General features: G+C 33.6%; 6 protein-coding genes across 7 annotated transcripts; 2 read left to right on the top strand and 4 right to left on the bottom strand.

The window, feature by feature from the left end:
- Nucleotides 1-8,639: 8,639 nt before the first annotated feature.
- On the top strand, nucleotides 8,640-9,089 carry LOC119666205. Its single transcript, XM_038075487.1, has one exon. It carries the CDS (start codon nucleotides 8,640-8,642, stop codon nucleotides 9,087-9,089), a length of 450 nt encoding a protein of 149 aa, XP_037931415.1.
- A 12,258-nt stretch (nucleotides 9,090-21,347) lies between these two features.
- Nucleotides 21,348-23,199, bottom strand: LOC119668810 (histidine-rich glycoprotein). Of its 2 annotated transcripts, none has more exons than XM_038078454.1 (2): nucleotides 22,599-23,199; nucleotides 21,348-21,807 (listed from the first exon to the last, which is right to left on the bottom strand). In XM_038078454.1, the coding sequence occupies exons 1-2, from the start codon at nucleotides 22,611-22,613 to the stop codon at nucleotides 21,400-21,402; spliced, it is 423 nt and encodes a 140-aa protein (XP_037934382.1). In that variant the 5' UTR covers nucleotides 22,614-23,199; the 3' UTR covers nucleotides 21,348-21,399. The 2 variants fall into 2 exon arrangements, with proteins under 2 accessions (XP_037934382.1, XP_037934384.1); XM_038078456.1 differs by having other exon boundaries at nucleotides 22,808-23,199.
- Nucleotides 23,200-38,537: 15,338 nt separating this feature from the next.
- Nucleotides 38,538-39,056, top strand: LOC119666204. The gene has a single exon (XM_038075486.1). The coding sequence runs from the start codon at nucleotides 38,538-38,540 to the stop codon at nucleotides 39,054-39,056; it is 519 nt and encodes a 172-aa protein (XP_037931414.1).
- Nucleotides 39,057-58,525: 19,469 nt separating this feature from the next.
- On the bottom strand, nucleotides 58,526-61,015 carry LOC119668809 (ESF1 homolog). The gene is made up of 2 exons (XM_038078453.1): nucleotides 60,088-61,015; nucleotides 58,526-60,032 (listed from the first exon to the last, which is right to left on the bottom strand). The coding sequence occupies exons 1-2, from the start codon at nucleotides 60,892-60,894 to the stop codon at nucleotides 58,545-58,547; spliced, it is 2,295 nt and encodes a 764-aa protein (XP_037934381.1). The 5' UTR covers nucleotides 60,895-61,015; the 3' UTR covers nucleotides 58,526-58,544.
- Nucleotides 61,016-61,984: 969 nt separating this feature from the next.
- LOC119666203 lies at nucleotides 61,985-62,596 on the bottom strand. Its single transcript, XM_038075484.1, has one exon. It carries the CDS (start codon nucleotides 62,594-62,596, stop codon nucleotides 61,985-61,987), a length of 612 nt encoding a protein of 203 aa, XP_037931412.1.
- A 2,608-nt stretch (nucleotides 62,597-65,204) lies between these two features.
- Nucleotides 65,205-65,621, bottom strand: LOC119666202. The gene has a single exon (XM_038075483.1). It carries the CDS (start codon nucleotides 65,619-65,621, stop codon nucleotides 65,205-65,207), a length of 417 nt encoding a protein of 138 aa, XP_037931411.1.
- Nucleotides 65,622-72,089: the final 6,468 nt, after the last annotated feature.

Below are 72,089 nucleotides of genomic sequence, written 5' to 3'. Positions count from 1 at the left end.
TAGAGCCTCTCTCCCAATACCGAAATAATCTAGACATATCGCTAACATCATGCAAACTGTAATTGAGTTCTTTCTGCACTCAAATTTTCATAAAAGGTGGAAAGTCCCAACAATATGGAGGCATTTGTATATAATCTGGCCACCTTCCGATAAAAGAAAATACAAAATTCTCATTGACACACCCCGTACAGATATCGGTCTTTTGGTAGGTGCTTTGTTTAAGTGGACTCTGGTAGTATAACATTATTGTAACCCACAAGAATACACAACAAGTATCTTAAATAGTATTTTAAAATTTAATCCAGTAAAATTCGTATTTGGTTTAAGAATTGTAGAAAAGGCCATACATATGGGCGCACAATGCGGTAAACGTCCCCGTTATGTAAACTGCGTTAGTAAATATGATCTGCTGATTGTTTAAAGACTGCCAATTACTGTAATGTTAAAAAACACAATAAGTCTCCTATAGCACGTTCATAAACCTTAATTTAGGTAATTGTGTTCATTAAGGCCGTTAATGAAAACATATGTTTATTTCGAACTTTATTTAATGTTATTTAATGACCGTATTAACCAATATCCATCACTTCCTCCGGTTTCTCATAATTATTAAAGAAAGTAATTGTTTATGCTTATACTTATTTAGTATACCTATAGTATATATTTACATTAGATATAGTTTTATATTTTATATACACATAGTAGAAAAAGTCTACGGATATTCACAAATTTTTTCTTAAATTACGCATAACTTTTTTAATTTTTACTCAAATTCATTTTTATTTCCTGATTTGTTTTAACCAAAGAAACAACAATAAAGTTCCAATATAAAAACTAAACAGTTATTCTTTAAAAAAAAATTAAACATAATTATATGCAAAAGTAGCAATTTTTGAAGCAGAAAAAGTCTACGGATATTTTTTAATATTTACATTTACCGTTAATTTAAATTCGCTTGCACGCATAAAAGTGTCATTAAATGATATTTAATTATTAGTTGACTTCCCAAAGAGTCTAAAAATTAATCATTTAATAATATTTTTTTATATAAGCAATAAATTTTTACAATATAAAATAAAAGACGTGAAATTAGTTTTAGTGAGCGACAAATAACTGTTAAATTTTAGAAAGATGACGTAAGCCAAAGAAAAATTGCGGAAGATATTGGTCGTCAATATTCATCTGTGCAGAGAACTACAAATAACTTCAAAGAGACCAGTACTTACGTTTCTAAACCTCGCACTCGCCACCCCTCAATTCTGTCAAATAGAGAAAGACGTAGCATAATCAACCAGTTGAAAGTAAATGCAAGAGTAACAGCCTTTAAACTAGCTGAACATATTGCCGAAATACTTGAAAACAAAATATGTCCTAAAACTGTGCGGAAAATTTTGAAAAAATGCATTTATTATACCCTGATTGCAGGAAAGAAGCCATACATATCCAGATAATATAGAATAAACTGATTAAGCTTTGCAAGAAAGCATATAAATAAACCCATAACGTTCTAAAAATGAGTTATTTTTTCCGATGAGAGTTAATTTTACATATTTTGAATCAAAGTTAAAAAACTTGTAAGGAGAAAATTATGCGCAGCCTATGATAAACAAAACTCTATTTCAACAGTAAAACGTGGTGGTGAAGGCGTAATGATTTAGGGGTATATAGCAAGTAATGGTGCTATCAGACTTAAATTTGTACAAGATACAATGAAGATATATGCGTATCTAAATATTCTGAAAACAAATTTAAAAGAAAATGTCAGAATGTTAGGACTTGAGGCAACCTTTTTTTTTCAGCGGAGCAATGACTCTAAACATACAACAGTCATCGTACGGATTTGGATGCTGTACTATGCTCTTAGGCAACTTCAAACACGACCAGAATCACCAGACCTTATACAGATTAACAATCTAGGTTAGTATCAAGTAGCGTACAGTAGTGTTATTTGTTTTTTTTTTTATTTTAAATTGTAGTGTTAGGCAATAGACAATAACTCGAATTTTAGGATTTTTTTAGCATAATATTTATTTAATATAGCTGATGTTGTGTTCATGTGGTGGGTTTATGTGTGGTGTTATGATGTTCGTGTGCGTTAAAAAGTTGATGTTGCTACGACGGCACGATGTAGACGACTGACTGACTTGACATTTGTTACTTTACATTTGTTACTTGACATTTGTTGAGCTGTCATCACAAATTTGCTCTGCACGCAGCGTTGATTTATTAATGCCTTTCATGCCTTATTAACATTTTACCACCCGGTGAATCCTGCGGAGCGGCTAGCTTAGCGGCTGGACGCCGTATAATACCATGGCTTGTTCGTACATTAGCGATCCATGCTTGTCCAGCTTTGGCGGTGGTGACATCAAGGATACGGCCCATTTTCCATTGACTTCTTGGCAAATTGGAGTCACATATTATCACCAACTGAACGGACTGTAACGGCTTTACTTACTAGTGCCATTTTGGATGCATCAATAATTGCGAAAAATATTTATTTATTTAAAATCGATTTTTAAGGTTTTGCGCAATTCGCCATTGTTTGCATAAGCAGATCTTCTTTTCGTCTTCACATGGCGTTTAAGTGGAATTTAAACATCCCAATAGAAAATGATTGGGAGTAAGCGATTCCGGACTGTCTGCTGTGTAACGACATAAATTTTTACAATAAATTTTTGTGCTACATATTAGCTAGAAGAAGAAAAAAATACAGTCTGTATGTTAAATAACTACCACCGCTACACATAATATATATACTAACTCACGTGAAGATAACTGAAGTAGACTTAGCTGGAAAAAACATAAAATTGAATTAAAATGTTATTTAACATATCATGGACATTACCTGCGATCCTCGAAGCCAATGTACCGCGGGCATCGCTACATGCAATGTGCAGATGCTAAAATAATACGGAAATAATTTAATTTTGTTTTTAAATTTTTTTTTAATGAATGAATGAATGAAAAAACTTGTAAACACAACAACAATGAACCATTATTATAGAAAACACGTTTAATTTTTAAACAAATATCTATTTTAAACAAATATCTATTTTAAACAAATTTATAAATAAAAAGGAAAAAAAAAAACAACAAACACAAAATAATTTAACATTCTTGGTTGTACAAATTTTATTTTTATACACATAAACAAAACAAAAAAACTCCGGCACCAACTAAGCACACCAACACTAGTTTTTTTTATAGTTTCTAATTTGTTTAATTATATCTTCACATTTAGGGTTGAATATTATTGAATCCACAATATATATATTTTATACCTTGGTTTAAGTTATTAATATACTTTATTTTCACTAATCAAATATAATTTTAAGAAAATACACACGAAATAAACAAGGCGCGTAGTAAAAGTACTAAAAATCACGGCGAAGTAGAAGAAAAGGAAAACAGTAGAACACAAAGTTCAACTTCACGCCGAAGTCAATTACAGCAATGAATACCGGTACGCTACACCAAAAAGCTCCGGTATGCTCGATATAAAAGGAGGAACATTTCACATAATAAGGGACTTGGTTTTCGACAAGTAAAAGAACAAGTACTCTGGCTCATTGGGCCTTCTGGTAAATTTTACCAAAGACTTGCAATTTTATTTTTCCAAAACAAGTACACTTGCCTATTGGTCATCTGGCACATTGTGCCAAAAACCTGGCTCCTGGAGTCAAACGTAGTTTAAAATTTTCTTTCTCGTCTTATGTGTATTATATTTTTTTAACCTGGCTCATTCGGCCAAATAGTTTTTTTTTCACAGCACGGAGTAAACGTTTTTTCTTTTTTTTTATTATTTTACAACAGAGGAGGGGCTCAGGAAGTCACACTGGGGTTGCCAAAATCTTTTTACAAGTAATATATTGAGAAGTAAAAATTCTGGCGTCAACATATTTTTTTTTATTATTGAAAAGCAAAAGGAATGCTTTCAATGAATGATCACTTATTATATGCTAAATAATTTATTTAGAATTTGTTTAATTAAACTTTGTTAATCATAAGTTTTTTTTTATGGAATAAATAAAGATATATATAATTTATATATATAAACAACGTTCTTTTCTTCTAAAACAACGTCTCAGCGAAACTATAAATAAATTGTCTCGACTCTGGACGACGGCTGACGATACCCCAGCAAAAACTAAAAATTTTTGAACGTCACCCAAAGTGTCGTTACAGCTGTAAGAGGTATGTCCGCTAACGGGCAACTATTGATTATATTTTCTGCTTCTATTAGTACGCTACAAAAGTTATCAATACGAGGTGCTTCTTCTTTTAATACTCGATGTAGTATTCGTTTTGTACACTGGACAAGACGTTCCCAACATCCACCGGTTGATGAATTAGCAGGACTGTTAAAGATCCATTCCGCACCGGTTTTAGCACTTTCTTGTTGTATAGCGTCAAAATCTAACAACCTCTCCTGTTTCTTAAGTTTTGACTTCTGATGCGAACAGGCACTCCACGACTGTTTACAAAATTCTTCAGGCAAAATAGAAAAGCATCTGTTGATTAATCAGTAGAAATTTCGAGATGTATAGACGTGTCTTCTCACTGCGTCGTCCAATTGTTACAAAAAATGGACCACAATAATCTGTACCAGTATATGTAAATGGTTGGACATATGACGTAAGTCGATCAGGGGGTAATTGACCCATTAATGGCACTGCTGGCTTAGATTTATTACGTATGCATACCGGGCAATTTCTTTTAATTATATTTAGCAAGGAATGACAGTTTGATATCCTAAACTGTTGACGAATTTCGTTTGTTGTTAACTTACTGTTTTGATGATGATTCTTTCTATGATAGTGGTCCATGCTAGTAAGGCGACATTGTGATTGTGTGGTAAGATTATTGGATGACGTGCGGAATCGGGCAAGCAACAGGCGGCATAAATTCTTCCATTAATACGAAATACTCCTTGCTCATCTAATTTTGGTGTTATTTGAAGCAATTGACTGGACTTCAGCAATTCTTTCTTGTTCTGTAGAGCATTCATGTTTATCTTATAAAGTTTATATTGAACTTGACGGCATATATAATTTTCAGCGGCTGTAAACATTTTTGGTATTAATTCTCCCTTACATCGCTGTTTCAGTTTTAAATTGTTGACGAATCGTAGAATCCAAGCCGTAATCGGTTATGTACATACCGAAAATATTTTATTGGCAAATAATTTTATTATATTCGTTACAATCACTTCGTTATTCATTTATTTTATATTATTTTACGCGCAACGTGAGGGTTTCACATTTGTGTGTCATTTCCGTTCTTTTTGTCTCCTCTTCTTCGTATCAACTGTCATTCACCTTTCATGCTGCCTCGCAGGGCTGCATTCAGCTCAATATTACTAGGAGTTGCTTTTTTACTGTTACATTCCACCCTCCCGTGAATCTTCGCAAGATTCACTAATCTGACATGCGGCTAGCTTGGTGGCTGGACGAGTTAGGATACCATTCTTGGTCTGTACGCAAGCTGATCTAACCTGACTGGTCTTGGAAGGAAACACTTCAACAATTCGACCGTTGAGCCATTGACCTCTTGATAGCAGATTGTCACAAACGATCACACAATCCCCAACTCTAAGCGGCACCACCTCCTTACACCATTTAGGGCGTCGAAAAAGTTGAGGCAAGAACTCTGTAGTCCACTATTTCCAAAAACGGCTGTTTATATCTTGGACGATATGCCACTGTTTACCGAGGCTGATAGGTATAGCATCGTTATAGCGTGTCTGTGTACTATTGGCACAGCCTAACAAGAAATGATTTGGTGTGAGTGGCTTCTGCTCGCTGTGCGTCAAAGGAATGTCTGTAAGCGGTTGGCTGTTAATGATGTTTTCAGCTTCAATTAGTGCGGCCATTAACGTTTCCACCTTCGGTGCTTCTTCTCTGATTGACTCGAATAATAAACGCTTGATCATTCTTATAAGGCGCTCCCAGCAACCACCTGCAATGGGATTCTGCGGACAATTGAATATCCATTCAATTCCAAATGTAATGGCTTCCTCACGTATATCATTAACATCAAGAAACTTCTTATCAGCACATAATTCCCTTTGTGACCCAATAAAATTGGTGCCATTGTCACTACGCATTCTGACTGGTGTACCACGACGGTTAATAAAACTGCGGAAACAGACTAGAAACGCATCTGTTGATAAGCTATCGACGATGTCTATATGCACAGCACTTACTGGTAAGCATGTGAATATGACAGCCCAGCGTTTCTTACGGCGACGACCAATAGTAACATGTAATGGTCCAAACAGGTCAACACCTGTTCATGAGAATGGTCGTACATACGGTGTTATACGGTCGACTGGGAGCTGTCCCATTAACGATGGCTCTGGCTTCGCGGCTTCGAGGCGGCATTCCATACAATTGCGTTGGACTGATTTCAAAAGTGGCTTGGCACCAATTATCCAGAATTTTTGGCGTACGGCGTTGATAATTGTAGCTTGATTTGGATGTTTGTAGGCAACATGATAGTGTTTCATTATTAGTTCGGAGACGACACGGCGTTTCGGCAATATAATAGAGCGTCTAGCTTCAAGAGGCAGATATATGGCTTCGTCAGAACGTACGGTAACAGAACGTTTAAGTCTAAAAAAGGAACTGAAACGGTTAAATTTTATCAATGTTTCACTGGCCTGATATTGTAGTAATATCGGTGTCGTAATCTCTTCTTCTAGCGTGACAGTATAAAACGAAAATGTAGCAATTGGCCAGCTATTTTGTTCTTGACATAAAAATGTTGCCATTGTTTATTTTAGGCACCTCTTTGGCTCTTTTTGCAGCGTCAGAAGGGTTCATCTTAGTTGGCACCCATCTCTATTGGTCTTCTTTCGTTGAGGTCAATATTTCAGCTATACGATGCCCAAAAAATGGTTTGAATCTGCGATTTCTCGAATTTATCCAACAAAGAACGGTTTCGGAATCAGTCCAAAATACTATACGGCTTATGTTTATGTCATGTATGTCTACCACCAGCTTTGATAATCGAGTAGCCAAGACTGCAGCCTGCAGTTCCAACCTTGGCATGGATAGGAGTTTCTTAGGCGCTGTGCGAGTCTTACCACAGACGAAAACTACATCGACTGCATATTGATGTTTAATTCGCAGATACACTGCTGCAGCAAATGCAACTTGACTAGCATCCATAAATATATGGATTTGGACCTCTTTGGCAATGTTGAGATGCGGCGAGTAGCATCTTGGTACAAAGAAATTGCCCATTCTGTCGAATTCGTCCCGCCACCAAACCATTTTTGAGATAACGTAGATGGTAACAAGTCGTCCCAATTTAATTTGGTTTTCCAGGTTTCTTGCAATAATACTTTGGCAACAAGTAAAAAATTCGCTAAGATGCCGTATGAATCAAATATAGCCATCACAATTCCTAAAAGTTCTCGCTTTGTTGGAACCCTTTTACCCTCGATAACTTCTTTAGCTATGCGATGAAATTTTGTTAAGAATAGAAACGAATCATTTGTTACGTTCCAATACATTCCCAAGATTTTCTCAGTTTGGCTCTGCCGATTCAAACAGATGGCCTCTGCACTTTCACTCTAAATTTTACAAATTTGATGAAAAATTACGAAGTTCAAAGCCGGCGTTTGCATTAATTTGTATCACTTGTTGACAAATTAGTAGAGCGTGCTCTTCTGTATCGAAACTGGCAACGTAATCGTTTACGTAAAAGTTCTTATTGATGGCAGATACAGCTTCCGGATATTGGCTTCGATAACTTTCGGCATTATGGTTCTTAAGAAATTCAGCGCAACAGGGCGAACATACTGCTCCGAAGATCATAGACATCATGACATATTGTTCGATCGGTGACACTTCGCAATCGCGTGTTGGCAGTCTTAGATTGGAAAAAACGTAAACGTTTTTAATCTCATATTGTTCGCCAGCTTCACCCTTTATGTTGACATTTACCACTGTTGAGTTTTGAGTCACCTTCTCTTCATCATACCACTGCATCGTTAAGTGTTGTTTCTTGCCTTTAAGGTCTAACTGACTTGCAGTTTTAGCATCTAATATAGTGATTGACGACCCTTCATCCACAAGTACGAAAATCCTCAGTTGTCCCTTTGGACCCATAATTTTTATCGGAACCAATTTAAAGAGAAAACCGGAACATGGCTTGGCACAACTCAAAACCTGTTAAACTGATCCAGACGTAGGCGGTACTTGTTGGGACTCATGTAGCAATCTATTATGATTTTTACGGCAGGATCTTTTCATTCGGCACTGTATGACATTGTGTCCATTCCGCAAACATGAAAAACACAAACGAAGCTGCTTCACCTTCACCCAACGCTGCTGATCATTTTTACTCAAAAACGCTTCACATGTAACTGTGGCTGTTGTCAATATTTAATCATAGCAAGCTCAGTTACAATTTGAATGATATAGACAGCATCAAATTTGTAAAAATACATAGAAAAATATTTTCTAGGGAGAAGTTTCAACTTTCTGTCTGAACAAAAATTAACGGAACATAATAAAATATTTTTCAAATTTAAATATGGTTTATGAATTTTCATTTTGATTAAAAAATACAAAATCATCGCTATATATTGGTGACCCCGACGTGATTTGAAAACGCAACACACGAGCATGCCGGTGACACATTCAGATGATAAATCTGGATTCAGACCATTTCAATTAAACAACTCAACGGGTCACATTTCACAACAGGAACTATTACATCCGACTGAACGACACCATTCAATTAGAGAAGAAGTGTCCCGAATTGCAGTTAAAATACCTCCTTTCTGGCACGCTAGGCCTGAGTTGTGGTTTGCGCAGATAGAGTCGCAGTTTGTTAGTTCAGGTGTTACCACAGAGCAGACCAAATTTCATACAGTAGTCGCGTCAATTGATGGAGTTATCCTCCCGCAAGTCACGCCTACTGAAAATCCGTACTCCACTCTGAAGAAGCGTTTGCTTAAAGAATTTTCAATTTCCGAGCAAAAAATATTGAGAAAACTGCTTCAAGACATGGATTTGGGCGATTTGCGTCCTTCTCAACTCTTGCGTGAGATGAAAAACTTTGCCGGAACATAAATGGATGATGCTTTATTTAGGTCAATGTGGATGACGCACTTGCCAGCGAATATGCGTGCTATCATTTCAGTAAGCAGCGAACCTCTGAATAAAATCGCTATCATGGCAGATAAGATCGCCGAAGCGAATGACGCTTGTTCTATTCAAGAAGTTCGTTTGCCGACAACCTCCACGGTAAGTGATGTTTCTTTTTTTTGTTTTTTTTGTTTATTGTTATATTATATACAATCTGTAAAAGAACCTTCAGTATTACTTATGAATATAAAAATAGAAAAAGTGATTTGTAGACATGTGCGGGACACTCAGTAGTAAACACCGCTAAAGATTAAATTACAACTAATAATAATGATGACTACTACTCACTATTATGAGTAAATAGTTGGCTATAAATATTTAATTTCAGTGAGTTTACAATTACGATTCACGTGTTTAGGGTTCTACTTGGCAAGTCCGACGTAGAAACTCTTCTTAGTGGACGTGAATGATTGATATCTGATAGTAGCTCGTGTGCCAGTGGGTTCGGGTGATTTGATAGTCTTATACGATAGTTTTTGCTGATTGTTTGCATTGCTTCAAACACTGATGGGACGTGGATATCGCGCTGTAAAGTACTATTTGGGATATACCATGGAGCAGCCGCACATAAACGAAGTATTTTTGATTCAAATCTTTACAATATCGCTATATTAGATTTTGCAGCTGTTCCCCAGATCGAGACACCGTAGGTCCATATTGGTTTCAAAATAACTTTATATAAAAGTACTTTATTGTTCAGTGATAGTTTTGAATTTTGGCAAAGAAACCAGTGCATGGAGCGCATTTTTAGACCCAGTTGCTTGCGTTTCGTAAATATATGATGTTTCCAGGTGAGACGCCGATCAAGATGAACACCTAGATACTTCACGTGATCGGATTGTGGTAGTACGTTATTATTTAGTGTGACTGGTGGACAGTAACCATCGCGAAGAGTGAATGTGGTTTATGCAGATTTGGATTTATTAGCTTTAATGCGCCATTTGTTTAGCCACACTTGGATGCTATCTAGGTTTGTTTGCAACTGACTAGTAGCGACTGTTGGGTTTTTGCTTTTAGCCATGATCACTGTGTCATCGGCAAAAATTGCGGTATATGTTGATGTGTCAAGTCGTAAGTCAGCTGTGAATAGTGTGTAGAGGGTTGGACCTAGTACACTCCCTTGTGTAAGAGTAATAAAATTAAAACAATAGATCACTCTTATGAGTTTAAGTTCGTTTTATTGTTTATCGAAAGATAATCACACACGAAAATTATAATGTTTAATATTTAAAACGCTAGCACGCGGTGATCGACCAAAAACCATTCACTGACTAACTGTTTCGTTTTTTGCTTTTTGTTTCTTCTTCCTTCCAGTCAGGGCTGCCATCCTCTTACAGCTCGGCCTTTCCTGCTGCTTCGGATCGTCCTCGATCCGTGATTGTCGAGTTGTTTCCTTCGTCTTCGTCAGCACCTTCGTCTTGACCGTCGCAGAACTGAGGTAAAGCACACCATGATTTCATTTTGTCGCTGGAGTAAACCGACGAATAATGGTGCTGAGTACGTTGGGAACCAAGTATGTCTTGCACGACATAGCGATCGTTACCTAGTACGCGTGTAATTTGAAATGGGCCTTAATATCTGGGTTCAAGTTTACGTGAGGTGCCGGTGCATGGTGCCTCGTATTCAACCACAACCAAGTCGTCAACGTTGCACTTAGTCGGTGTTGAGTGCTTTTTGTCATAACGTTATTTAGCCTTTAGTCGTTCTGTATTCAGCCGCTTTACTGCTTCATTAAGATTGTTCGTTAGATTGTCGTTCAATATATCATCTCGCTGTAGAACAAGCACTATCTTATTCTGTAGTATATCTCGTGGTTTAAAATTGAACAACAGTTCTTGTGGCATTCGAGGAGTCGTTTTATTGCGCATACTGTTTATCGACCATTGAATCGTACGAAGGGACTCGTCGCAGCGCTTGTTGTTATTTATCGTAGGTAATATCATAGAGAGTATAGTTCTATTGCATCGCTCGACTAAGCCATTTGCTCGTTGTGTTCGTACAGAATTAGATATATGTTGAATGTCGTTCTCGTTGCAAAACCGTTTGAATTCTTTCGATGTGAATGCCGCACCGCGATCCGATATAATTCTCTGTGGCATTCCCACATAACTACTTATTTCACTGAGAACGTCGATTACATGTCGTGTCGCTGTACTTTTCACTGCTCGAATAATTGTAAAACGTGTGAACGCGTCGATAACAACCAACATGTGCTCTTTTTGTTTTGAGCTTTTCGGAAAGGGACCTAAGTGATTGACGTGTACGGTTCGGAACGGTATTGGTTCAATTTCGCTAATTAACTCAGTTTTAACAAACTGCTTATGTTCGTTTTTCTTAACAATTTCACCGCATACGTTTTCAAAAGTTGTTTCCCCATTTACCACCGTCATTCACATACTTTTTAACATATCTTGCCCTAGTAAGAGATCCACCTGCAACAGTTCGTTGTCTACTACGTACAGACATACAACTCGCTCAAGGCTGTCTATTTTCATGTTAACGTGTATTTTTGTATGTGCGTAAACAACACCACCGCAAAATCCATTTATCTTAAGGGTACATTCTTCTTTAACGCATTTGAGACAATTCGCTGACATCTGTCTAATCATACAACATTCACTGCCAGTATCGATCAGTGCCGTGAATGTATGATCGTTAATCGAAACAACTTTCTCCAACTGATTGCCTTGAATAACTGTCTTATTCACAGATTTCGTCGTACGTGTTCCTACGCTTTTCTTGCCGCAGTTTTCAGGCTCGTTTCTAGAATGTACTTTTTGGCAGTCAACGCACCTACGTCTACGTTGTGGTTGGCGGCATTTCGAAGGAATGTGTCCCTTTTTTTGGCAATTAAAACACACCAACCGCTTATCGTTGTCGCTTTTCCATCTGCTTTCATTTCAAAATTTGTTCTTTCGGGTTTAAACGTACGCACCGGCAAATTTTCCGAGTAATCAACTACTATTTGGCGAAACTCACGCATCGAACTAAAACGATTTGCTGCAATAGCAACTTGCAGTTCACGCTGTTTAAGGCCATTTCTCGCATATTTGATAATAGCTGATTCACTCAGTCCGAATTTTTTCCCAAGCGCGCCTATGCGAAAACAGTAGTCGAGGAGACTTTCCTTAGGTTTTTGCATCGTTTGTGACATTTTAAAGTGTGTAACAGCCTCATCTGGCACACTACTAAACTCGTCGAACAAGCCTTTAGATAATTCAACCCAACTCGTATATAAATCTACCGAGGAGTCCAACCAGAGTTTTGCCGCGCCTTTTAACTGGCTATACACCGCTAATAGCAAACATTTCTCGTCCCACTGGTATGCTGCGTAGGCCTTATTTACCCGTTCTATAAATTGCTCGACCGAAATCGAGGCTTCCTCTGTCGGGTCAAATTGAGGAATCGTTGCCGAAATCTCTTTCACCGAAAATGGACTACGCGCCATGCATGTGACCGCGCTACTAGTTGGAGAATTCGATCGTTCTTGATTAATGCGCGTATTTGTTGCACCAACGTTAAGACTTGTTTGCAACATATGCATCATTGAGCTGAACATATCTCGTAGTTCAGTAATTTGCTCCTGTACGTTTGCACTGGCCACTTCGATACTATCTGATCCGACGGCTTCACTTAGACGCAGAATTAATTCATTTTTAAGGCCTTCCGTCGATAGTCCTTCTTCGTGCAGTCGTTCTTTTAATTCCGTTAACTTTAAACTGTTTATTTTTACGCGCGACATTATGTTTGTTTCAACCGCTTTTGAATTTCACAACGAAATGAAATTATTTCTCTACTGTCTATGTAACCCGTACAACACACGTTCCTTTTTTTTTTACTAATGTCAATTCACTTATATTCTTTTTCTTAGTTCGTTTCGCTTTCACTATTGCAACGTTTCGTATCGTTTCGCTAACGCTAATGTTCACAGTACACACACGCTTGCACACACGTTTAGGAATTTTATACGTTCATTCCTTTCGTTTATTTTTACGTGTCGTTGCCGATCGTTCGCGGAATTTTTCGTTATGTCAGCGGAGCACACACATTTGCCCAGCGGAGTCTCACTCACGTTTTTGCGTGTACGATCCCACTTCTGATTTGTAAGAGTAATAAAATTAAAACAATAGATCACTCTTATGAGTTTAAGTTCATTTTATTGTTTATCGAAAGATAATCACACACGAAAATTATAATGTTTAATATTTAAAACGCTAGTTTTTGGTGATCGACCAAAAACCATTCACTGACTAACTGTTTCGTTTTTTGCTTTTTGTTTCTTTTTCCTTCCAGTCAGGGCTGCCATCCTCTTACACTTGTGGCACTCCAGCTTTTATCGGGAAGATTTTCCTTATTATAGTCTTCTATTTTAACCATGAAATATCGGTTATTGATATAAGACTTAAGTAACAAATAGAAGCTGTGTGGTAGATGTAATTTCAATTTGTAGAGCAGTCCGGTGTGCCATACCTTGTCAAATACTTGCGTTATATCGATAAATGCTGCAGTGCAGTATTCTTTTCTTTCCAGTCCATCTCTTGCATATTGATAAACACGATTTACCTGTTCAATGGTTGAGTGGCAGTTTCGAAAGCCGAATTGGTGAGCAGGAAATAGTAAGCGACTTTGGGTAATCTGGTTAAGACGCTTTAAGAGTATTTTTTCGAAGACATTGGAGAGCACCGGAAGTAAGCTTATAGGTTGGTAAGATATAACTAACTCTAAAGGTTTACCTGGTTTTGGTATCAGGATAATTTGAGCTACTTTCCATTGACTTGGATAGTATTCTTAACATATAATAGCATTAAAAAGTTGGTTGATGAAAACAAGACCAAGGAAGGAAGCTCCACGGTAAGTGATGTTTCTCTTCCCCAACAGATATCACAGTTATCGAAAGAAGCGGCCGAGTTAAGGGCTGAACTCAGACTCAACTTCAAGACACCGTAGTCGAAGAAACAGTGTTAACCGTGATGACGAAGGTCTCTGCTGGTATCATCGCAAGTTTGGTAGTAGCGCCAAAAAATGGAAAGAACCATGCAGCAAAAATTTAAACTAGATCGTCTGTCTTTAACGGCGATACCAGACAGACAATCCCAAGCATGTCGTCGACTTACTGTATTTGACAAAAGCTCAGGTCTGAAGTTCTTAGTGGACACGGGAGCCGAAGTTAGTGTTATTCCACCAAATGCTCAACAAGAACGCTGTCCAGACCAGCATATACATTTATTCGCAGCCAACAAGTCGCCAATCAAAACGTTCGGTAGAAATAGGCTTGCATTGAATTTAAGCTTACGTCGCGCTTTCTCCTGGAACTTTACCATTGCTAAGGTTTCACAACCTATCTTGGGGGCAGACTTTCTAGGATATCATAATCTTGTCGTCGACTTACGAAATCGCAAACTACTCGATGGCATTACCAACCTGACTGTCAGCTGTGTTCTTACTGCAGTCAATCACCCAATATCTGGTCTATCAGCAATAAATGATGATGATGAATTTCATACTTTATTAAAGGAATTTCCAGTAATCATTAATGATTCGCCGGTTTCCTTAGCTTCAACTCGTGACGTATTTCATCGAATCGTTACTAATGGACCAATGGTTTTTTCAAAATTTCGTCGCCTTTCTCCTGACATGAGAAAGCTGCTAAAGCAGAGATTCAATCACTCCTTGACGCTAGAATTTGTAGACCATCTACTAGCCCTTGGGCTAGTCCTTTGACCTTGCGGACCTTTGCGGTGACTACAGAAGACTTAATTCTATTACCGAGCCAGACCGTTATCCCATTCCGCATATACATGATTTCACACATTGGCTAGAAGATTGCAATGTTTTCTCGACTATTGATCTTCGGAAAGCTTATCATCAGATTCCTGTTCATCCTGCAGATGTTTCCAAAACAGCTATCACCACACCATTCGGAATGTTTGAATTCGTTCAAATGACGTTTGGTTTACGCAATGCTGGTCAAACTTTTTAACGTTTTATGGACCACAATATACGTGATTTTAGTTTTGCTTTTGCGTATCTTGACGATATTCTAATAGCATCAAAGAACATTGAGGAACACAAGCAACACATGAAACTTGTTTTTGGCAGGCTGCAGCAATTTGTGATGAAGATAAATCCTTCCAAATGTAATTTCGGTAAGGACGAAGTTATTTTTCTCGGATTTGTATTTAACAAGAATGGTGTTAAACCAACACCAGATAAAGTCGAAGCTATAATGCAATTTAAATTACCGCAGCGCGTTTGCGATCTGAAAGAAAGATTGTGCTATTTGGGCCAAATCCTGCATTGCTTGTCAAAAAAGCAAAATTCACCGCCACAACAAGATACATATTCAGCAGTATCTAGCTGCTTCGTCTCGTTTCGACCACGTCAACATGGACATTGTCGGACCACTGCCATGCTGTAGAGGTTTTCGTTACTGTTTGACAATGATCGATCGTTTCTCACGCTGGTCTGAGGTTTGTCCATTGCAGGATATTTCTGCTGAATGTGGCCTTCGAATTCTATTCCACCTGGATTGCTAGATTTGGCGTGCCATTACGTGTAACCACAGATCAGGGACAACAATTTGAATGCTATTTGTTCAAAGAACTGTCTAAGCTCCTTGGTATTCAACACTTACGTACCACAGCTTATCACCCTGCTTCTAATGGCATTATTGAAAGGTTTCACAGATCTTTGAAAGCAACCATTAAGTGTTATCAGAATGGCAACTGGGTTGAAATCTTACCTCTTATCCTTCTAGGATTTAGAGTTGTAGTGAAGGAAGATATTAACGCATGTCCTTCACAACTGGTTTATGGCGTTGGCTTACGTTTACCTGGAGAATTCATTTCAGAAGTTAATCGCGACGCCTCAACCCCTCAAGCAGAATTTGTAGCTAAACTGAAAAGATTTATGAACAACTTAAAACCGACTCAAACTGTTCATCATTCTAGTGGAAAGGTTTTCATTGAAAAAGATCTTTATTCCTCGGATCAGGTTTTCGTCAGAAATTCCATGATTTGTAAACCACTACAAGCTCCATACGAAGGTCCGTTCACTGTACTTAAGCGTTTTGATAAGTATTTTGTCGTAGATATTAAAGGAATAAAAGAGAACATCTCGGTGGACCGCCTTAAAGCAGCCTTCAGTGAACAATATGTAAAGGAACAGGAGATAAAGCCTTCACTTACTGACAAGCATGATCGTAAGATATACACTTCTCGTTCCGGTCGCAAGGTTGTGTTTCGAAAGGGGAAATAATGTGGCGGTTGTCGATATTTAATCATTGTAAGCTCAGTTACAATTTGAATGATATTGTCAACATCAAATTTGTAAAAATAGATACATTTCGCCATCAGCTATTTCAAAAATTATGCATTTCTTATGGATTTTATCAAATGTGGTACATTAGGGGGCCATTAATTTTGGAAAGTGGGAAAATTGCCCGCGGCACCCCCAGATCGGTTCATTTTACTACAAAAATAATCTGTGTAAAATTTTAGTTCAATTGGATAAGTGGAAATGGTGCCCCAAGAGCTCCAAAGATTGGAAAATAACAATTTTTTCCATAAAATTCATCTTTGGTTGCTTATATCTCCGATATATTTAATTTTACATAAGAACTGTCTTGCTAAAAGTTATAGAACTATTAAAAATAAACAATTCACTCATACAAAGATTTTCTGTATTTCTAATAGTTATTGAATAAATGAAATAATTAGCAGAAATTACCCGATTGAATTCAGTAAGTTCTATGAATGCATTTGCCCGCATGACTGTATGTTGTTTACTAAATTTGGTACAAAATAAGTCCAACGTTTGGATAGTTACATACATAAATGAGTTTCTGTGTTATTGATTGGAATACGAAGTGAATTTGCGTAAAAATATATACATTGTTGATTATCATTCTAGTAGGTTGACTGGAAGTAAATTACCATCAAATAGGGAAATATTAAAAGTCCTTTTTTACCATGCTTATGGTTAAGTTATGGTTAAGCGAAAGTGCTATATTAACTATAAAAGAAGTTATCATATTTTGGCAATAAGCACGAATACCAATAAATGAACAAAAACATTGCATTACAAAGAGTAGAAGACTTAAAAAAACAATTCAAAGTTTGTGAGCTATGCAGTTTTTGTGCATTGGGATGAAAAATTGCTGCCAGCTTTAGAAGGAAAACAAAATGTGGACCATTGACCTATTATTTGAAAAATTGTACAGGAAGAGCACAGGCATCTGCTATTTGAATGGGGTTTGCAGGATTACGTGCAAGCTTTAGTTTCTGATATGGCAGCTGTAAACACTGGTTCTATTAACGAAACTTGCTCAATTATTGAAAAACATTTAGAAAGAGATCTTTTATATTTAGCTTGCAGACATCATATTTAGGAAATTATTCTCAAAAGTATCCTTCAGATAATGAAGAAGTGAGAAAATCATTGAACATAGATGATGTGTTACAAATTACAAGTTTTCTTAATAAGATTCGTAAGGATAACCAACCAAGAGATGATTATAAGTAACTTATGGAACTTGTATTAATATTTTTAGGAGAAAAGTTAAACTGCAGCATAAAGTTTCGATCTCCTGGGATTATTCATCACGCAAGATGGATGGCGAAAGCCTTGCATGCAATAAAAATATTTTTATTTAGGAAAGAGTTCAACTTATATACAGACGAAGAAAATGCTCGTTGCGATATATGTATATTTATTACTAGAGTGTAAGTTGAAGTATGGTTTAATGCTTTGTCATCAGTCAAAGTTAATTTCCTAGATTTTAATCTTCTTTTACTCTCAGTCAATATGAAAAAATTGATGAAGATATATCTAGAGCTACTTTGGAGAAATTATGTAATTATCTTTGGTGTTTAAGCTCCGAGCTTGTTGGCTTGGCATTTTTCGATTCAAATATATCGCCGGCAAAGCGAGGAGTGAAACTAATGCTGGACTTTAAATCAATTAAATCAAAAAAGTTAACGATTACCGCCGTCGTTTTCCAAATTGTAATAAGGATATTTTGCTCCAGCAACTTTAACTAAAATAATAAAAATTATGTCGGAGAAACCTAGAATTAATACTTTTTTATTATTAGAAATATTAAATTTTAGAAATATTGAATTTATTTTAATTTTTTTAGAAATATTAAATTTTTTGTAAAGCTGAAATAATAACTAAAATAATAAAAATTATGTCGGAAAAACCTAGAATTAGTACTTTTTTATTATTAGAAATATTAAATTTTGGATATATTGAATTTATTTTAATTTTTTAAGAAATATTAAATTTGTTGTAAAGCTGAAGCGGGCAATTACATTCATAGTACTTGCAAAGCTTGCAATCGGGTAATTTCAGCTAATTATTTATTTTATTCAATAACTTTGATTGAATTATTCATTACAACATAATTCAGAACAAATTTCCAATTTTTTATGAGCCCCCTCAACATAAAAACTCAAATATGTGTACCTATCTCATCTGTCCGTTTATTTCCTAAATCAACCAGCCCACAATTTACATCTGCAGAGCCATTGTAAGTTAAATTTTTTTTTATAGCAATTTCATCAAATATTAAAATGCATTCCTTTTCTATTGACTCCATTTTGAGATTTTTTTTTTCAGGCGCTGTATAAATACAAATATTATGTCCAGGCAAAATGTAACTTTAACGTGTTTCTCAGAAATAAATACATAGCATTGAACTTATAATAAATAATTTGAGCAATATGCCGTTCATTCAAATTCCAGACAGCTGTAGCTCCTCGATTATGTTTAATCAGCATTTTAGAGAGCACTTTTTCATTATCAGTAATATCCATTTTATCAATCAATTCATTTACTGACAATTTTGATTTTAATTGCCTTTTGAACTTAATTACTAAGTTCTTCAAATTCTTATTTTCTCCTTTTAAACGACGATTTAATTCAGATTTTTTTATTATTTTTTTCCGTAATAAAAGATTCTTGTTTTGATAAAATTCAACGTTTTAAATATTTTGAAAACAACTGCCGTTCATCCGTTTTCGAATTCGGGATACTAAAATTGATATGTCGATATCATCTTCAGTTTTCCGTTCATTATCGGTTTTACCGTAATTCTGTAGACATAACGACGGAACAGCTCTTGCTTAAGATTCTTTTTTCCAATAACTTCAGTAGAAAAATGATTACTACATAAATACAATGAGGTGTTGTTTTCAACAAATTTTTCACTTAATTTACTTTTGTCTGCCCACTCCTTAAAAACAGGCGAATCATAGTTTGGAAATTTAAATAGCTTTAAATCGGGAAAATTTCTTTTGGATCTCTTACAATGAGATAAACAACACTTATTACCCGCAATTGTTTTACGATTCATTTTACCATAGAGACTTTCAACTTTTTGAACAAATCAAAGTAAGTATGAATAAATTTTAAATGTCTAAATAAATGTATTTTATATGGATGCCAAAAAACTGTATAATAAACTTTCAATATTTTTTTGGTTTTAAGAATTGTAATAGAGTTCACAAAACATCTCTTATTTAAAATAATATTTTTTAAAATAATTACAAAAAGTCACCAAAAATTCAAACTATTAAGAAGTAGTTCCTTTTGATGCAAAATATATGCACAAATGTGCAATAAAAACATACATATTTATATGCTGCAGACGTAATGTCTCCAATATCACATTTGTACATACATAATTGTTTTTGTAGTGCATCATTTTTTGGAATAAAAATAATATATGTTCTATTACTCTTTACTCCTATGATAGGGGCCATTCCAGTACAAGAAGATAAAGCAACAAAGTAAATGGAAAAATTGTTTCAGGGATTTCTTTACCATTCTCTTCGTTACTAATCAATGTATATCAGTGATGCGGATGCGGATGCGGATCTATGGTGCGGAGGTTTGCGGTGAACACCCTAATATAATTTGCAAAATGTCAAATAACATAGGTATATAAATTTATTTAGTATCTTCACATCAAGAATTATTATTATTAATTACATTTCCTTATATATATTTTTAAAGTTTTAGCAAAAACAATTAAATATAATTGTCTATGAAAACTCAATCAATTTGGTTCTGTTAGCTACTATATATATACAGCTCAAATCACAGAACATTTCTATTATATTTCGTCTCTCGTTGCATATGAACAGAATAATGTGCGTATGCTCCCGTTCGTAATATCAGAAATAGAGATTTATGTAGTGAGAATTGTATGAGAGTAATTTTCTGTTCTATTCGAATATCAACTGCATGTATACGAATCCAACATGATAATTTGCCAAAACGGTTGCATGAGCGGCTAAAGTTTGCAGCTCATATCACCATACATTTCTATCACATTTCGTCTCTCCCCTTTTAACAGTAGCACCCACAAATTTCCGTCGCTTACTGTGCAGGGTACTTGTCCGCACATTTAGACGTTGCGAGAGGGTTCGATTTTGTTTGATCACTGCATAAACATGTATGGTTCTGAGTAAAAACTCTTTTGTTTGAAAAAAGTTGTTTTGATGTTACGAGAATTATGTGAAAAGTTTTGTTTCTTCCATATTGATATAATATTAAACTTATATATAAATTATTAATTTAATTGGTTTAATATGTTATTTTGTTAATGAATTGTTAATATAATATTGCGAATATATTGTTGCCTAATATAATATAGTTATTATTAATAAAACATCTCATATATTTTAATTTAGGTGGTACATCTAAAAACAACATTATAGAAGGGCCTCACACCCTTCCAGATAGGGCACGCGTTGCCACTGATGTATATTAATAAAATAGACAAATAAAAACAAGAAAGGCAAAACAAACAGGCGTATAAAAACAATTGTGGGTTGCAATGAGTTTGAACTGAACATCATACCAGTTGTGACTCGATCGAACATTGTTGCTTGAGGTTGGGTGGATTTATTATAAATCCACCAGCAAAATATAGTGGGTATTTCGTTTGTATGAGCGTGGCGCTTCTTTGTACTTTAGATTCTTTGGTATAGTGTTAAATATATAAAAATGTATAATGAAATAACAATATTTCATACTTCTTATTTAACTTGAGATTTCTTCAATTTTTAATAGAAAAAATAAATCGCACACATCTTTTAAACAATATTTATTTATCTTAAATGTAATTTTCTATTAAAAATGTAATAACATATTCCAAAGAATATTCATTGGATGTACAGTCAAAATTTAGTATTCTTAAAGCATAATTAAGGTAACCAAATTTTATTTACTCATGATGTTGATAATGTTCATAGTGGTCATCATTTTGTAGTTGCTCATAGTGACCATGATCATGTACATGCGATTCACTGTGTTCCTCTAACACTAAGCCATAATTGTGATTATGTTCGGTTTTGGGATGTAAGATCTTTAATTTTTGTTTAGTGCCCCCAATTTCAATAGGTTTCTTAAGTAAATGTTGATCTTCTTTTTTAACATAAACCGGCACTGGGTGAAAATGGTGAAACTTTACGCTTTGATGGGAAATTGCATGTTTATGCTCCACTTCATGATGATGCTCCGTTTCTTCAGGCTCAGCATCATTTTTTAAATGTTCCAATTGTTTATAATCATGATGATCAAATTCATGAACTTTTACCGCACTTATAGCCATAACAAAACACGTAGAAACGAGCTGAAATTAGATCAAAACATTAGTTTTTATAAATATTATGGGCAATATTTCTTTTATTTGTAAAATAAATCTATTACTTATTTTTTATAAATTTGTGGCTATTCAGACATTAAATTTTCTCTTCATAAAATTAATTAATACAAACTTCTGACTAGAAATCGCACGAAAGTATATAAAAAAAAGTCCAAAATAACAAGACTTATTCTACCAGGATTCTGTTTCAAAAAATACTGCTGTTAAAATCATCAGTATTAGGGTACTGTGTTGAAAATCACAATATAAAAGCTGAAATCGATATTAGCAGATAAAAAGAACCCGAAAATATTATTTATAACTTTTAAAGGGTTGCTCATTTTTTACAGTCTCCATAGCTCTTCTTTCATTTTACTTTAGCTCGCGTTAGTTGTATCTACTTAATAAAAGTTTGCTTGAATTGCAAAGAACAAACAAAATTAATATAATTCTCATTACAGAAAATGTTAAATGTGCAAATTCCAACGCATGAAAAGGGAGCAAAACGTTTTTATTACGTATTGCATTTAAAAAAAAACATTTTACACCAAATGGCTCAAATGAAACATTTCGTTATTTTAAATCGCTTTTAAAGCCGAATATTCTGTATACGAAAAAGCCTAAATCAGCACAAATTTACCAATTACATAAGTTTTACTTATGTAGACAAATGTTATAAATATTTAAAACAAACGATTTAAACCTAACGGTTTTGAAATAACTATTTGAATATTTTTTTGAAATCACGCACACACAATTTTAATAACTTTACTGCTTACAATAGATTTAAGCATTTTACAAGACGCGTCCTTTTTATGATATAACAGTATACTAAAACTTTTAATTTTGTTCACTAAGTATGTTGCGCCAAGACGTTATTGAACTGAATGTGGTCTAACAATAGATTCCATATTTGATTTATACTCCATCTGAGGATGAATGTTTTCATATATAACGGTAAAAAGTGCAAGTGAGCCATTAAACATACAATCACTTATGTGTTCGAACGGTATTACAGCATAACAAATTCACGTTCAGTTCGGCTTCGTACCAATCTTTGAAACAGGCAAACGAACTTTTCAAATAATTAACTTTATTGTTATTGTTGCATTTATGCATGTTAATTTGTTAATTATTCGTTATATCGCCACAAATTACTTCGTAAGTTACAAAGTTAGCTTCATTTTTCATATGTATTGGTGGAGTCGTTTTAATAGAAAGATATGTTATATATATATGTATGTATGTGCAGTGTGCCCTCCACTTTGCTTAGCATCCAGTATAATAAACTGAAAACCGGTGTAACCACATACACTGTAAAGCTAGGAAATTTTGTTACATCAATGAATTGGTGTAGTAAAATAATGCAAGTACAAGGTAAGTGAACGTTAAATAAATAAAATTTAGTTGAGTAAAATTTTTGACTTTTCAAATAATTTTACTACATCTGTATATAGTATGTTACTCATACTAAATAAAATTTATACTTAGAAAAACAAAACATATGAATACATTACTGTCGCAAACGTTGAATAAAGTATCCCAACAGGAAATGGATCGATCCTTCATCGAAGACGTCTTGAAGACATGGATACATACATGCCTGCAGACTGATCGATCGAATGTATGACGGTCTTCGAAGACATTTTGGAACAAATTAGTCAAATCTCTTCAAAGACATTTTGTGTACATTTCTCGAAGTCTGTATGCATCTATATTTTGCAAAGCGAACGCATTCGATTAAAAGTTGTTTCTCTTTTTTTTGTGCTCTTTAAATTGTAAATTTTGTTTCTCTTTAAACAACTAGAAAGAAATTTGTACGTAATTAGTTTTTGTTATATATTTTATATACATATTTGATACTTATACTTTTATAAAAACAAATTATGGTAGAATTAAATTAAATTAAACAATATGAATGGATAAGAAAATTTTACCTCACAAAATACTAATTTTCCTCACTCTAAATACGCACTGATAATAAGAAAGGCATAGAGACATAGGTTGCTATGAATACTACAAATGAGAGAGTAAGCAAAAGAGAGACTTTTTACATTCATTTTAAGAGCAATTGTTTTGTTTTTTAGACGCGGACGCAGTATCAAAGACCGTCTCGAATACATTATCTTTGAAGACCACCTTTTCAACTGGGATGTCAGTACAGATATATACCACAAAAAATGTACAAAATATTATTGAATGTATACCAGAAATAGTTTTATAAAAACTTAAAATTTGTTACTGCATTTTAAAAACTACTTTTTGTGCAATTTGCGTTTAACGACTTTCACAAATTACATGAACAATTAAAAGTCTATATGCTTTTTTTGTTACTCTCCGGCGAAGTAGGTTACAAGACAATATCACATGTAAGCTTTCAATGTACACATTTTTTAAGTTATCTTATAAAGTATAAAACTAAATGATACATTCAAAAAATGTGCAAATAAATAAAAAATAACAAAAAAATAAATTCTGTGCAATTATTGACTTAGTATTCCTGTATTGGGCATATTTTGCATATAAACCGACAGACATAACTAAATCTATTTATCATTACTTACCATACCCGTAATTTTTTCGTTCAGAATAGCAAAAAAATACTGGCTCATTTTGGCGAAAAATCAAACGTAAGAAAAAAATGACTCATTTTGCATACAAAATTCAAGCGCAAATGAGATCCATTGAATCTCATAAAATAAATATAAATTAGTTCCAACGAGGTTAGAATGAGTTAAAAATATGTTCCCAAAACAAATGAATACATTGAACATACCCTAAATAAAAGCTTTTCATGGCATTTTCACAGTTTGAGAAAGCTGTTTTTGACATATTTACAAAAAACGTAAACAAATGTTTGGTGGTTGCACTTCCTTGAAAATGATGCACCTCTTTTTGGAACTTCTACTTTCTAAAAAATAAATAAATCGAAGCTAAAAATAAGTTTCCAGTTTATATTGTAAGGTTTAAAGGTATATATAACCTTCATCCAATATTTTTTTGGCACAGGTTAAAAATCAAATCAACAGGCAAATTGAAAAATCAGCTGTTTAAAATGAGAACAAATTATTTACAACGAATGTAAACACTTTTAAAAGACTCAATTGAAATGATTCATTTTCATTTTGAACTAAATTCATATAGCAGTTTGCTTTACAAACATTATTTAATAATTATAATACGCGACAAGCGAATTTTCATTCCCCATACCGTTATGTGGTAACAACATTGCACATGTCAAATGCATAGCTTATCTCCAGTTTTACATGACGAGCAATATGTGCTAGTGTGATATATATACAGTGACGAACAAAATTATTCTCACAGCAAGCAAATTGAACTTTAGCACTATGTTTATCCTATTAATGATGCGATTTTTAATCAACAAAAAAATATTTAAGATAAAATGCTTAATTTGCCTTTAAATTCATTTTATTTCATTTTGTTTTCTCTTATATATAATATTTTTTTTAAATTAACAAAAAAAAAAAATTAAATCTGGTTGAACTAAATTATTGGCACAGCTAATACAAAAATTAAAAAAACAAATTAAAAAAAATATTTTCGATAACAATTAATACCATATTTAGTAGCCAAGTTCTTTTATTTATTAACAGCTACTATTTGCTTTGGAATCGAAGAAATCAATTTTTGTGTGGTTTTTGGCCAAATATTTTCCGCTATTCAGCAGTGCCAGTTCAGTTCCGCCTTTGTTGTTATAATGGGCTTCTTTGGACGTCTATCCAATTCTATATTTGCACAACCAAGGCAAATCTTATATGGAGATTGGAAAAATGATGGATAGATGCCGCTTTACCATTCGGAGCATTGTGCAACGTTTCAAGGGGGCGATATAGTTGCAAAGTGCAAAGCACACAGCCCCACCTAAAGCCATTAATGACCGTGAACGCAACATAATAATAAGAAAGGTGAAGGTCATTCCAAAAAATCTTCAACTCAAATTGCAGCTGAGGTTAAGCGAGAGTTTGGCAATTAAACCCGTAACTGAAATAGGCTAGTTACAACTGTCGTGTCGCTAGACGAAAACCGTTAATTTCGAAAGCCAACCAAGAGAAGCGTCTAGCCTATACAAAGGCGTACTTTGCAAGTTAATCGACTTTTGGAACAATGTACTCTTGTCGGATGAAAGAAAATATGAAATCTTTTGATCTAATGACCGCCAAACGGTTTAGAGAAAACTAAACATCGAACTGCAAATAGAAAATTTTGCTATGTCTGTGAATTATGGTGGTAAAGGAGTGTTTACATGGGGCTACATGTCCGCTGCAGGGGTCGGTGAATCGGTATTCATTGACGGCATTATGGACAAAAATTATTATTTAGACATCCTCAAGAGAAACGTCAAAAAAGTGCAAAAAAATTGCGTTTACCTGCCATATTTAGCTTCCAACATGATAATGAACGAAAACATATGGCTAATGATGTGCTCGCACATCATCATGTAAAATACACATTGCCGCATCCAGATTAATCTCCAGATCTCTACCTTATTGAACATTGTGGGAAGAATTGGATAGACGTCCAAATAAGCCCATTATAACAACAAAGTCAGAACTGAAGGTGGCACTGCTAAAGAGTGGCAAAATATTTGGCCAAAAACCACACAAGAATTGATTTCTTCGATTCCAAAGCAAATAGTAGCTGTTATTAAATAAAAGAGTTTGGCCACTAAATACTAATTGCTATTGAAAATACTTTTTTTATCATAAAAAATTTTTTGTTGATTAAAAATCACATCATTAACAGGATAAAAATAGTGCTAAAGTTTAATTTGCTTGCTATGCCAATAATTTTGTTCGTCACTGTATGTTGTTTTTGATAAATGTTGATATCCTATCCCACTGTTAAAACTTTTAACTTAAAAGCTGACATGAAGTCATTGACACTATGAGTATGAAAATTCGCCTTGACAACAGAAAATGGAAATAAAATTGAAAAGTTTTATTTTGAAATAAATGATTCATCCTGAGAACACTCATCCATTTCGACGATAAATTTGACAATATTTATACTCTATGTTTCATTTTGTACGCTGTAAACCATAGTAGTTGTATTTTTTATATACACGTGTGCATTCAACAACAGAGAAATCAGGAAGAGCAACATCTGAGAATACAACCAGCACGCTCAAAGTCCCAAAAACTAGATTGATCACTATTTCAAACAAAACTAATTTCACAAAAATCGAGTAGATCGTTTTTTAATTATATATATTTAAAAAACTGATTTTTTTACGAAAAAAATGTATGTTAACTAACACCATTCTAATAACATAATAAGGTGAAAAGCTGTACAATGCTAAAAACTCACCACCACTGTAAAGTTTAAGAAAGAACTCTGCTAAAGGTATTTATAGGAGGTTATAGTCTGTGTCAAGTGAATAATAATAATATTTAAAAAATTATAAATTTTACGAAAGGGTACAATGTTGCACGGTATTTTTTTGAAAAATATACATATTCTAGAACATTTTGGTATATAAATCATTAAAAATGAGTAGACCGATTTTGTAAAATTATCAAAAATATTGTAGTGGACCTACCTCTAAGCCACTTACCAGCACTCATAAATAACAATAAGCAAATTTATGAATTAGTCACATTTCATGCATACCACACAAAAAGCTACAGCAAAGCAACATACACAAAAGAGTTTCGCATCACCAACGAAACTATTGCCACACACTGTTTCAATATTTGATGATTGCTGAACACATGTGGCAATACATTCAATAATAATATTTCCTATGTTGCAATCAACATGTGCAAACAACATTGTCAATGCACTCTAATAATAACTTTGACGTTTGACCTAAATGAGTAAACAGTGTAGTCGCATTGCAATGCATTCTGCAAGCTCAGCAATCACTTTGATTGGCTGCCTTTATACTTTTCCAGGTTTTGTCTGGAATGAAGAGGCGGAGTCATGGGAGCGCTACGAACAAGAAAATTGTATAAATACCCAAATAATTGTTCAATAAAAGAGAGTATACTTATGACTGCAAACCTATGCGTTGTTGACTTATTCTCGCACCCTTCTGGCCACGTAACACTGGCTTAGGTACCAGCGGTAACAAGCCGCTTCATAACTTGTTCTTGACTGCATCATTAGGAAAACTATTTTCATCAGACAAAAACATACATTACGTTTTACATTACATGGCGATCCTGCAGGCTTCAATGCCAAGCGGACCAAATCTTTTGATTATACTTTAAAATCAACACAAACCTAGACGACACCATAGATGAAGCGACCTTCTACGCAATTTTTCATAAATACGAGCAAATGCTTCAAGCAACGCAAACAACACCAGAAGAGTACGTACCAGAACAAGCGGCGCAACGCGAAGAAGTATATCCAACATACGTACCAACACTACGATCAGCTGGCACAAAACCAATCACCATAGAAGAATACAAAAGACGGCAAGAGGCAAGAAAACGACCTAACACTCCACCACCACAAAAGAAGCCAAACAGACGAAGAGGGAAAGCCTTCCGCCAACGCAAGCAAATTGCCCAACTGTACGAGATGTACAACCTGGCGACAACCATTGCAGAAAAGAAGGAGTTCATGCTGGAAATAAAGAACCTGAGCAGAAATAAACAGAAATTATATTATTTTATATTTCTGATATTATATTTTGTATTTCTCATATTGTATTAGATTTTTCCCCATAATCATTCAATTAAATAATGCACTGTTACTGACTCGATTGTACAAGATATAAAAACACCACAGAGAAACACATAATAAATAGAAACTTGATAATTTTGTTAGATCAGAAAAACTTTATGTTAAGAAATACCAGGTGTACCGGTATGAAGTGAGCGTAAAGATACAAATGTTCCGACAATTTCTGACCATTTAAAAGCTATTAACAATAATTATTACTGCCCAACAAAAAAAAAATTATATGAAAAACAAAAACTAAAAAAAAAAATTTTTCAATAACATTTATATCCCTTATTCCTAAAAATAGGATTTTGGAACAAAATTTTCGCTTCAATTACATTCATATTCACAGGATATAAAATAGATAAAATATAATAAAAACATGTCTGTTTGGTTTCATGTACAATTCTTTATTGAAATTATTCTTTTACTTTAACTTAAAACTAGCGACTACATAATTGTGTTAGTACGCCGGCAAGCATTAACACAGCAGAGGAGCATGTATACATTTTGTTATCTTACATAAGTAATACATAAGTGATTATCATATTGCAGCAGTCTGGCTGCTTGCCTATGGCTAAAGTCAATGATGGGAATGTGCTGCATAGGCACATTCACAACACTGTACGTTAACCATTTAATGATATTTTATATGCACCTTAATATGTATTTATATAATTGTATATATATACAAAGTGTATACATGCTATAAAAACAATTGAAGACAATAATAACAATATTGTAAACAATAATGTGAGAAACACAAGCTATTTAGAAATAATATTATCCATAACTGTCACAATCATAATAATCTCATTTATCATTAAACAAATTTACAAAAAATTAAAACGTGGCCTTGTTAGACAACAGGCACAAATATGAATAAAAATATATAATGGCCACATTGCAAAAAATTTACCAAAATATTTTAATTGAAATTTTAATAAAGCAGATAAACGCTTGAATAAAACAATAAAACTCAAGGAAGATACAGTGCACAAGCACTTACAAACACTTTTCTCCACACTTGAATCAATACGAAGTATACTAAACGTATACAACGAAAAATTTTCAAAAGAACATAAAGAAACTGGCTTAGAAATTTTCTGGCATTTAAGAGACAAATTGATAAAAATACTATCACAATACAAAATTGATATGTTAATACCACACTCAACTATCAACACCAATCACTTCAGCAGGACAAATAGCAATAATTTTAGAGACAACAGCTACCCTAGAAATAATAACAGTAATAACAATTTATATAATAATAATAATGTGCAAAAACGAAACAACTACCACAAGAACGACCGCAACAATTTTAGACCAACCAATAATAATAACTACAACAACAGGTCCAATAATTACAGACAAGGACCACAATATAACAGAAACTGTCGCAAAATAAACTTTCTGCAATTTCAAACGTAGGCAACCCGGGGGACAACAATTAACTTCCTTCGGGTATTTGCAAAATTCAAATATAAACAAAATATATGTCATTACACAGAATTTAACGAACTTTATCACAATTTATAATATACAATTCAACAAACCCATGACATTTCTAATAGACACAAGAGCCGACATATCCATATATAAAAACCCATTCAATAATGAACTACAATAGTAATAACAAAAGCAAATTAACAGGTATCTCAAAAGACGAAATCACTTCAGTAGGCACAACTGAGCTAACTTTACAAATAGGTAAAGATAGTACTAGCATTAATTTTCATTTAGTCACAGATGACTTCCCCACTTCAACTGATGGCATTTTAGGCAGAGACTTCCTCATCAAACATTTATGCAAAATTGACTACGAAACGTTCACATTAACTGCAACAATTAACAACAATGAAAACACATTAATGATAGACACACAGTTATACAATCAAATAGAATTTTAGAAATACCGCCCAGAAAAGAAGTCACAGTGCCGATAAGTTTAAAAATAAACAAGGATAGCATAATTTTAAATCAAGAGTAGAGCAAGGAGTATTCTTAGCTAATTCAATAGCACCTGCAAAAGGAAATTGCCACATAAAGATTATAAACGTAAACAATCATACAGCGCAAATAAAACAAATAAAATACATAACAGAGAATTCATCAGATCACAATATTATGACAGCATATCAAAAACTAAATATTTATAATAACAACCGTTTCAATAAATTGATAAAAGAATTAAAACTAGGAAATGTAGACAAACAAACAGAAAATGAACTACACGAAATATTCAAAAAATATTAATCAGTATTCCACCTTGAAGGCGAAAGATTGTCCACAAATTTTTTTATACACAAAAACTAAGCCTTACAGATAGTTCACCGGTTTACATAAAAAATTATAGACTACCGCACTCACAACAGGACGCTATCCAAAAACAAATAAATAACTTAATTGAAGACAATATCATCGAACCATCAGTTAGTCCCTATAATTCACCACTACTCCTAGTACAAAAAAAGAATGATGAAAAAGGTAATCAAAAATGGCGACTAGTAGTAGACTATAGAAAGTTAAACGACAAAATCGTTAACGACAAATTTCCACTAACAAGACTGGAAGACATATTAGATACGCTTGGAAGAGCAAAATATTTTACAACTTTAGATATGACCAGTTCCTTTCACCAAATTCCATTAGAAAACGACTCTAGACCCTTGACAGCATTCTCCACATAAGACGGTCACTATCAATTCAAACGACTACCCTTTGGATTAAAAATTTCATCAAATAGGTTTCAACGCATACTAACAATAGCGCTATCTGGACTAAAATCAGAAGCTTTCCTTTATGTAGATGACATTATCGTATTTGGATGTTCAATCAAACACCACAACAAAAATTTAATAGAAGTTTTCGAGAGACTAAAAAAATATAATCTAAAATTAAACGCCAGTAAATGTCAATTTCTAAAACTAGAAGTCCTTTACCTCGGTCATTTAATCACAAATAAAGGTGTCAAAACTGACCCAGCCAAATGCGATACTGTACGCAATTACCCCACACCGACGAATGCAGACGAAACACAAAGATTTATTGCATTTTGCAATTATTACAGACGATTCATACCGGACTTTGCACTAACAGCGAAATGCTTGAACACATTATTAAAAAAAGGGATAACCCTTCATTCGGTCGGAAGAATGCGAAAAAGCATTTAACACATTAATAGATAAATTGATAAACCCGCCAATCTTACAATACCCAAATTTCGACAAACCATTTATACTAACAACTGACGCATCTGACTTTGCCCTAGGAGCAATATTATCACAAGGCGAAATAGGTCATGACTTGCCAATTGCTTATGCAAGTAAAGCCCTGCAGAAACATGATATCAATAAGCCCATAATCGAAAAAGAATTATAAGCCATTCATTGAGGCATCAACCAGTTTAGAACATATCTCTATGGCAGAAAATTCATTGTGGTAACAAACCACAGACCACTAGTCTCATTATTTACACATAAAAATCCGTCATCAAAAATGACAAGAATCAGGGTAGATTTATTTGATTATGACTTTGAAATTATTTACAAACAAGGTAAAATAAATACAAGCGCAGATGCAATGTCACGCATCAAAATAGATAGCAACACACTGAAAGCAATGATACCTACTACAGAAAATGACGTAGGAAATATAAAAATCGACAGCTTAACAAGGAGCAAGGCCGCAAAACTTAGTAAGAATGAAGAAATTAAGCATGCATGTAAAAATAATGGAAATAAAGAAGCGCAAATATATAAGAAAAATGAATACAATGAATTATCCGCGGAACGCATTAGAGACATATCTCCAAAGAAGTCTGATCAACTTCACATATGGAAATGCATATCCTTTAATTTGAAGAAATTAAAATTTAAAATTGATAAAGAAAGTAGTACTACAATTGAAATGATTAATAATGAAGTGCAAGTAACATAGCGATGACCCTTTAAAACTAGATTCAATGTTGGAGAATCTACATAATCTACATTGGACTACATAGTGCTATGCACAGTTCACATATAAAGGAGCTAGCCCTTTGTGAACAAGAATATATATTTGAAAATATTAATATGAATGCATTCAAAAATAAATATAATGAGCTCAAAGAAAATGAAAGCGCGCCAATAAGAATACTAATATATAAAGTTCCAAAAGAAATAAATAGTGCGATACTTAAATACAAATTCATAGACGAATTCCATACTTAAAACATATCAGGTCATTTAGGCGTTAGGAAGACAATTTTAAAATTAAAACAAAGATATAGTATATGGAAAAGCATACAACACAACACCACACACAGACACTGGTTATTCACCTTATGAGCTAGTATATGGAAAATTACCATCGCTGCCAAGCGACAATATTGTAACGACACTTTTGGGTGACGTTCAAAAACATTTAGTTTTTGCTGGGGTAACCTTAGCCGTTGTCCAGAGTCGTGACAATAAATTTATATTTTCGCTGAGACGCAGTTTCAGAAGAAAAGAACGTTGATTTAATATATTAATTATATATTTTATTTACTTCATACATGAAAATATTCAAACAAAGTTTAATCAAATAATTGCTGAATAAGCTATTCAAACATATGATAAATTATAATTCCAATAAAATATGGTTTTTATTTAATAATTAAAAATGTGCATCATCGTTGACGACGGTCACACAGAAATTATTACTGCTGTGGGTGACTATGACCTTAATGTAGATTCATGTTTTCTGTTCACTGTAGTACTCGTTGACGAGGTTTCTACTTTTAGCTTCGGTTCGTTTCCTAAGAAGACTCCTCGCAGGAAGCGTGACGTCCTGGGTTTCCCTCCTCTGTTGTAAAAAAAAAACGGTTACTCTGTGCTGTGGAAGATAATCATTATGCCGAATGAGCCAGGTTAAAAAAATAAAAATAAAACATATGACAAAGATATTAATTTCTAACTACTTTGGCTGAATGAGCCAGGTTTTGGCAGAATATGCCAGAAGACCGAATAGGCTAGTGTACTTGTCTCTTTATGAGTGAAAATTTAAGTCTTTGGTAAAATTTACCAGGAGGCCGAATGAGCCAGAGTACTTGCTTCTTTACTAGTCAAAACACAAGTTCCCTATCATATCGAATGTTCCTTCTTTTATACCGAACATACCGGAGCTTTTTGGTGTAGCGCACCGGTATTATTTGCTGTTAACTTCGCCGTAAAAGTTGAACTATTCGTGTTATATTTTGTACTTCTTGTGTATTTTCATGTTTGCATGCTTTTTCTTTTTGAAATATTGAAATATATATTTAATATTATCTAAATAAATAATATCAAAAAAACAAATGTGAAGAAAATATTCGTGATAAACAAGTAATTTCACAAAATAAAAAAAACTGGTGCCGGCGTGTTTTGTTAATTTGTTTTTGGCGGTGGCTAAACTTTCTGTTTGATTTGGTTTTATGTGTATAAAAGAATAAAAACTGTGCAAAGTGAGTGTTAAATTGTTTTGTATTTATTTATTTCTTAAATATATATTTTAAATAAATAAATGTGTTTTCTGTTGTAATTGTTTATTTTTTGTTGTGTTTAGAATTCAAATACAAGTTTTTTTCATTCATAAATTGTAACAAACAAGAAATTATTTTTTTTCCTTTATCGCGTATTTAAGATTTTGTATATTGCATGCATCGGTGCCCGCGGCACGCTGGAACCGAGGATCGCAGGTAATGTCCATGTGATTTATGATAAAATATATTTATTCAATTTCATATTTTTCAGATAAATCCATTGCAGTTATCTTCACGTGAATGTTCTTACTTTTACTATGTGTAGAGGTAATGGTTAGGTGACATTCAGACTTTCTTTTTCTCTTGTTCTTGATATATGTGACATAGAAATTTACTGTGCAAATTTGTATCGTCACAACATAAACAAAGTAAACAAATGCTATGACATTAAAAATTATGCAAACGAATTGCACATTCGGTTAAAAAATACAATTACAAATGCCAGAAAATTGATAAATGCAGTGAAAATAACAAGAAAACAAGAATACGACAAAAATGTAAACAAATCTAATTTTAAAATTGGAGATATGCTGTATGTAAAAAACCAAAATAAACAAAAACACCAGAGTCCGTATCATGGGACATACAAAATTATAAAAACAAATGGAACAAATTCCATTATCGAAATAAAAAACAAATGTAAAGAATTTCATAATAACCAACTAAAAAAAAATACTTAGGAACATATGTATAACAGAAACAAAAATGTATCATAAATTAGTCGTATGTAATCATTATTATTTTAGATATTAAACAACATTTCAATACAACATACATAAATTATTAATAAGTACAAATATTTTACACACATAATCATATGTTACGAATAAGATACATTAGATACAACAAAATATAGAAATATTAAAATATATATATAAAATACAAATATAAGTATAGAAAATATGTAAAGCGATTCCACGACTTCACAAAACAAAAAAAAAATTATTCCGTTCATTTTTCACGTAATAAGTTTTTCTCAAGGGCAAGGGTGTAGTGGACCTACTTCTAAGCCACTTACCAGCACTCATAAATAACAATAAGCAAATTTATGAATTAATCACATTTCATGCATACCACACAAGAAGCATAAGCAAAGCGACATACACAAAAGAGTTTCGCATTTCCAACGAAACTATTGCCACACACTGTTCCAATATTTGATGATGTGGAAATACATTCAATAATAATATTTCCTATATGTCAATGCACTCTAATAATAACTTTGACGTTTGACCTATATGGGTAAACAGTGTAGTCGCATTGCAATGCATTCTGCAAGCTCAGCAATCACTTTGATTGGCTGCCTTTATACTTTTCCAGGTTTTGTCTGGAATGAAGAGGCGGAGTCATGGGAGCGCTACGAACAAGAAAATTGTATAAATACCCAAATAATTGTTCAATAAAAGAGAGTATACTTATGACTGCAAACCTATGCGTTGTTGACTTATTCTCGCACCCTTCTGGCCACGTAACACTGGCCTAGGTACCAGCGGTAACAAGCCGCTTCTTAACTTGTTCTTGACTGCATCATTAGGACTTGAATGTATGCTCGACTAGGCAGGGAAAGAATGTAGAAACATAATCGACGAGGTAAATCAGTAAGTTGAAATCACCCTTGTTTGAGTTCCCAGACATAAGAAAATCCAATGGAACGAAAACGCCGACAGTTTAGCCCGCTTTGGTGTTTCCCTGGGTGTGTCCCTGGCGGTACCGGTGTATTTTACCCTAGAGGTCATTAAGAGAAGTACTTATCTCTACTTTTTTCAACTTCCCAATAGCAGATGGAAAACACGTAAGTCATATGCAACTTTCAGATAACCATGGCCCACCTATAATAAAATTAGATCATCGGAACTCATCAAAAGAGACCACGTGAACACTGCAAGGCTTACTGCAGTTATCTCTGCTCATTGGTGTGTAAGAATCCACGCAGAGAAATTGTGTGTTTTTTATAATCCTCACTACAGAAGTTGTGGAAACTTGCAGGAAAAAGAAACCATAATACATTTTCTCTGTGAATACCCGAGAGACTTACTGAAATATATAAATTCGACGGGATAGATTTAGTCTGGACTCTTTTGTACTAGAGGTTCATGCGAGGAATGTGGTGACAAAACGGAGAAAAATCGCTAATTGAGGTACATGGAAGTTATCCAATGGCCTGTCTCTGCAACCAACCAAAAAATCAAAAGCGAAAGAATTCAGAAAGAAGCTGAACAATTTAAACAAAATTAGTTTTCAACGTATCTTTTGATTACATTTTTTGGAATATTTCTTGTTCTACAATTTGCTTTTATAAAGACTTTAGCTTCGGTAACTTATACAATGTTATATAGATCAGCAAAAGTGGTTTCTAGCATTTTTTTTTGTGAGACTTTTTACAAGTATCTTTTGACCTACTTCATAATTTGGTGTATCTGTTATCTTTTTATTATACACTAATTTTAACTTTTCTTTAAAAACCGTTGTATTTTCCTTTACTTGTTTTTTGTTGTTCTCTATGACATCTTTTATACTATTTACATACTCTCCAATTGTTAATAAATTTAAAGCATTAATTCCACTTGGTCTATTCCTTTTCCTTCCAAAAACAACGTCATGTAGTATATAATACGTAGAGGAATGCGTAGTTGAATTATAACTGTTCGTGAACCAAATGCACAGTACATTGGGATTGCACCTTTTTGAACATTTGTTCAAAAAAAGCGAAATGCATTGAACCACCACACTTTTGTAGGCACACTTTTTGCTTGGCTGTTATTCATAGTACACGTGGGTTCTTTTATTTGTTACAATTGTAAACTTGAAAATTAAATAAAATGTGTTAATCACTTAATATTAAATTGAAAATTAAATAAAGTGTATTCTTAATCAATAATTGGTCCTTCGAGCCATATTATAATTGAAAATTAAATAAAGTGTATTCTTAATCAATAATTGGTCCTTCGAGCCATATCATATTTGAATCATATTTAAACCCCATTTCGTTATGGCAAGGGAAATGAAGAGGTTAGTGCACGTGCGTGGATGCCTTAAGTGGTCAATTACTCGAGCACTTGCTTACGCAACCAGTTCTCCAGAAAAGGTGTCCTGCGATGAAATCGTAACTAGGACTGACAAACTAGAAGATATTTGGCAGCAATTTGTTAGGTCAACGGATGAGATGTACGCGTTTCGAAATGTTCCCGACTACGTCGACCCTGATTCCGATTTCGCTACATATTGGGAGAAGTACTTGTCTAGTCAGGGTTGCATACTTGCTTTGAAACGTAGCCTTGCACCAAATGTGCGACCTAAAGATGATGATGATATCATGAATAAGCTAGTGGAACAGTAAGCATCATTTTTAAAACAATTTTCATCCACTTCTAATGTTTCATCATTTCAGGGAAATGAGTTGACCAAAATTAACATTCCGCACTTCTCAGGAAAATATACAGATTGGTCATCATTTAGAAATTTATTCACTCAAAGTAGAATCTTTCTTTTACTAAAAAATTTCACTACTTGAAATCTCTATTGAAGGATGAAGCTGCTGCTCTTATCAAACATATTCCAGTTACGGAAGTTGCTTACAGTACAGCGTGAACACGTCTACTGGAGCGTTTTGATCGCCCTAAGCACATCGTCACGGCATTTATTGAAAACTTTATGGCGTTTCCATCAACATCGCAGGAAATTGTGCAATTTGGAGGAGAATTTTTGATGGGGCAAAAGAAACAATAAGGGGCCTCAACGCAGTAGGCCAAACCAATCGTGATTGTTGGCTTATTCATTCATTATTATCGAAGGTTGACCCTGAATCTCGTCGGAAATGGATACATGAAAGTCGAGGGGATGCTTCGCCGTCAATCTCTAAACTTTTTGAGTTTTTAGATTCTCGCTGTGATGAATTAGAGTTCACCCAGTATAAATCTAATTTAAATTTAAAACCACAGGACAAATCAAAATCATCTTTCGTTTCTGTCGACAAAGGGTTATAAAAATGTGTCAAATATATTTCAACTGATTCAACTGAAAAGTCACAAAATCGCGACAAAAAAAAAGTCACAAATTCTCTGCATCAAATTCCGATGTAGAGAATGCCAAATGCACCACCACACTCTTGTACACAAGTTGCAGATTAATTCGCCAACAACAATTGCTTCTTTATTATCGCTGCGATATCCTCTGGCAGGCCATAGTCAACTGTTGCTAATATTTCTCGTCCAGATATTTTGAATCCCACTACTTGTCTGGAATGTTCGCTAACAGTAACCACTCTAACTTGTTATCAAGGCAGTAGATACCTGTTACCAACAGCATTTATTGACGTTCGCAACACTCAAAATAGATATATTACATGCCGTGTCCTTCTTGAGAGTGCATCGGAACTAAATTGTATCTCGGAGTGATACTTCGTTCATCTTCCCGTATTGATGTGTCTAGAATTTCTTCTGTTAAGGCCGAGACTACACGTGGCTGTTGTACACTCTATATGAAATCAAAGATTTCCCAGAACACACTAGATGTAAGTGTTCATGTCTTGAGCAAGACTACATCAGCAATTCCTACGTCACAAATCAATACTCCTACTATGGAGCAATTCAAGGACTTGAATCTTGCAGATCCATCCTTTAATTCTTCATCACCCATTGATATTTTACTTGGTGTTGACCAAGTTTGGAAAATATTTACTTTTAACAAAATTTTCGACTCTTTTAATAATCCTATTGCTGTATCAACAATATTCGGATGGGTAGTGACATCAGTTCAGGCATCCATGGATAATATAGTATCGTCTCTTGTAACTACGATTGATATAGATCGCTCGCATCGAAAGTATTGGGAAATCGAAGAAGCCTTGCATTCGTTGCCATTAGACGCAGAAAACGTTCACATAGAAACTCATTTTTTAGAAACGCACGCACGACAATCTGACGGTCAATATATTGTGGAGCTTCCATTCAAGGAAAAGGGTATCAAATTCGGAAACACGCTTCAAGGGGCTACATAAAGGTTTAATACTGTTGAACGTGGCCTACTGAGGGACAGTCACCTTCATAAGCAATATACTGAGTTCATGCGTGAATATACTCGCCTGGGACACATGCGGGAACTTAAGCCTGATGAGGTTGTTGCCAGTGATGGCCACAGTTTTTATATGCCGCATCATCCAGTAATTGAACCAAAACTTCGCATTGTTTTTGATGGCTCATTTCAAGCTACTACCGGAGTTTCGCTTAACAGTATGTTGCATACAGGTCCAAGTATACAACGAAAATTACTTAATGATCGCCTTCGCTTTCGTATACATAAATATATATTCTCTGCTGATATAGTAAAAATGTTCCGTCAGATTTGGGTATCAGAAAATAATAGAAATTATCAACGCATTGTTTGGAGAGAAGATCCATCAGAAAAACTAATACATTTTCAATTATGTACGGCTACGTATGGTACATCATGCGCACCATTTCTCTCTGCGAGGGACCTCGAACAGCTTGCAAAGGATCACCAAAGAAGGTACCCTCTCGTTGCGAAAATCATTCTTGAAGATTTTTACGTTGACGATGTCATTACTGGTTCGCAGTCCGCGAGTGAACTAGAAGGAAAACGTGATGAGCTAATTCAACTTTATGCGGAAGCAGGATTCGAACTTCGAAAATGGGTCTCTAATTGTAGTTCCATGACCTCTAATTTTTATGATCAGTCTGATCAATGTTTTTTGAAGGATGAGCTAGATGATATGACGAAGGTTTTGGGTATCTATTGGAAGCCATGCGAGGACGTAGTAAGTGACAAGTGTTATCAGACGTATCACGGATCTTTGATCCATTGGGCTTTCTTGCTCCTGTTATTGTTCAATTCAAGATCTTTTTCCAAGAATTATTGGGCTAAAACGTCGTGAAGACTTAAATAATGTTGCAAAATTGTCATTGCCAAGATGGGTGTGTAACTCTCTTAATTGAATTGAGTTACATGGATTTTGGGATGCTTCAACAAAAGCATATTCTGCAGTCGTTTATTGTCGATTCCAGAATAAAGATGGGGATATAAGGACATCTCTTGTTGCTACAAAAACATGTGTGGCGCCGTTGAAACAAATTTCTTTGCCGCGTCTAGAGTTATGTGGCGCTCTTTTATTAACGAAACTGTTAAATTCAATAACAAAGGCTTTGCCAAGGAAATCAACGTAAAGGCTTGCTGTGACTCTACTGTGGTTTTAGCGTGGTTATCGAAACCACCAATCAAATTAAAAACGTTTGTCGCGAATTGCACAGCAGAGATATTAGAGACTCATCCCCGAAGTAGCTGGGGACATGTTAAATCTAAAGAAAATCCAGCTAATTGCACTTCTAGGGGCATGATGGCTCACGAATTATTAGACTTTGAACTATGGTGGAAGGGGCCTCCCTGGCTAGCGACCGTAACTACTGGTAAGTCTTTATATAATAACGATGATAATTTCCTCGCATATTCAGAAGAAGATGTAACCGATGAAATGAAGTGTACCAAGGCAAACCTAGTCTCTATGGAAGTAGCGAGGGATAATAGTTTAGAAGAGCTGGTAGGGTCTCAAACACGCAGCCCCGATATGTTCAGCAAGGCCGTGAGCAATCTACCTTTTATGAATTAAGTGAAGCTCGAATAATTTGCTCAAGACTTGCACAAACTTGCTACAACGATGATTTGCTGTCATTAAGAAATAACAGGGAGCTTAGCAAAGGATCTACCTCACTCAAACTTACCCCATTCATTGATGATACCGGACTTTCACGTGTCGGCGGAAGAACTTTAGACAAGAACACCCATCATCCTATTATACTCCCGAAGGAACATAGAATTGTATATTTGCTTATTTGTTTACCTTGTTACATCTGCCATACACCTCGAACTCGCTACTGACCTCCGTACTAATTGTTTCCTAGCAGTACTTCGCCGTTTTATGTCCCGCCGTGGAAAGTGTTCTTCAATCTTTAGCGATAATGGAAAGAATTTTCTTGGTGCTTCTCGTGTGTTAAACGAGATGCATGCAGCAATTATGTCGCAGGCTTTCTAGTAGAATGCCTATCTATTTTACCTAATTGGCACTCTTTACAGGGTCTAACATGGTCTGTAACCATGTTGTTTAAATTCTTTCATTATATCTTTCTCTAACTTTTTCAATTGTTGCTTTTTGCCCAATGTGACCACCTATAATACTGACGTGATATTGCTTTATTATTTCTTTTTGTTTCTCAAGATCGGTTATTTCAATTGTTTTGCTTTTATTCTGAACATTTTCCTTCACAACGTTTTAAGCCTTTACGTTATCTGATCATTCCTTATTTTCATTTCCTATTTTGTTTGCATCATTTACATTTTTTTTGTCTCTTTTGCTCCGTCTTTTTCATCGCTCAATTCATTACAGCAGCTGTAACGTATCTTTTTCTTCTCCTTCCTAGTCACAACTAAAACATTTCTACTTAAATAACACTTGTTTACAGCCAAAAATTTCCAAAGACAAGACTTATATTTCCTATAGGGAAATTTTCCGTAGAACTCGAAAATCACAACGATTTTTTTTTCCTGTGTATTTGCAAAAAACCGTTATTTTGACTTTTCTCAAAATATTACCCTATATATGGCCCCGTAACTTTATTTTTGAAGTTACTATAGTAGTTCGTGGGATATCAAATTAAAGGTGAAAATGTTGTACGAACATTTTAAGCTACATAATATTAATGTATCTTATTTGGTTTCGCTGCTATAGCTGAAAATGTACAGATGAAAAATGTTTTTTTTTTCAACTTTTTCGATTTTCAATGTGATGGGACTCCCACAAAAATATTTAAAAAAATTCTTTTTTTGATTGATGTTAAAGACTGTTTTAGTACAAACATTTCGAGTGGCTTAACATAAAAATCGAATAAAAATTTCAGAAGTTATTCGCCATTTTCCAAATTTGCCGAAAATAGTGGTTTTTATTAACAAATCAGAAGAATCAATTTTTCGAATTTATTTTTTTAAATTTTAAGTACAAATCAAAACAGTATTATATAAAATTGTACAAATTTTATTTAAAAATTAATATTATTAAATATTAATATATTGCATTTCATATAAAAGTTTAACGTCGAACGTTAGTTTATTAAACTGCTAATTTAACATATGGTATCGTATGATACCATACAATTCTTCTTGGGATTTGCTATGGCTAAGCAGGATAAACCGTGAAGTTCTAATGCAGTGTGTCTGCAGGATTACACTTAAAAGATGGTATGTGAACCATTCTCAGTGTTATTTCTGCATTATAAATCTTAAATGTATGATGTCACCAAAGAAAATAAGATTTCTGAAGTATCCAGAAATAATATCAGCAATTAAGCCAGTTTTACGAAGCAATGCGACTCCTCAACCAACTCCACCGAATATGCAGGATATCAGTAGTGAATATGAAAATAAAGTTTCATTTGAGAGTTCTACGAGTAAAACCGCAAATCATTTATATCACAAATTGAATTATACGATTTAACTAGAGACTTACATTTATCAAAAGCTCATAGTGAGCCTCACGTTACGTCTTCAACAGTGGAACTGCTTAAGTGAATCCACAAGAGTAAATGAATATCGCAACAGAAGCAATGCATATTCATGTTTTCTCCAAAAATTCCATCAAACTGTTTATTGCAGTGATATTAAAGGTCTTTTCAAGAAATTGCAAATAATAAGATGTAATCCTAGCGAATGGCGTCTTTTACAGATAGTTCAAAATTTAGTTTAAAAGCTGCTGTTGTTCACAACGGCAATGAACTTCTCACTATACCATTAGCGCATGCCGTTGGGGTAAAGGAAACCTATAATGAAGTCGCGAAAGTTTTAAAGTTAATTCAATATAACGAATTCAATTGGAAGCTATGAGATGATTTAAAGATTGATTTTTTGACTATATGTACTCTTTCTGTATTTTTGTTTTTGAAGATTATTGCATTAATCATTGGGCTGCAACGTGGTTTTACGAAATATTGTGGGTTTCTGTGTGCATGGGTCAGCAGAGCAACAAAGGATCATGTTATACTTTCATCTTGGCCAAAAAGAGAAGATCTCACAATAGGAATTCAAAATATCGCGAATAAAGCTCTTATTGAACCGTGTCAGAAAGTTTTGCCACCTTTGCATATAAAACTTGGCCTAATGAAAAATTTTGTTAAGGCTCTGTAAAAAAACAAAATTTCTGCTTCCGAATATTCTGCTTCCAGCATTTCTTTTGCCAAAATTAAAGAAGGAATCTTTGGTGGACCACAAATCAGAAAACTGATGAAGGATGAAAAATTTAATAATGTGTTAAATAATGAAGAGTTGAAAGCATGGACTTCGCTTAAGCAAATGGTTATCGGCTTCTTGGGTAACGAAAGAGATTCACTTTACAGAGAAAGTTTTTCATCATTAATTACAAAGTTCTTGGGGCAAATATGTCTCTAAAAATGCATTTCTTGCAGTCTTATGTGGACTTTTTCCTTCAAATTTTAGTGCGGAAGGTGATGAACAAGGTAAAACGTTTCATCAGGATATCTCTGCAATGGAAAAAGATATCAAGGATATTGCGACGCAAGCATGTTGGGAGATTATTGTTGGACAATTATAAGAGAAACAAATCCACTATAAGAAGCTTACTCAAAGTATACATATACCTCAGTATAATATATAAATTCACTTTTTATACTGCAGTTTCACGTTCGACGTCAAACTTTTATATAAAATGCAATATATAAAATTTATACAATTTAATATAATACTGTTTAGATTTGCACTTTAAATTTTAAAAAATAAATTCAAAAAAATGATTTTTCTGATTTGTTAATAAAAACCACTATTTTCGGCAAATTTGGAAAATGGCGAATAACTTCTGAAATTTTTATTCGATTTTTATGTTAAGCCACTCGAAATGTTTGTACTAAAACAGTCTTTAACATCAATCAAAAAAAAAGAATTTTTTTAAATATTTTTGTGGGAGTCCCATCACATTGAAAATCGAAAAAGTTGAAAAAAAAAACATTTTTCATCTGTACATTTTCAGCTATAGCAGCGAAACCAAATAAGTCACATTAATGTTATGTAGCTTAAAATGTTCAAACAAGTTTCACCTTTAATTTGATATATCACGCACTGCTATGGTAACTTCAAAAATAAAGTAGGGTAGGGTGTAGGGTGATGTTTTGAGAAAAGTCAAAATAACGGTTTTTTGCAAATAACTCGAAAACGGTACACAGGAAAAAAAATCGTTGTGATTTTTGCGTTCTACGAAAAATTTCCCTATAGGAAATGTAAGTCTCGTCTTTGAAAAGCAAAACTTTTAATTATTTGTAAACTAGTGTAATCAGCTATTATGTCTTCAACTCATTTTTTATATTCTATGTCGTGCATGTATTCCTCCAATTTTAGTCTTCATCGTACTAATCTCGAACCAGGGTCCTTTACGTTAAAGAACGATTTCAATAGATTATGATCTCTTATGATCAAAAATTTTTTACCATACAAATATGATCTAAATACTTTTACGGCCCAAACAATGGCCAAACATTTCTTTTTCGTAGTGCTATAATTTCGCTCAGCACTATTTAAATTTCTGCTAATAAACTGAATTGGCCACTCTCTTGTGATAGCACTGCCCCAGATATTCATTCGAAGTATCTGTTGTAACAATAAATTTCTTTGCAAAATCTGTAAATTGCAAAATTAACATACTGACTAGGCTATCTTTCAGTTTATCAAATGAATTATCCTAAACCTAAAAACTTTAGAAAATCTTCTATATTAGTTGATCTCTCCCATGAACGACTGTATTTTCTAAACACTCTTCGGAAGAGACAATTTTTCTATCGCCGAAACTTTATTTGTTCCTTCTCCTCAGAATTCATATGATCTACACTCAACATACTTTCTATCTGTACCTCGTTCTCCAATAAGTTAACACGTAATCAGCCACACTTCTATGTTTAAATAAAAATATCCGATGAATTATGTTTAAAAGCTCTCAGGTGAGAGTGTTGTAAAAAGCTCCCTCACATATGAAAGAGTTCAGTTCAATTTTGGCTCTGTAGTGTAAAACATATATTTAATAAAGAAATAAATAATTGATAATTGGTAATAAAATAATTGGCGCCCAACGTATGGCTCGAATAAAAAAAGTTTAAGGGCAATAAATGTTAAATGTGGAAGTAATGCTGAACCAAAATTCAGCTCCAAACACACCAAAGTGAAAAAACACGTTTTGAGCAAATACTGCGTGCGGAAAAGCGTGTCTCAGCACGTTTTTTGTATTTTGTTAAACGCGATATTTAAATTATTAATAATTATAAAAGAAAACAACTAAGTCAATTTAAATTGAAAATGACTATAAATTAGTGGATTGATTTATTTTATAAAAATCCGAACAGAAATAAAAATTGTTGTACAGTGGGAACTGTCCACGAAGAAAGAAACATTTGCATTAACTTTACCTCTTTTTGCATTTTAAAACAACAAACAATTTTTTTATTACAAACAAAAAAACATTGCAAACGTGCAGCTGAGAGGTGATTTAAAATAAAGACAAAAAATATTTAAAGTAATCAACATATAAACAATTTAAAAGAAAATAATTGAAGTGTGCTGGTGGTTTCAAAAGGTACACAGTTGTAATACGAACAAAACATAATATAACATTTGGAGGAACTCAGGGCGCGACTAGTCACTTTCGCGACAACAGGAGAATTTTTTTTATATTATTCTTAGATATTTAAGATATTTAAATTTACAATTGTATTGCTAGAATTAAATAAATTTTTTGAAATAATATTATTTTTGTATTATTATTGTTGCGATAGCCCTCCCTTGCAAACTCTTTATTAGAAACCTATTACCAATAGCGGCTCTGCAATAGAAACTTAAACATATACAGGAACGCCATAGAGTTGTTCATAGTGAAAAAATGAATGAAGACCAGCTGAAAGCCGTAATTGAGGCTGCCGTTAGTGGTGCTCTTGCCTCACAGAGGCAAATCTTTGAAAAACAATTAGATGAGTTAAGTAAACGTCTAAATAAAGTTACAGTAAATACCCCGGATGTAGAAATCTATGAGGAAACAAGAATAATCAGTGGAATAAAATGTGAAGAATCACTTGACATTGTCAAATCTCTGCCTGACTTTGAGGGCAGGCAAGAAACTTACGTGTCATGGCGACAAGCGGCTCACGTTGCTTATAAATTATTTCAAAACCATAATGGGAGCTCTAAACATTACCAGGCAGTTGCCATTATACGAAATAAAATAAAAGGATCAGCAGACATGGTTTTAGCATCCTTTAACACTGTTCTCAATTTTAAAGCTATAATAGCACGTCTCGACTTCACATACGCTGATAAGCGGCCTATTTACCTCATCGAACAGGAGATGTCTACCCTACGTCAGGGTAACCTGACTCTTTTACAATTCTATGAACAAGTGGAACAAAAATTGACTTTGCTTACCAACAAAGTAATTATGACTTATGATGGAACCTTGGCAGCATCCTTAAATGAAAAATATAGAATGGACGCGTTGCGCATATTTATTTCAGGTACAAAAAGGGCCTTAAGCAACATTCTTTTCTCGGCACAGCCAACCAATTTACCCGCAGCATTAGCTCTGGCACAAGAAGTTGAGGCAAACCATGAGCGTTATAAATTCGCAACCAACTTCGCGAGGAGTCTGGAAGATGAAGCTCACAGAACTGAACAAAGGCTTCAAAATAATGAAAGAAGTGTGGGCAGATATAGTCAGGTAAGCAATTACGTTAAAAGTAATCAAGTTGATAATCAAAACAAAAATCCATATTTTATAAGACAAAATACTGAAAAAAGACAAGTTGAAAAAATGGACGTAGATCCAACCTCATCTAGGACGAGACACTGGAACAATACCAAAACTCAAAGGAGTAATTATAATACGTCAGAGAAATACAACAACACTATTTTCGGGGTTCAATATAAGGACCAAAATATGAAAAGAAAAAATGACTCTGAAAGATTAACAGGGCAAAAAATGCAGAGAGTGAATTTTATGCCACACGAAAGCATTTCTCAAACACAAGAAATGAGGAAATACGAGGAACTAGCCGAAGAATCACTAGTAGAAATTGATGACGATGCTGATAGTTTTGACCATGTTAATTTTTTAGTGGAAACTCCCTGCTACCATTCATAGAGCGGAATATTGCAGGGAAAGTTATAAAACTGCTGATTGACACCGGTGCGTCAAAGAATTACATTAAACCTCTTAAAGAGTTAAGATATACAAAACCAGTAAGCAACACTTTTATAGTAAAATCAATACATGGTTTTAATGAAATCAAAGATAAATGCTTCGTGAACCTGTTTAATATTAATAGCACCTTTTTTATATTACCCGATCTTACAAAATTTGATGGAATCATCGGCCTCGATTTGTTAACACAAATCGATGCAAAAATAGATTTTAAAAATAAAAATTTGAAGTATAATACGGGATCAGAACCGATCCAGTTTTTAAAATGTGCGAATGTAAATTTCACTCGAATTGAGGATATTAAAATTCCAGAAAAAGTTAACGAAAAATTTCAAAAATTATTAAAAAGTGAACAAACGGTATTTGCTGATCCTGACGAATTACTTCCGTTCAACACAAATATTGTAGCTACCATTCGAACTGAGTGTGACGACCCCATTTATTCGAAACTATATCCTTATCCTATGGGCGTAGCAGATTTTGTGAATAAAGAAGTGCGTGACTTGCTAAGAAATGGTATAATTAGACCATCTAGATCGCCATACAATAATCCAATATGGGTTGTTGACAAAAAGGGAGTTGATGAACATGGCAACACAAAAAAACGTCTTGTAATTGATTTCAGAAAATTAAATCAAAAAACGATAGACGATAAATATCCCATCCCTAACGTGATGGTGATACTCGCCAACTTAGGAAAAGGAAAATATTTTACAACTCTCGATTTAAAATCTGGCTTTCACCAAATAGTTTTGGCAGAAAGAGATCGCGAGAAAACTGCTTTTTCGGTCAACAGCGGAAAATACGAATTTTGTAGGCTACCATTTGGCTTGAAGAACGCACCCAGCGTATTTCAAAGGGCTATTGATGACGTGCTTCGAGACCAAATTGGAAAGACATGTCACGTTTACGTCGACGACGTTATCATATTCTCAAAAACAGAAGAAGATCACATTAAACACATAGCGTGGGTCTTGAGGAAGTTGAACGAAGCCAATATGAGGATTTCACGGGAGAAGTCCCATTTCTTTAAGGAAAGCGTTGAGTACTTAGGTTTCACGGTAACTGGAGAGGGTATTCGAACAAGCCCAAGTAAAATAGAGGCAATTCGAAACTATACTGAGCCAACGACATTATTTAATGTCAGGTCATTTATGGGCTTAGCGAGCTATTACAGATGCTTTATAAGAAACTTCGCCTCAATAGCCAGGCCACTTACAGATATCTTTAAGGGCGAAAATGGTAGAGTTAGCACTCACCAATCGAAGAAAAAACAAATAGAGCTAAACAACAGTCAGCGTCAAGCTTTCAACAAGCTCAAGAAAATCTTGATGTCGGAAGACGTTTTGCTCCAGCATCCAGATTATGGAAAACCATTCGACCTAACAACGGATGCGTCATCTTTAGGATTAGGCGCTGTACTATCACAAAGCGGGAAGCCGATAACTATGATATCGAGGACCTTGAAAGACAACGAAATGAATTTCGCTACCAATGAAAGGGAATTACTCGCAATTGTTTGGGCTCTAAAGAATCTCAGAAATTATCTATATGGTGTTAAAAATTTAAATATTTTTACTGATCATCAACCTCTGTCGTTTGCGGTTTCAGACCGAAACCCCAACGCGAAAATTAAGCGGTGGAAAGCGTTCATAGATGAACATAATGCCCAAATTCTTTATAAGCCAGGAAAAGAAAACTACGTAGCCGATGCGCTATCACGGCAGAACATTCATGCGCTTGAAAATATGCCTAGCTCTGACGCAGCCACCATCCACAGCGAATTATCAATGTCTTATGCAATTGAAGCGACTGATAAGCCAGTGAATTGTTTCAGAAACCAAATCGTCATTGAACGAACAAATGTGACATCGACTCGTACTTTTATAATCTTCCGCGAAAAAACTAGACACTTGATAAATTTTTTCAATGAAGAAGAACTATTGGAGAGTGTTAGAGAAGCAACAAAACCTGACGTAGTAAATGCAATTTACTGTGAGCTACCAATTATTGCTTGTATCCAGAATGAGCTCGTCAAGGCGTTTCCGTCTACAAAATTTTGGTACTCCAAGCATTTCGTCATGGACATATACGATAAAAACGATCAACGGGACATAGTAACAATAGAACACAATAGGGCGCACAAGTCCGCACAGGAAAATGTTAAGCAGATCTTGCGCGAATATTTTTTCCCAAAAATGACAAAATTGGCCAACGAAATCGTTGCAAATTGCAAAACCTGCTCAAAGGGTAAATACAACAGACATCAAAAAAAACAACTAATCGGCGAAACCCCGATTCCATCATATGTTGGTCAAATTCTTCATGTAGATATATTTTCCACAGATGGAAAATATTTTCTCACATGTATAGATAAGTTTTCGAAGTTTGCTATAGTGCAACCCATTGCTTCACGAACAATTGTGGATGTGAAAATTCCAATTTTACAATTGATGAATATCTTTCCAAAAACAAAAACAATTTTTTGTGACAATGAAAAGTCACTAAATTCGGAAACCATCAGGTCTACATTGACAAATACCTTTAATGTGACGTTAGCTAACGCTCCTCCCTTACACAGTACGTCTAACGGCCAGGTAGAAAGGCTACACGGCACATTAATAGAAATTGCTAGGTGTCTGAAAATAGATAGGAAAATTGACGACACAGTCGAACTTATTATACAGGCAACCATAGCATACAATGGGTCAATTCACACCACAACCAAAAAGAAACCCATAGATATTCTTCATTCAGCTACACCTGAACTACAACAGGAAATAGAGAGCAAAATTAGAGAAGCCCAAGAAAACCAGCTAAAACAGCATAATAAAGCGAGGCAGAATAGAACCTTTCAAGTGGGCGAAACAGTTTTCGTCAAAACAAATAGAAGACTGGGAAACAAAATAACTCCATTGTGCGTCGAAGTAAAGGTGGAAGCAGACCTAGGATCATCTGTCCTCATAAAGGGAAGGGTGGTCCATAAGGACAACCTTAGGTAATATTCTGTAGTGGTTTGCAAGGGCGAAGCGAGCTGGTGCATTCACAATACTAATGTTCTAAGAGTGTTCTCTATTACACAATTGTATGATTTTAACTATTGTTAAACTATTGTTTATATTTAACTATTGTTATATTTAATATATTGTTATCTAACTATTGTTATATTTTTTAATAATAACATATTTTTGTTTTATATATTTTGTTAAATATTCCAATAATTGCTAACTTATTGTATTCAACGCAAAAAGAGACCGAGGACGACTCTTACTTAGCGAGGGAGGAGTTAACACGTAATCAGCCACACTTCTATGTTTAAATAAAAATATCCGATGAATTATGTTTAAAAGCTCTCAGGTGAGAGTGTTGTAAAAAGCTCCCTCACATATGAAAGAGTTCAGTTCAATTTTGGCTCTGTAGTGTTAAACATATATTTAATAAAGAAATAAATAATTGATAATTGGTAATAAAATAATTAATACAATGACCGAAATCTGCGACTTCTTTCCTTGGAAATTCGCATTTATCTGCTTATAGCTTTAGATTGGCTTTCCTTTAATCTGATAAAATTTGTTAGATCGAGTGTTGTAAAATATTTAGACATTCTTAATTCCTATCTGCTACCGTCAGTTCGTTCAATTTCCTAAAGTCTTCCCACAGGAAAGTTCCAAGATGACTTAGAACTTTGTATAATATCATTCTCTAACAATTTCTTCACCTGACTTTTTACTTCTTCTTTATGTACCTTTGCATATCTATACATTTTTGAATAGACCGGTTTTACTCCTTATTGTGTTCTTATATCACAAGTTAAGCTGTTTGTGAAACTCAGTTTATCTCGTTCTAAAATAAACAAATTATTATCAATTTGCTAATTGATTCCTTCTTTTCAGGATTCATATGATCTACCCTTAACATGCTTTCTATATGCTCACTTCTGTTCTTTATTGGAAAAACTCTCTATTTCACTTTTTTTCCATTCTCGAAATTCTTTTTAGCAATATATACAATCTGATACCTCCTAAGGTCTTCTATCTTTAACGAAAATCCAATAAAAGTCTTCTTTTCATTTTTATTTATAATGCTCACTAAGCATTTTCCATTTCTCGTCGTACTAATACAATGAGGAATAACAATCCTTTCATCTTCGAAACGTGGTACATAAACCATTTTTCATATTTTTTAAATTATAATCAAACGAAACACTTCATTTCTCGGCGGAATAAACTCTTCAACATTCCTACATTAAAAACTATGTACATTCTTACTAACATTCAACAGATCTTCCTCGTAATCAATCTTACACTTAAAATTACCTAAGAAATCGGCCCCGATTATATACGAAAATAAAATCATAAAATACCACGTGAAACTTCCATCTGTATGTGTGGACATTACCCTTCATACTCTTAATTCTTATTCGAATGGATGCACTTCCCATTATTCTCTCATATTTTTTTGTTGCACCAACTAATTCTACTTTATTTGTATTTTGTATCTCTTCTATAAATATACGTTGAGATTTAATTAAACTTATACTAGTTCCAGTATCTATAAGGAGTTTGTAATATTTATTCTTATGTTCTGCTTTTATATAAGGACTTTCTTTATTTACATTTATGGAAAACATTGCCTTAATTACATTTTCTATTTTCGAAAATTTTTGTTTCCTTCCTCATTTTTGATATTACATTTTGTAGCGATATGTCCCAGTTTTCCGCATTTGTACCATTTCAGGTGAGCTCCACCAATCTTTCTAACATAAAAGACATTTTCAATCGGGAAAAATTCCAAACAAAACGATTTGGCAATTTCGCTGCCCTTTTATTTGAAATTCCTTTCATAGTTGGTTACCTATCAATAATATCGTGTAGTATTTTCTGTCAAATAAGTACTTTCTAAAATGACAACTAACCAAAATAGGACAAATTTAGGAAGTACAGATGATACTGGTAACACAGGTAGATTAGAAGAGATAGTAGACTTAAATATTCTTATTAAACTGATACCCGAATTTAAGAGTGATAAGACAGAACTCTATACCTTTGTCTCTGCTTGTGATGATGCTATGGATGTAGCAAACCTAAATCAAAAAGTATATCAACTCCCAAATTTCTGGAAACGCCAACTAAAACAGAATTATAAGGACAGTGACAGCATACAGCCTTGATATGAAACTGATAAATCCGCACAAAATATCGATCAAGAAATTAAAAAAAAAACAGAACAAGTGCCTCAACACCCTGCGTTGGCTCTCAGTGGATACGTCGGAACAAGGAAATAAAGTAAACAAATATCATAGAAGCCAACCACATCTGAATGTATATCTGAGGTACAAATTTTATTAAGAAACGCGAAAAAATCTGCTTAAAGACGTTATTCAAAACATACATTAGCCAAAAAAATTGATAACATTAGAATATCTGCCAAAGTCAAGACAGTATACCCAACTTTTAAGTTTATAACACAAACTTCGTTAGCAGACACATTTTTCGATAAGCATAATCTGACTAAACAATATCTATTAGGTATGTCTACTAATGAAGATATAGTAAGCCAGGAAAATAAGCATAATAATACAAGTACCATGGAAAAACTAAATTACGAGACTGTAACGTTACTAAATGCAACGTTACTAAATAATTACTTTAGAAAGCCATCTCCAGAAGGAAGTCTGTACTTCTAGTAAATAAAATTATTAGTAAATTATTAGCATTTAAAAAGGGATTAAATGTCCTTTATTCACAAACTGTTCACACAGCGCAACCAAAGATCTTTGCAAAAGCTAGATTATTTGCTGAAAATATGCACATACCAATGCAACAATAAGTGTTTTTCACTCAACAACGTTTTCCAAATCAAAGAAGATACAACAACCATAGAATAAATGAAAATAGATTCCAACATAACCAGAGAATTAGCAACAATTCTCAAAATAGAAACAATAATGTGAGAAACTCCATAACATATGAACACAATCTTAAATTAAATCCTGACAAGGGTAACTTTCTAAAACACGAAGCTACTTACTTAGGACTTTTGATAACAGAGCACGGAATAAAAACTGATCCAGCCAAACATAAAGTCATAATGAACTATCCAAAACCCACAACCACTGATGAAGTAAGAAGATACGTAACTTTCTATAATTACTACTGAAAATTAATAAGCAATTTTGCAGACATTGCAAAACCGTTAAATCGTTTATTAAAGAAAAACCAGAAGTTTAAATGGAATTCGAATTGTGATAAAGCGTTTGTGAAGTTAAAATCGAAACTAATAAACCCACCAGTACTGAAATACCCCGTTTTCAATAAACCATTTTTAATCACCACTGATGCATCTCACTATGCATTAGGTGCAGTACTCTCACAAGGCGAGATTGGATCTGATCTTCAAATTTGTTATGGAAGTAAAGCCTTTTAAAAACACGACTTAAATAAGCCAATCATAGAGAAGGATTTGTTAGTAATACATTGAGCAATCAATTACTTTCGTCCATATGTTTATGGCAAACGTTTTTTTGTTATAACAGACTATAGACCCTTAATTTCCCTATTTGTTCATAAGAACTCCTCATTCAAAATGACAAGGATTAGAATAGACTTGCCAGATTATGATTTTGAAATTATGTATAGAAAGGGAAGATAAACACAAATGCAGATCCACTATCTAGAATCAAGAAAATGTAACGAAAATGTAACAAAGAAATTTAGTACTGCTAATGAAAAAGAATTAATGATACAATTAGAAACAAGAGACATTACTCGAGTATATGTTACAATGCGCCATGAAAAAAAATGATAAACCTATAGGAAACACACGTTTCAATGAGCCTAATAAATTCTATTGTTGGAACTGTATATCCATTAGTGATATCAGACATACAATGAAACTGCAGTTTAATATAAATAAAAATAATAAAGAAAAATTATACATTGTGAAAAATGTAGTGAAAGTGGAAATGAAAAAGGTACCTACGAAGCCGATTTCGATCATGGAAAAACTCATATCCAAAATAGAAAATTTTAAAATCTATGAATTAGCGCTAGCACAAGAAGATACAATATTTGATGTCATGGCAAAAGAAGAATTTAAAAATATTATAAATATGTTGCAACGAAGAAAATAGAAAAAAAAATCTCAAAATATTAATTTATAAAACCCCGGAAGAAATCTCTGATAGAATAAAAAGATACAGACTCATAGAAGAATATCATAATACTCCTTACAGTGGGTACTTATGTGTAAGGAAAACATTCACAAAATTAAAACAACGGTATACGTGGAGCAAAATGAAACAAATGGTTCATAAATGTATCAGCACATGTCATAAATGCCAAATCAACAGACAAAGCATACAAAAGAACAATTAGAAATTACAACAATACCTTCAAACGTTATGAAAACAATAGAAATCGATACTGTAGGCCCTTTTCGACCCCTTCGATTTAGATATATTCTCACAATGCAATGTGAATTAAATAGATTTATCATTGCATATCCAATAGTAAATAAAGAAGCATATACAGTAGCTAAAACATTAGTAGAACAACTAATATTAAAATTCGGTTTATTCATAATACTGAAATCAAACAGAGGAAATGAATTTGTAAGGAATTTGTAAAAGAATTATTCACAAAAATCACAGACTTACTAGACATAAAACAAATATTCTCAACTCCTTACCACCATGAAACAATTGGCACCATAGAGAGGAATCATAGAGTCCTCAATGAATATCTTTTAAATTTTACTGAAGAAGAAGAATAAAACAAATGGGTACCATGTTATGCTTTTGCATAAAAGTTCTCATTCTACATAGGCACTGGCTATACGCCATATGAACTTGTTTTTGGCAAACTACCTTCACTTCCGGATGAAAGACTCAAGGATGATAAATTCAATTTAGAAAATTACGCGAACGAACTGAAAGTATCGATTGAAAAAGCTAGAAAGTTCACACATGATGCCAAGGTTAAAAGGCAAGAACAAACTAGATATAATAATAACCCAGTTAAGTTAGAAATAGGAAGTAAGGTATTAATAATATCTTAAAATAAAAGAAAAAGCACTAGTCTATGCATAGGCCCCTTCAAAGTAATAGATATTAATGACGCTAATATAACGACAAACGACGGTAAAGAAAATGAAGTAATACTTAAAAATAATACAAAACTATTTAAAACATAATTGTTAGCAAATGTTATCAATTACAATTATTATTACCTGTACAAATATTATTACAATTTTTTCAATTATTATTAATAGCTTTATATATTATATAAGCATAAGTTTAATCATTAGTAAACAAAAACAAAAGTGCAAGAAAACTTTATTTAATAAGAAGTATAATAAATATAATATAATATACAATTTTAATTATTATTAGCTGTACAAATAATGTTGCAATTATTTTAATTATCTTTAATAACTTTTTACTATTAATATAAACTTATGTAATATGTTTTTCAATAAGTTTTACAAGCTCAAGTTTAATCATAAGCAAACAAAATAAAAGTTAAGAAATTTCATTTAAAAAGATTTATAATAAATATACAGTCAAACTTCCATAACTCGAACTTCTATAACTCGAATTTTCTATAACTCGAACCAAAAACAGTGCGCCAAGGTTTTAGAGAGCAAATTACATACAATTCTGCTTCCATAACTCGAACTTCTATAACTTGAATTTCTCTATAACTAGAACAAAAATTTTGTTCTGTGCCAATAGGAATATGGGAAAGTTCATTCTATAAGTCGAATTTTTATTTTAAGTATAAATCCATTTTGCTGTTAATGGAAGTCCCTTTTTCCAAACCTAATGTTTAATTTTTTTTTCTCATTTTGCTTCTTTGTTCCAAAGCCCAGTCGCTGTCAGCGTGGTTTAAAGTAAATAAAATAAATTCCAATGCTACTCTAACCGATTATATTGAGCTTGACAATAAAATTTGTATATCAAGTTTTCCTACAGATGAGATATTATTGAACACTATACCTCTAAATTACTGGATTCAATTCTAAGCGCAACGGAAAGTGATGATGATCCGGTTCGGTGGATGTAATTGTTCATCAACGTTCCAAGAATGAAGTAGAAGACTCATTCAAAGTTCTGAATTTATATTAGCTAACGAATGATAATCAGCTAACAACTGATGATCACTATAAAAGTATGAATAAAGTGGAATCTCTTTTTACTGAAAATAAGAAAAAAAATTAAATACCAATCCCTAATTTCTGAATGTTTCACTTCACCGTAACTTCTGTACTTTATTTGATTGCAAATAAATAAATACATATTTTAAAATGTAATTCTAGTTTCTTTCAAAAATCGAAGTCTCCATAAGTTGAACCTTTTCTTTGCAAAATTGGACTTCGAGTTATGGAAGTTTGTATTTACAAAAAAAAAAAAATTTTTTTTCCAAAAGTTTTTTTTTATTTTAAAGAATAAGGGCGTTATGTGATATTGGTATGAGACCACACATATCACACAATATATGTGTTATAATTAATTTTAACATAAATATTGACACAGTTCTATTTTAAATAAAAATAACAATAAATTGTCTCAAGTAATATGAGCCTTTATTTTGTCATTGCTTTGATGACAAATAACTGAGCCACACATTGCACCATATGTGAAATACGCATACGTCAAGACTGTGTAAATAGAAAAAACGGTTTCAAGTGAAACCATATGTAGAACACTTGCGTTCTAAGCTACTACATCATTTATTGATAAGCTATTTTTTTAAGATATTATGTTACGTTAAGCCTTTTCCGAGTTAGTGCATCTGGGCACTTTTGCTCTATGATGGCTGGGGGGATTTTGCAGAGTCGCGCCCATCTCACTGACTAATTTGAGTATTCCTGGTAATCTTCGTGATTATTCTAAAATCTTTAGCAAAATCCTTATTCCAATCAAAGCTGGTTTGGGAATGCTTTCAACTTCTCAACACCCTAGCATCGAGGAACTATGTTACTCTTATGTGGTTACCGGGACACGAGGGGCATGAGGGCAATGAAATAGCAGACATATTAGCAAAGAAGGGTGCATGTACTTCTTTCATTGGGCCAGAGCCCTTCTGCGGAGTAACAAATAGCTTCACAAATAACTTATTATGTGAACGGGAGAAACAGCATCTACTTGAACACTGGAGAGCCCAAACAGGCATGCGACAGTCAAAAAGATTCATTGATCCTGAACACATCAAAGTTAATGCTATCATCAACCTTAGCAGAAATGATATCAAAATCTACACTGAACTTCTTACAGGACACTGTAGACTAAATTACCACATGAAGATTATAGGTGCGGTAGAAAGTGATTCCTGTCGACTCTGTCATGAGGAGAAGGAAACATCAGAACATGTTCTATGCAACTGCCCAGCGGTGGCAAGACGTAGACTCGATTAGTAGCGGGATCCTGGTCCCAAATCAAATAGGTAAAATTAAGCCCACTGCAATTATAAGATTTATAAATAGTCTAAAATTGTCCTAGTTGGGCCTATAGGCGCACAATAGATCTTTTAGGTCGGGGCGCACAAATAGCCTATTTTAAATAATAATAATAATAAGATCTGCGTACCGGCTCGTGCGGTTAGTGATTACTCTGAGATTAGATAGTGCTAAGTAAATATTAAATACGTCTAATATTAAAATGTTAGACTTAAGGAATTAAAATAAATAAAAATAAGTCTGGTTTAGACATCAAAACTGCACGCGTCTTTCTATTGAACATTCATACATTTAAACATTCTTTTCTTAAATAAATAAAAATAAGTCTGGTTTAGACATCAAAACTGCACGCCTCTTTCTATTGAATATTCATACATTTAAACATTCTTTTCTTTTTGAACATTACTCTACAGTACAAAACTTCATGTAAAATATAATAATGAAAGCATATTTGCACAAAAAGGATCTTCTCAATTAATGCTATTTTATCTCATTCAATTAAAAATTATATAGATAGCAGGGCTTACTGGAATTATTAGAAAATTTGCTGATTTGCTTCCAATCTCAATGATATTGCCCTGTATACGCAAATTTGGAATACTTAACTGGAGTTTTCTATGAGAGGCTAGTTATCATCATTCATCATTACTAAACAAGAACGCTACGTATCTAACAAGAACTTCTTAAGACTTGCAATAAAAACCCGAAACCGGAAATTTATTTTATAAAATTACTATTTACATATGTAATGTAATTTAAATTCAATACAAATGTTTACATTTAAACAGTTTCCCTCTTTTGTATTTTAAATTTTAAATTTTTAACCAAAATATTATTTTCTAATTGTTTCTCCTGCGGTTTTGATTCTATCTTTGTTCTTACCGACATTTCAAATTTGTTTAAATTTTTATTACAATATCGCCGTTTTAGTTTCTCATCCATAATTCGTTCCATACCCTTTGTCTTTCTAAAATGTGAATCTGTTGGATCAATATTATATAAATGCTCCGAATACATTGCTTTAAAACGTTCATCATTAACATTTATTTGGAAGGTGTCCTCCAATTTCTTATTTTCTGTGATAACTGATTTGGATTTTTTTAAAAACTTTCTTCGTTTTCTTTTGGAGTTTACGCCTTGATCAAATTTAAAAATTTTTTCATAGTTGAAATGTTGGCTATGCCTTTCGTTTTCATCTTCGTCAATTAATAACTCTAACTCTTTTGCTTTTTGCTTTTGATGAAATTGATGATCTTCTTTTGATTGTATTTCAATTTTAAGTTTTTCAAGTTTTTTTTCGGATACTGTGTCAATAAAATCTCCATTTGCAAATTCTTCTGCAAAGTAACTATCGTTCATATCAATGCCATCTGGTATTGAATCAGAATCCTCATTTGAATTTTTGTTTTCAATGTCATTACCATGCGCTTGCAATTTCCTTTTTTTTCGTTCTTCTTTACGCTTTTTATTTTTTTCTGATCGCTTTTGTAAAACCTTTTCAATAGTTGTTTTGTCACTAACGTTATCTCCACTATTTTCTTCATTGATATCGTTGCCATTTTTTGAATCTTCAACAACCCAACTAAATTCCATATCAAATTTTTTGGTTTTTTGTTTTTTTTCGCTTTCATCAATTTCTGCGAGCAAAGTACGATATTTATTTATTATATCCTTCTTAGTCTCATTGGTTTTATGTCGAATTGGATTGGATTGAATAAATTCATTCCTACTCGTATTGTTTGAATTTATTTTTATATTTGATTCAATAATACTATCGTCATCATCATTTTCACTACTACTGATAGCAACAATTTTTTTTATATCCTTATCCTGTATATCTTCTAAATTACTGCTTGCTAGCTTTTCACTTATTTCACGACGTTCAACTGCTGTTTCATCCCATGTAAGGTTAACTTTTGCTTCGTGCAATGCACTAGTTGTAAAATTTCGTGGTATATAAGTATTATCAGGTAAAGAGGTGCATACATCAGAAGGTTCGTTATCGTCAAATGATATATTATCAGGAATAAACCTTAAATCTATACGTGTTGCAGAACTTTCATATTCCAAACCATCACATTCTTTGTAAACTTTGTCCGCAGTTTGTATACTATCAAATTCAGCCACTGCATAGTAGTAACGTAGGCGATTTAGCTGGTACTGACGTAGTTTCTCCATATGATACGCGTCATCATACGCTTCATAATCACTATCATGCGACTGTAATGATTCTTGCTCGGACTTAATGGATTCAGATTTGTAAGCATTCTAAAAATAAACCGGTCGATTAATTTAGGTAAAATGTGTTAAGTAATAAATGAACCTTTCGATATTGTTTTTTTTCCCTATAATTAACTAACTCTGTTGGACCAAACACTTCTTCTTCAGTCATACGTGTTTTACCATATTCAGATGGGTATATTTTAATGCTCAATACAGTGCCTCCTGTGGGAAGAAACGAACTAACGACTGCCATCAGATCGACGGCTCTTATTCGATCCCAGTCCATATGACATATAGCAAGTCTGCTGGTAGATTTATCAGTTAATTCTGCTTCCGCATCAAGTTCCCCCCAAACATGGTCCATATTTAACACAGGATCTGATTCATCGTCAGTTGACTCGCCAGATGATGAATCAGTCTCCAAATATCCCTCCCCACGAGCATAATCGATATTTGGATTTAGCAATCGTTCTTTTAGCGTTCCTGCCACTGTCTTTTCTAGGATTTCCACTTGTTTATAGATGTCTTCTCGACCAAACGACTTATTGCTTTTTTCTTCTGGTATTCCCGTATAACTACTTATTGTTTGTTCTTCTTTTTGTTTTTCGTTTTCTTCGCATTCAGAATCTGACGAACTTATCTCATAAAACTTTCGTAAGTTTTCGGAAGAACTCTTATTTAATTTTCTTCCATGTTTGTCAACTGTATATTGAATTTTAAAAACATCATCCGTAAACATTCTCTGAAACCGATTATCAATTTTCACTTTACGTTGCGATTTTGGAAAACTTTTGAATCTTGGATCTGCAACCAAATGATGAAAACGTTCATCCTGCCAAATTCTAGGCAGGTCTTTATTTTTGACATAATTGTTGTCTTTCGGTTTATCAAGTTTGTTTTTAGACATTTTATTTGCTTGAACATATATTTTCGAATTTACAAATTAGATCACACGCAATACAAACGTGCGCTCAAAAATATAATTAACGTCACTCACACGTGGTAAAACTTAGCTTACACTTTCAAACAATCATTCAAACTATATTAGTTAAACCACACACTCATCAAAGAATATCTTAAGCAGAGAATATCTTTTATAGAATGGGAACTCCACCAACCTCGACCAAAACTAATTGATATTGCTTAAGAAAACTCATTTTTTATAATATTTTTGTCACACGATTGAAATAAGTATAATTACACCACATTTATGCCACTTTTACGTTCGTTCAGGGCTGCTTTATCACTTTTTTTTCAATTACTTACTGCACAAGATTTTATTTAGATATATAAATACTCGAAAGTGTACATTACATGTAATTTTGATTGCAATTGTGTGTTACGCAATTATTTATGCACTTTTTTTAGCTATTAATACAGTTTTCATGTGCGAAAAATAGTTTAGTAGGGTTTCATACAACATGTTGGAAGCAATAAAAATTTATTTTAGCTTGAAATTGGAAAAAAAAATGTTTTGGAATTAAATTCTACTTAATCTTATGTTGAAAATGTTTTCCATCTAAATATGTAATTGTCGTTATTTTATAACGAAATTTAAACTTATATGACATTAACAAATATAACTTATACACTATTTCATGTATCATACATTCACATATCTATACAAAAAATTTTTGTACTTAAAAATAAAAACCAATAATTTAGGGCTATTGTGCTATAAGTTTATACAAAATAATAAAACATAATTGTTACCGACTTTCTGCCGTTCACGTGGAACTATATTTTTATTACTATTGTTAGCGTCTACTTGAAGTTGGTTGCTTATTCACATACAAAAAAGATCATTTTTGGTTTTACATTGCCGGTAGATGGCAAAGTGAGCGTCACAGATGTGTTCGCCACAGCACTCCCCCCTCGATGAATAATAGAAACTGCTGTTATTTGTAGGTCATCTTGGTTTGCGTGACTTGTTACTGTTGTAGTGGAGCCTGATAAGGTTTCACTGCCCAACGTTGACAGTTGTGAATTTGAATTGTTTACCTCAAAGGATCTTGTTCAGCAAAGATTACTTTGCGTACGTTGTTGCTGGTTCTGTCCTTCTGATTGTTTTGGGCCGGATTGACTAATATTTCCAAAAACGATGGTTCTGACGACTGCTCATTGCTTTCTGCTATGAACGCTGGTTTTAACCTTTCTATTGAGACATTTAACTGTTTGATGCCAACTTGAATCTTGAAAATTCGTTCACTTATTCTTTTGATGAATTTGTGCGAGCCTGTGTATGGCGGTTTCAGTGGTTTTCTTATATGATCAGAACGTAGGAAAACATGGGTGCAGTCTCGTAAACCTTTGTGAATGAAAATTGGTGATTTTAAATGATGCGATGCTGAAGTAGGCATTAATTGCTGTAACCCTTTTCGAATTTGATCTAGAAACTTTCCCTGGCTGCATGTTGGAACGTTGTCAATCAAAAATTCACCAGGTAACCGCAAAACTGTGCCATACACTAGTTCTGCTTCTGACGCATCTATGTCTTCTTTTAATGCTGACCTCAAACCCAGTAGAACTGATGGAAGTAACTGTAACCAAGTTTGTTCAGGTCTGGCCATGCGAGCTGTTTTCAAAGTACGATGGAATCGTTCTATCATGCCGTTAGCTGCCGGATGGTAAGGAGTCGTACGAATGCGTTCGGTTCCCAGTAAATTGGGTAGAGCTCGAAAGGCTGTCAATGTTGACAGCCTTGACATTGACGAACCCATGACTTTAAATCTTTACGGATTGATGGTCGTACATACTTTGTTGTTAATTGATGGAATGTCTCTTTGGCACCGGGATGTGATAGCGAGTGCACTAGGTTGAATACGTCTCTTCTCAATGACTTTGAAATGAATGGTCGTATGCGATCAGTTGTGATGTCGCAATATGTATCCAGATCCGCTTGTAGTCTTAATTTCTTTAGCTGCAATGATGAGTTTGATTTGAGTGCTTCTTGTAACTCTACGTCATTAACTTGAGCTTCCCTGATGGGTTCTAAATTACATGACTGTGGCATTGATATTGCGCCTACCCGTGATAGAGCTACCATGTTGTTAGGACCTGATACATATGTTATGTCAGTTGAAAATTCAGCAATGTAGCTTAAGTGTCGCGCTTAACGGGGCGATAATTTTTCCAACTTCTGTTTGAAGATAAAAATGAGTGGCTTGTGATCGGTTCGGATCATAAAATGTCGTGCTTCTAACATGTGTCGCAAGTGTTTGATCGAAAGCTATAATAGATTGCTAAGAGCTCTCTATCATAAGCACTGTAATTTATTTGTACTGCTCTTAATTTTGCCGAGTAAAATGCTACTGGCTTCCACTGATCACCCATTTGTTGTTCGAGAACGGAACCGATTGCTGAACTAGATGCGTCAGTTGATAATCGTAACGGATATGTTGGTGATAAGTGTACTAATTTGGAGGCTGATGAGATACTCGTTTTGCATTTATCGAATGCTGTGTTGAGCTCTGTTGACCACAATGCTTCGGTTTGTCATTTTTCTTGGAATCATTAAGAAGGTTGTTCAATGGTTCGTGTATTCTGCAGCTTGTGGAATACACTTACTATAATAATTCATTACTCCTAGAAATTGACGAACTTGATGAACTGTTTTCGGTTTTTCATACTCACGTATTGCTGTTATTCGATCTTTTGGGGGCTCTGTCCCGTCAGAAATGATGTGATAACCAAGGAATTGTAACGATGGAACACCAAACTCGCATTTCAACATGTTAATGCTTAAATGCGCTTGCTGAAGTTTGTACAATACTATGTCTCGGTGTTTTTCATGTTCGGTTGCATCTTTGGAAAAAACCAAAATGTCATCTAGATAGCAAAAAACGAATGGTACAGATCGGAATATGGAGTCCATATGGCGCTGGAACATATGAGTGGCGTTTTTTAGCCCAAATGGCATTACGACGAATTCAAACATTCCCACTGGAGTGCTAACTGCAGTTTTGCAAATATCTTCCGGGTCCATTGGTATGTTATAATAGGCTCTATTGATATCGATTTTAGAGAAGATCACACTCCCGTGAAGTTGTTCTGATACCTGATCAATGTATGGTATTGGGTAGCGGTCTAATTTTGTGCTGGCGTTCAGCTTATGGTAGTCACCACATGCAGTCCAACCATCTGTCTTTTTTCTAACAAGGTGGAAAGGGCTCGACCATGGACTGTTTGCTGGTCGCACGACTCCTTGCTCTTGTAGTGTGCGGAATTCATCACGAATTGCTGTTTCGCACCAGAATATCTTTTTGGCTTCTCTGCGAATGGTCGGCATTCTGTTTTAATCCGATGGCTTACCTGGGAGCTTGTTGGCAATTTGTAATTGTTAGGATTGGATCAGTTGATGTATTTGCGAATTACGTTGGGTAATTTAGTAGAGGCATTTAGAGTAGATATCGAGTGTATTTCCGCGTTTTTTACGGTATCTGTGATGGATAAAGACGTGAGGGACCTTCATGTTTAGCACCAACCCGAAATTTGCCAAGAAATCTACGCCTATGATTAATAACTTGACCTCGGCTATTATAAAGTTTCAAATAAAATTGCGACGTAGTCCTAAATCAATGCACATCCTTCGAATTTCGAAAGTGTTGATGGTTGTGTTGTTTACTGCAAACAGCTTGATGTCGTCTGGAATTGCATTTGAGTTTTGCGCTATTGAGGTGAGTGGAATAATAGATACTGCTGAACCAGTGTTGACCAGAAAATATAATTTGCTTGCCTTGTCGAGAATATGAAAACGGTTTTCGCTTGTGCAACTAAAGAGTGCGTTATCGCCTGCTGCACATTGTGGCGGTAACGACTTTAGTTTTCTGAGTTGGAATTAAGCTTTTTGGATGCTTCGATGAATTCACACGGCTGTTGACATTTTGTGGCATTTGCACCAAAACGTGTATGATAAAAGCATAATTTACTGCGGCTTTGTCTGCGCCGATTGCTGCTTCTTCGACTACTGCGACCAGATCTAACTTCTGATGCTGACAGTTGCTATTAATTGTTGGATAGAAGTCTCGAGTGCCAGTACTTTCGATTCTAAAGATGGAACGGTTTTGCAGGTGGCATATTATTCATTATTTCGTCGGCTAACTTTACTGTTTGATCTGTATTACCTGTGTTGCTTGCAGACAAAATGCACCTCAGATTGCTAGATACCCGTTGAAGCCAAAGTGCTGCTAGAGCTTCCTCAGAAACATTCGTACCGGCTTAATTTCGCATTTCCCTAAGTAGCTGTGTTGGCCGTTTGTTTGATAACTCTAAATTAGTTAATAATTTCACTAGTTGTTTGTGTTTCGATTCTCCAAATCTTTTTATCAGTTCTTTTTTTAACATGATAAATTTATCTGTAATGGGTGGACATTTTACGATATCTGCAACTTGATGCAAGGTATTATGATCCAGTGCCGTTATGACAGTGTACAATTTTGATGCATCTACTGTTATCCGATGCACATGTAATAATCCTTCGATTTGAGCAAACCATAATTCGGGGCCTGTTTGTAAAAATGTAGGTAATTTGATTATGTCCATTGCAGCAACTTCATGTTTGCTTTCTATCTGGTTATTTTCTACCATCGTTGTGTTTAGTTGCTCTTGTAGTGTGGCTTCTTTGTCGTCCTTCATCTTGCTCTTGTGAAACTATTATTTGCAATGTGTCATTGTTTTTATCAGGGTCATCAATTTATGGTTATTGTGCCATAAGTTTACACAAAATAATTAAACATAATATTTACTGACTTTCTGCCGTTCACGAGGAACTATATTTTTATGACTATTGTTAGCGTCTACTTGAAGTTGGTTGCTTATTCACATACAAGAAAAATCATTTTTGGTTTTACTTTGCCGGTAGATGGCAAAGTGAGCGCCACAGATGTGTTCGCCACATATTTTTATAATAGTAATTTAATGTTAGATATATCAAAAGTGTCATTACAATTTATTTTACTTATTTTTAGAAAAAAAATAACTATGTATAAAGCCTTGTTCACTTCAAGATATATAACATGCCATAATTTATTTAATATATATTATTTTTCGTTGGAAATTGTAAAAATTTATTTCAATACTAAATAAATTTTTAAATAATCGCAAACTAATAGAATTGACAGACGAGCGCAATAAATTATCATTAAGCAGCCTTAAATGATCATTTTAAAAATACCATGATAGTATTGACAGACGAGCCCACTAAATTATCGTTAAGTAGCCTTAAATGATCATTTTAAAAAGACCCTGACAGACGATATAAATTATCATTAAGACGTTGCTCTATCATATGTTTTTTGTTATAGAAAACGCAAAAGAAAAAATTTTAAATTCAAAATGGATAAGAAAGAAAAATTAAAGAAACTTGCTTTGATTAAATATAAAATATATAAAAAAAAATATAAAATATATAAAAATATATCGAGTATTTACATTTACCAATGTTGCTGAAATACAAAAATGATGGGTTTATGATCAGTCCACACCGTACAATTGAATAATGGCAAATAGTTCTCTGTCATATGTGCTGTACCGTCGTTGTGTGTCAGTCAACTGCTTTGAATATGAGAATTACAAAATTTTAGAATTTTGAAAATCAAACTGTATATGCATAAAAATTTGATTGTCAATTTCTAGTTTTAAAAGTAAACTTCTCTTTTTGAATAATGCCACATAAACGCCACAAACTAATAAAGTCACTAGGAGGATGTACCAAGCTGCAACTATCAAATTCTTTTTCAAGTGTGAAGAAGTAATCACTTGAGCTATTATTTGCGCAAGATAGGGAAGCTAAACAATGATGTGACTTAAATATTTCTAAGTCGGTGAAAGCACTTAGTTTAAGAAATGCTTCCTCATTTAAATCAATATCAACATTAAAACTAATATTTTGTAGAAATAAAGTTTGTGGTGAATAAAATGATTCGGTATGCCGCCAAGAAGTATCTTTCTCTAACGAATAGAACCTACGAATGATGGACAATCAAAATCAGCAAGTTGCCTTTATTGACAACATTAAAATAGCTAATACCTCAACCCCTTTGAAAGAGGGTTATGAATAAGTCTGAAGGTATAGATTCCCTCTCCTCTTCTTATTTGCCCAAAAAAGTGCTCAGGCACATTTTGGCAAAGTTTTCTAGTCATTATGACTTTAAAACCTTTCGAGGATAAATATTTCCACATACAACGAATGCTGGTAATATTAAGGAGCCATCCTTTAATAAGGAAAAAATTATTAATAATACTTCTATCTTGTGCGTTTTTGATAATTATTGTTTTTAAAGCAATTTCAGTTTTTTTCAAAATGTCCATTTGATCAATAGAACCACTAAACCTCTTTTACAAAATTAAGCTATACATACTGCTTGAATTAAAAATAAAGATATTTAAAAAAAAGACAAAATACAGCAGTGCTTGCGGTAGAAGTATCCAAATTCAATGAACCAGAACTATAGAGGGCATTCATGCCAGAAGCAGCGGTATTACTAAAAACTTGAGTCGCAAAGCGCACACGCATTTTTTGAAAAGAATTTAGCCTAATATGCTCTATTTTTAAACGAGGCGCACATCTAACATTTGATTTGGAATCGACTTCAAAAAAATGGACAATATCTTCCCATTTAACTTCTGTATTATTAAATATAATTTTATTTTTACTACTCATTAAACAATTTCTTGTATTCTTTATCAAATGGGGAACATCATAAAAGAAGAAAATATCCTCATCGTTGACTTTAAAAAACGGATGATGCTCATCTACACCTAGCAAATTAGCTAACCTAATATTATTTTTACCCTGATCACAAACAAAATAGCACTTCAATTACAATAGATTTTAAAGTTTCACAATACAATAGATTTTAAAGTTAAAGTTTACAACTTCCATTTATAAGAATATATGCAAAAGGTTGGGACTACTTTTATCCACCGATACCCTGAACCATAAAAGTCAAGACAAGTATAAGTATTTTTTGGTCAAAAGCAAAGAACACATGTATAAGAAAGAAACTCTTTGCTCTCTAAGAATAACGTGAGAAATCGCCGCCGCAAATTTATTTTTTATAACATATTGGTCACACGTATTCAATGCATATAATTCCACCAAGCTTATGTCAAATTCCGTTCATTTAGGGGTGCAGTATTATTCTTCATTGCATACGATATACAAAAGGATTATTATTATTATTTTTCATTTTAGTAATATTAGGCCTTTTTGGTGGCTCGCAAGTATGGCAAAAAATGCTTACTGGCCTATATACGCTACGTGAGACGTTGTCATCACCGTTGGAATCTGTCAAATGTTAGGTTTTGACAAATAGCATAATAAAAGCATATTACATTTTGTATGAAAATAATTAATAACATATATTTAAAATTAAAATTAATACAGAATTAAAAGTAATGATAAATATGTTGAAAATTTTGAAATAAAGCACTGAAATTTTTTATTTTCAACTTCATAAAATTTTTGAATTTTGTTTGAATTTGTACTAACATATAATTTTTGACATATGATTGCAACATTTGTTAGAATTTCCAATTAACATTTTTTTTTTACTGAGTGATGTGAAAACTTATACCTATACTGGCTAAGTAGAAAAAATAGTGTTCTTGTTTTGTATACATTTCGGCTAGTATAGGCCAGCAACTTCCTGTTTTTTGCCATACTTGCGAGCCACCGAAAAGGCCTATTGATATTTTTGACCTGAACACCAAGGGTGATACAAGCAAAGCAAAGTTTTGTGGTAAACGAGGACAAAACACAGTACTTTCTGTCATCAAAAAATCTCCTGAGTTTCTTGGGAACCACGTCACTGTTGACAGTTATAAGTTTGAAGTTGTGAAAGAGTTAAGGAACCAGCTATAGAGCTATAGCGTCAGCCCATAAAGTAAACGAAAATTCACTTTTTCCAACAGATGTTACTTCGGGTTAAATAGGCTATTGAGAAATAAAGCCCTCTCTCGACAAACAAAAATCACGCTCTACAAATTTCTTATCATGCCTGTCCTGTTGTATGGTGCAGAAGCTTAGTCAATTACCAACAGTGATGAGAAGACGTTAGAAGCATTTGAGAGAAAAATTCTTTGGAAGATCTATGGTCTCTTACACTTTGGCTACGAGCAACAAATTAGATGGAACCAAGAACAATTTAGGTTTTAATTTCCGTTCTATATAGAATATTCTTTGAGTGTAATATTCATATTGTTGAGTGTAACATGACCCTGAGCAATAAAATTAGCATTGACAGACGGGAGCTAAATTATCATTAAGGGGCTAAATTATAATATATTTGCTCATTCAGCAGTTTAAAATGATCATTTATGGTCTTTAAATGACCGAATTTAACCCAATTTCCAGCATTGACAGACGAGCGCACTAAATTATCATTAAGCAGCCTTAAATGATCATTTTAAAAAGACCCTGACAGACGATATAAATTATCATTAAAAAGTTGCTGTATCATATGTTTTTTGTTATTGAAAAAGCAAAAGAAAAAATTTTAAATTCAAAATGGATAAGAAAGAAAAATTAAAGAAACTTGCTTTGATTAAATATAAAATATATAAAAAAAAATATAAAATATATAAAAATATATCGAGTATTTACATTTACCAATGTTTACAAATATGTTTTGTTAACATTTTGACAACCAAATAGCTTGAAATTTGTTCCATTTTTTATTTCGTTTCGCTTGCATATGCAGCATTACCATATCTAAAAACCTAAATGATGAATAATAGTATTGACAGACGGGAGCTAAATTATCATTAAGGGGCTAAATTATAATTTATTTGCTCATTTAGCAGTTTTAAATGATCATTTATGGTCTTTTAATGATCGAATTTAACCCAATTTATTCATCATTAAGATTCTTAAAAATGGTAAGTTGCATATGCAAGCGAAACGAAATAAAAAATGGAACAAATTTCAAGCTATTTGGTTGTCAAAATGTTAACAAAACATATTTGTAAACATTGGTAAATGTAAATACTCGATATATTTTTATATATATTATATTTTTTTTATATATTTTATATATAATTAAAGCAAGTTTCTTTAATTTTTCTTTCTTATCCATTTTGAATTTAAAATTTTTTCTTTTGCTTTTTCAATAACAAAAAACATATGATACAGCAACTTTTTAATGATAATTTATATCGTCTGTCAGAATATTTTTAAAATGATCATTTAAGGCTGCTTAATGATAATTTAGTGCGCTCGTCTGTCAATGCTGGAAATTGGGTTAAATTCGGTCATTTAAAGACCATAAATGATCATTTAAAACTGCTGAATGAGCAAATATATTATAATTTAGCCCCTTAATGATAATTTAGCTTCCGTCTGTCAATGCTAATTTTATTGCTCAGGGTCATGTTACACTCAACAATATAAATATTACACTCAAAGAATATTCTATATAGAACGGAAATTAAAACCTAAATTGTTCTTGGTTCCATCTAATTTGTTACTCGTAGCCAAAGTGTAAGAGACCATAGATCTTCCAAAGAATTTTTCTCTCAAATGCTTCTAACGTCTTCTCATCACTGTTGGTAATTGACTAAGCTTCTGCACCATACAACAGGACAGGCATGATAAGAAATTTGTAGAGCGTGATTTTTGTTTGTCGAGAGAGGGCTTTATTTCTCAATAGCCTATTTAACCCGAAGTAACATCTGTTGGAAAAAGTGAATTTTCGTTTACTTTATGGGCTGACGCTATAGCTCTATAGCTGGTTCCTTAACTCTTTCACAACTTCAAACTTATAACTGTCAACAGTGACGTGGTTCCCAAGAAACTCAGGAGATTTTTTGATGACAGAAAGTACTGTGTTTTGTCCTCGTTTACCACAAAACTTTGCTTTGCTTGTATCACCCTTGGTGTTCAGGTCAAAAATATCAATAGGCCTTTTCGGTGGCTCGCAAGTATGGCAAAAAACAGGAAGTTGCTGGCCTATACTAGCCGAAATGTATACAAAACAAGAACACTATTTTTTCTACTTAGCCAGTATAGGTATAAGTTTTCACATCACTCAGTAAAAAAAAAATGTTAATTGGAAATTCTAACAAATGTTGCAATCATATGTCAAAAATTATATGTTAGTACAAATTCAAACAAAATTCAAAAATTTTATGAAGTTGAAAATAAAAAATTTCAGTGCTTTATTTCAAAATTTTCAACATATTTATCATTACTTTTAATTCTGTATTAATTTTAATTTTAAATATATGTTATTAATTATTTTCATACAAAATGTAATATGCTTTTATTATGCTATTTGTCAAAACCTAACATTTGACAGATTCCAACGGTGATGACAACGTCTCACGTAGCGTATATAGGCCAGTAAGCATTTTTTGCCATACTTGCGAGCCACCAAAAAGGCCTAATATTACTAAAATGAAAAATAATAATAATAATCCTTTTGTATATCGTATGCAATGAAGAATAATACTGCACCCCTAAATGAACGGAATTTGACATAAGCTTGGTGGAATTATATGCATTGAATACGTGTGACCAATATGTTATAAAAAATAAATTTGCGGCGGCGATTTCTCACGTTATTCTTAGAGAGCAAAGAGTTTCTTTCTTATACATGTGTTCTTTGCTTTTGACCAAAAAATACTTATACTTGTCTTGACTTTTATGGTTCAGGGTATCGGTGGATAAAAGTAGTCCCAACCTTTTGCATATATTCTTATAAATGGAAGTTGTAAACTTTAACTTTAAAATCTATTGTATTGTGAAACTTTAAAATCTATTGTAATTGAAGTGCTATTTTGTTTGTGATCAGGGTAAAAATAATATTAGGTTAGCTAATTTGCTAGGTGTAGATGAGCATCATCCGTTTTTTAAAGTCAACGATGAGGATATTTTCTTCTTTTATGATGTTCCCCATTTGATAAAGAATACAAGAAATTGTTTAATGAGTAGTAAAAATAAAATTATATTTAATAATACAGAAGTTAAATGGGAAGATATTGTCCATTTTTTTGAAGTCGATTCCAAATCAAATGTTAGATGTGCGCCTCGTTTAAAAATAGAGCATATTAGGCTAAATTCTTTTCAAAAAATGCGTGTGCGCTTTGCGACTCAAGTTTTTA

This window comes from Teleopsis dalmanni, chromosome 1 (assembly GCF_002237135.1).
Source record: "Teleopsis dalmanni isolate 2A chromosome 1, ASM223713v2, whole genome shotgun sequence".
Classification (NCBI taxonomy): domain Eukaryota; kingdom Metazoa; phylum Arthropoda; class Insecta; order Diptera; family Diopsidae; genus Teleopsis; species Teleopsis dalmanni.
This window is presented reverse-complemented; position numbering and strand designations above follow the sequence as displayed.

Bases quoted from the DNA above. Each gene is read 5' to 3' on its own strand.
- LOC119666203 (XM_038075484.1), bottom strand. From the start codon at position 62,596: ATGATAGAACGATTCCATCGTACTTTGAAAACAGCTCGCATGGCCAGA.
- LOC119666205 (XM_038075487.1), top strand. From the start codon at position 8,640: ATGCCGGTGACACATTCAGATGATAAATCTGGATTCAGACCATTTCAA.
- LOC119668809 (XM_038078453.1), bottom strand. From the start codon at position 60,894: ATGTCTAAAAACAAACTTGATAAACCGAAAGACAACAATTATGTCAAA. The intron at 60,033-60,087 runs GTTCATTTATTA...GTTTATTTTTAG, and splicing joins AAAAAAAACAATATCGAAAG to AATGCTTACAAATCTGAATC.
- LOC119666204 (XM_038075486.1), top strand. From the start codon at position 38,538: ATGAAATCAAAGATTTCCCAGAACACACTAGATGTAAGTGTTCATGTC.
- LOC119666202 (XM_038075483.1), bottom strand. From the start codon at position 65,621: ATGAAGGACGACAAAGAAGCCACACTACAAGAGCAACTAAACACAACG.